This window comes from Mirounga angustirostris, unplaced genomic scaffold, assembly GCF_029215605.1.
Source record: "Mirounga angustirostris isolate CCGP_5_RB_7025 unplaced genomic scaffold, mMirAng1.0.hap1 SCAF_5, whole genome shotgun sequence".
In the NCBI taxonomy this organism is placed as follows: Eukaryota; Metazoa; Chordata; class Mammalia; order Carnivora; family Phocidae; genus Mirounga; species Mirounga angustirostris.
The window spans coordinates 28,696,732-28,768,820 of NW_026991713.1; the positions used below are offsets into that span (position 1 = coordinate 28,696,732).

At 36.9% G+C, this 72,089-nt stretch overlaps 1 protein-coding gene across 2 annotated transcripts; it reads left to right on the forward strand.

Moving 5' to 3' along the window:
• The first annotated feature begins 14,947 nt into the window (after positions 1–14,947).
• On the forward strand, positions 14,948–58,343 carry DCN (decorin). 2 transcript variants are annotated; one of them, XM_045872866.1, is made up of 8 exons: positions 14,948–15,329; positions 19,425–19,671; positions 33,660–33,772; positions 41,902–42,115; positions 42,919–43,032; positions 48,279–48,372; positions 51,499–51,637; positions 57,587–58,343. In XM_045872866.1, exons 2-8 carry the CDS (start codon positions 19,458–19,460, stop codon positions 57,779–57,781), a joined length of 1,083 nt encoding a protein of 360 aa, XP_045728822.1. In that variant the 5' UTR covers positions 14,948–15,329; positions 19,425–19,457; the 3' UTR covers positions 57,782–58,343. The 2 variants fall into 2 exon arrangements, with proteins under 2 accessions (XP_045728822.1, XP_045728821.1); XM_045872865.2 differs by lacking the exon at positions 14,948–15,329 and adding an exon at positions 17,965–18,651.
• The last annotated feature ends 13,746 nt before the right edge of the window (positions 58,344–72,089 follow it).

Genomic DNA, 72,089 nt, shown 5'->3' on the forward strand with positions numbered 1-72,089 from the left:
GAAAAGGCTTTACCAGAGCCTTATCCCAGATGAGGGAAGGGGGGTTCCTGCCTCTCCAGATCCTCCAACCTTCCTGTCTTACCAAACTAGTTCAAGGATGGGAGTGAAGCTATACCAGGGGACAGATAGTGGTGAAGGTCACAGCCCAGACATACAGGCACACTAAAAGACTAAGATTTAATTGTAAGATTATAGAATGTTCTCCCTCTCCTATTCCTTTTCATCATAATAAGCTCCATTATAATAATAGTAGATTACAGCGAAAAGAGCTTCATGGTACACACTCTGTCTGAGGAAGGGTACTTAGGAAACTCCAAAAGTAAGTAGAGAGATTAACCAAGGACACTAGAAGATTTTGAAACTTTTGTCACTTAAAGCCACAGCAAATATAAATACAGTCCAATTCCTAAATATATTAATGTAAATCCTCATGCCATCGGCCTATTTACCTCAGTTCCCCTCACCTGATACAACATGCCTAGCTTTCAACAAAAAATTACAAGGCATGCCAAAAGGCAAGGAAAAATAGTCTGAAGAGACAAAGTAAGCCTTTGAATCATACTCAGGTATAACATAGATGTTGGCATAATCACAGGGGATTTTTTAAATCTTTGATAATACGTTACCAGCTCTAATGGAAGAAATAGACAACATGCAAGAACAGTTGGGTAACATAGCAGAGAGATGGAAATCCAGAGGAAGAATACAAAAGAAATGCTAGAAATCCCCATAACAGACAAAAACAATGCCTGTGACAGGCTCATCAGTAAACTAGATACTAGGTATGTCTGAGGAAAGAATCAGTGAGCTTGAAGATAGATCAGTAGAAACTTCACAAACTGAAATTTGAAGAGGAAGAGAGAATGGGGGGAGCCCCAGGACATCCCCAAACTGTAGAATAATGTTAAAATATGTAACATACACATAATTATAAGAAGTAATAATGGCTAAAAGTCTTCCAAAATTTATAATAGATACCAAATCACAGATCCAGGAGTGTCAGAGAACACTAGGTGGGATAAATACCAGAATACAACATCTAGGCATATTACATTTAGAACCCCCCCCCAAAAAAAAGAAAGAAAAAAAAAAAAAAAGAAAGAGAGAGAGACACACACACACAAAGTCTTGAAAAAATCCAAAGGGGAACAAATGCACCTTACCTATAGAGGGACAAGGATATAGTAGACTTCTTTTTTGTAAGAAATCATATAAGGAAAAATAGGTGGGATGAATTTAAAGTGTTGAAAGAAAAATAAAAAAGTACCAGCCAGGAATTCTAAATCCAGAAAAATTATCCTTCAAAGGGGAAGAGAAATAATAACTGCCTTTGACAAAAACTGAAGAAATTCATTGCCAGCATAACTATATGCCAAAACAACAAAACAAAACAAAAAAAGTTAAAAGATTCTTTTAAACAGAAAGAAAGTGATATAAGCCACAAACTTGGATCTACTGAAAGAAAGGAAGAGTGTTAGGAGGAAAAAAACGAAGATAAAAATATCTTATTTTTCTTATTCTCATTTGATATAAAAGATAACATTATATAAACTCATAATAGCAACAATCTTCTGTGTGCTGACGGCATACGGGTAAGTGAAATGATGGGCAGCAATGTCATAAGGAAAGGAAGAAGGGGCTGAGAATGCTCTGTTATAAGATACTGGCACTACAAACAAAGCAATTTAGTATTGCTTGAATGTAAATTAGATTAGTTAAAACTGTATACTGGAAAATCTAAGGCAACCATTAAATTTCTAAAAACTAATCTACATGCTAAGACAGGAGATAAAAGGGAATCATATAAGATGCTCACTTAAAAGCCAGACAAAGCAGAAAAGAGGAAAAAAGAATGAACAAGTTCAACAAATAGAATAAAGTTACAAAAATGTAAGATATTAACCCAACTTTATCAAGAATGGGTCTCAGTGTGAATGGTCAAACACCAGTTAACATTCAGAGACTGTCAGGATGGATAAAAAAACAAGATCCAACTTCATGTTGCTCCATGAAACCAACTTTAGAAACCAACTTTAAAAACAAAATTTCAGTTTGGTTAAAAGGGATAGAGCAATATATATTGTGCTAACGTTAATCAAAATAAAACTAAAGAAGTTGTATTAATTTCAAACAAAGCATACTTCAGAACAAGGAAAATTATATTGGATAAACAGGCATTATATAATGATAAAGGAATCAATTTTAATTTCTCTTAAATGCATATGTACCTAACAATAGTGTGTCAAAAAACATTAGGTAAAATCTGATACAATCGAAGGTAGATATGAATAAATTCACTCCTATAGTTGATGCCTTCAACACTCCTCTTTCAGTAACTAACAGATCAAGCAGAAAATTGGAATATATTTAACCTGAATATCACTATCAATCAACTTGATCTAACTGATATTTATGGAATACTCCAACCAATGACAGCAGAAGACTCATCCTTCTCAAGCTTACACAGAACATTCACCAGGATTGATCACATTCTGGGACATAAAATATGCCTTAATAAATTTAATAGATAAAAAAATATACAAAGTATGTTCTCAGACTCAGTGGAATTAAGATATACAGCAAACAGAGATAGCTGGAAAATTCCCAAATATTTGAAATTAGACAACATACTTTCAAATAACTTTTGGGTTAAAGAAGACAAATGTTTGGGTCAAAGAAGAGAAATTTTCATTTGAAGTAAATAGAAATGAGAAAACAAGTTATCAAAATTTGTGGAAAACCATATAAAGCAGTGGTAAGAAGTAATTTATAGCAATAAGTGCACATATCACAAAAGAAGAAAGACCTAAAGCCAACTTCGTCTTAGGAAACTAGACAAAATTTTAAGAAATTAATCTTATGAACAACCAAAATTTTTTAGAAATTACATGATACATTTAATTTTTATATTCTTATAATTATCTTACTTTACAGCAATTTGTAAATATGAGAAATTGGAGTACAGTGTATTATAAATTCAATGTATTCCCCCCCAAATTCATATAATGAAATCTAATCCTCAAGGAGTGTATTTAGAGGTAGGGACTTTGAGAGGTCATTAGGTCATGAAGGTCAAGCTTTCATGAGTGGGATTCATGCTCTCACAAAAGAGGCCCGAGAGAAGGTCCCTCGCACCTCTTGCCATGTGAGGTTATCGAAAAAAGACAATGGTCTCTGAACCAGGAAATGGGCTCTCACCAAGCACTGAATCTGCCAATGCCTTGACCCTGGGCTTCCCAGCCTCTAGATCTGTGAGAAATAAATGTCTGTTATGTATAAGCCACCCAGTCTGTGATATTTTGTTGTAATAGCCTGAACAGACCAAGACACTGTGTTTTCTTCATAGATGTACTACGAAATGACTGTTGAAAACTATTGGATTTTTATGGACCTTTTTCTTAGGGATAGGATGATGTGAACGGAAAATGTCATTGTTGTTCTGTTTGCAGAGGGAATCTGAGGAAGAATCAGCCACCTCTTTCCTCAACCCTCAAGTGCTAGCATGTTTGAAAACCCTTAGCCTAGACAGCAATTCATCACACTTTATAACAAAATTCTATAATATAGCCCACCTGGCATTTCTATCCTCTCAACAATATATAAAGAGTCATGTGTAAGTCTGTTAGCCAGGGCGCCTGGGTGGCTCAGTTGGTTAAGCGACTGCCTTCAGCTCAGGTCATGATCCCAGGGTCCTGGGATCGAGTCCCGCATCGGGCTCTCTGCTCCTTGGGAGCCTGCTTCTCCCTCTGCCTCTCTCTCTCTGTCTCTCATGAATAAATAAATAAAATCTTAAAAAAAAAAAAAAAAGTCTGTTAGCCAATTTTGTGACTTTTATATACCATTGATCCATTGTAATTTGTTTATGGACTTGTGTCAAATGTCCAGTGTTTTAGTTTCAATGATTTAACAGCAATTACTGAGCAACTGCATACCCATTCTGCCAGATGTCCAGGATGATGAAGTTGAAAAGACATGGCCCCTACATTCAACCAACCCATAGTTGAGTGAGATAAACAATTACAAAGGCCTTTTAAAAATAAGGGGAGATACTGTGAACTTTATTTATATGAAAACATGATAGGACTGGAGGCCCCTGAGGAGGCTGTTGTGGACCGTTGCCCAGATCTCTTCAGCACTGAGGCACTCACTCCTCTGGCTGCCAGAATTCTTGACAAGTGACAGTTCCCAGCATGACCCCATTGCTGAAGGGAGCTTCCCCTTGCATAAGGTCAAGCCCCTTCCGGGGGGCGACTCACACACTCTATCTGGCTGATGTGAGGGTACCAAACTGCCGAACTCGAGTTAAGTCTCAAGCCCTCTGAGCTCTGGAAGTTCCCACTTGACCGGCTGTGGTTGCGACTGCAACGCAGCTCCACTTCTCCTTCTGTCTCATCCTGCTTTCCTCACACCTTCAGAAAGGAGTTGTTTCTGAGAGCTTTCTCCAATCAACCTCCTACAAGAAAGCTTTGTCTCAAGATCCACTTTCTGGTGAACCTGACCTGAGACATCTCTGACTATATGCACACGTAAGAGTCCCAAGTGTCAAGGAAAATCCTTGGAAATAGGATAAGGCATTAAATAAGGGAGTCTGTTACGGAAGACCTAATGTGGGATTTATAGGGCATTAGAAGACCCATGAGACTTGGACTAGACACTTGCTTCAGGTAACCTCACCCAGTAAGAGCAGAGGGGCTGATCAGCCCAGTTAGAGTAGTTTTAACACATGGGAAATAAGATTAGTGTAGCCTCACACTGCTGTTATGGGGAGTCTCTGTGACATTTCGGAAAGAGGTTTGAATGACCTCAGAAATGGGAAGAACTAGGGATATGCTTCTGACCTGCCAACAAACTAAAGTGGCCTTAGGTAGGAAGTCCCCAAATATGTGTATGTCTGACATCTTATGTATTAATCATTACTAACATTAAATTAAATATAAAATATTGGAATTTGTTTTTAAAAATACTGGATTAAGGATTATTAAATATTTTCCAAGAAGTAAAACCTCTGCCATTGATAATAGACGATGTGAATGTAAGTGATACATCAATGGATAGTTTTATTAGAATAGTTATGTATTGATTTAAGCATGTAACAGAAAATTTACCATACAATGATGTGGTTTTGCAGACTTTGTTACTGTTTAGGACAATAACCATTAAGTAAATAATGAATAATGAATAAGTAAAATACATAATCATTGAGTAAAACAGAGATGATAAAAAATATGATGTTGGTAATCTGTCTGAATTTTGAAAGTCACTGACTTATAGGGGAAATGACAGTGGTGATGGAAAGATGCAGTGTGGAAAAGCCTTGGGATGTGGAAATGGAAGTGGAGAGGCACATAAGAAAATTGAGACAGCTGCAGTTTTGCAATGCTACGTGTGGGGACCTGGGGGTCATTTGTGGGGCTTTGGAGAACAAATAGGGGTTGGTGATGTATCAACTCTGCAATATGGCAGGGAAGCTGGAAGGGCTGAGATCTTCCAAATTACCACTCTGAAACGATACTTAGCTTAGGTGGAACGTTGGCTTGATAATCTGCCAATCTAAGGGGACTTGGTGGGGGAAGACAGGTTCTTCTAGCTGTTTAAGGGCGGGTAACATGGAGGAATGAATGTGCGTGCGTTGAGTTTGTGGAACCTTAGGTCCTAAGGGCTAATGTTCAATAACTATTTACCTTGCCCCACCACGTGCCCTGACTGTTTTAAGCAGAAGAGATCAAGCAGGGAACAAAAGGGATGCATATCCCTGCTCTGATGGAGCTTTCATTCTGGTACCCACATTCAGGATGTCTTAATATAAATTCAGTTTGCAGTGAACTGAATTATGACTCTTAAATTATGAATGAAAGAAACTTCACTTCTCCCAGGGTAACTTTTGTCTAAACTGAATTTTTTCTTCCTGAAAATCTCTACGCACAGCTTAAATTATTTCTATTGTTTGGAATTAAACATTTAAGTGGCTTATTTTTTAATTTCAACATACTTTTTAAGAAATTTTAAAAGCACTTTACAGAGGGCGCCTGGGTGGCTCAGTTGGTTAAGCGACTGCCTTCGGCTCAGGTCGTGATCCTGGAGTCCCGGGATCGAGTCCCACATCGGGCTCCCTGCTCAGCAGGGGGCCTGCTTCTCCCTCTACCCTCTTCCCTCTCGTGCTCTCTGTCTCTCGTTCTCTGTCTCGCAAATAAATAAATAAAATCTTAAAAAAAAAAAAAGCAAAAAAGCACTTTACAGAAATAGATGCTATTCTTTCAGGAAGATATTGTTTTTAGTACTTTCATAAAAATAGCTAGTTAGTGTAGAAAATATTTCTAGTAAGACCCAGGTTTATTTGACTATCCCAAGTTAGTTTAAATGTATTGTATAATCATAAAACATAGCCTTATGTTCCTTGTTTCACAGGACTGCTGTGACAAGACCCAGATACCTTACTGAAGCTCAGTTATCAGTACTGAGCAAAGAACTGAAAATAAATGCCTACTGATAAGGAGTCAGTACCATCATTCCAAATGCATTAGCTGGTCTTCAGATTATATTCTCAATGTTTGTAAACAAACATTTGGTGGTATTAAAGCTTCCTTGGTGAATTACTTTCTACAAAAAAATCTGTATGTTTTAATTGTTATGTTTTGTTTGGTAATGATTTTAATTAAAAAATGTTAGGTGTCTTTAAATTTCATCTTTGACATAAATATAGCAAACTCCCAGGCCCAATGACTAGGATTTATTGATTGAGGCTAGGGTTATTCTCCAAGAAGAAACACTTCCCTTGAAGCAATATGGTTCTGGCTTCTTCATTGCCTGTGATGATTTCCTTCTCTTTCACTATCTTCCCATTTAAATATGTATTTTTTAAACGAGCAACAACAACAAAAAAAGGCTTTTTTTTTTCCTAAATCAAAAATCTGTTACATGATTCTACTTAAATGAAGTATCTAGAATAGGCAAATTTATGGAGATGGTAGAATAGGGTTTACTGAAGACAAATGGAAGAAAGAAATGCAGAGTTAGTGTTTGGTTGGGTACAGAGTTTCTGTTTGGGATGATGAAAATGTTCTGGAAATGGACATCAGTGATGGTTGCATTATAAATATATTTAATGCCCTTAAATTGAACATTTAAAATAGAAAATGATAAAATTTACATTGTGTATGCTCTTAACCACACACACACACACACGGCCTTTGAAACCACTAAATTTGCGATGGCATCATTAAACATTTCTCAATGTAACATTGGTGGCACCATATTTTATTTTTATTTTTTTATTTTTTTATTTATTTTAATTTTTTTTTTTTTTTAAGATTTTATTTATTTGCGAGAGAGAGAATGAGAGACAGCATGAGAGGGAGGAGGGTCAGAGGGAGAAGCAGGCCCCCCGCCGAGCAGGGAGCCCGATGCGGGACTCGATCCCGGGACTCGATCCCGGGACTCCAGGATCACGACCTGAGCCGAAGGCAGTCGCTTAACCGACTGAGCCACCCAGGCGCCCCTAAAGGGAGACTTTTAAGCAATCTCCTTTAGTTGACCTGTAAAACCAAGTTTAAGCCATCCCGATCTTACGCTATACATATTTAAATATTTTATTTTTCACAGTCATTTCTTTTTTTTTTTTTTTTAAAGATTTTTTATTTATTTATTTGAGACAGAGAGAATGAGAGACAGAGAGCATGAGAGGGAGGAGGGTCAGAGGGAGAAGCAGACTCCCTGCCGAGCAGGGAGCCCGATGCGGGACTCGATCCCGGGACTCCAGGATCATGACCTGAGCTGAAGGCAGTCGCTTCACCAACTGAGCCACCCAGGTGCCCGTCACCATATTTTAATTGCCAGATGACAACCATCAGGATTTGCAACTACATGAAAGCAAAAATAATCCCAATATTTCCTGGAATCTCTCAGTAGCTTTTCTTAATGTGATTTTACTCTCCTCAGACAGGCACATAATGTTCTTATCATTCAGAAGGTTAACAAATCACCTACTTAAAGAGCTGCTTTGATAGTACACCCGTCTATGGTTCTTGGCCTTTGGGAAGAATCACTCTGTTTCTAGTTGGATTGTGAATTGTTTCCGACCATGAGTAATGCTAGGGAAGCTACTGAACCTGGCCCCCAGGAATGAAGATGTTTCATGAGAAGCCAACCTTTTGATGAAGAAAGCTCCCAAGAGGTTTAAACCTGAAACACTAAATGTGATCATGCCTCAATTTTCTTTTTTATTCCTATAAACTCATAATTATAAAGTAAGCTTGCACATTGGTGATTTAATGCTTTTATAAATGATATGATTAGACATCATTCTACAAAAAATGGGCACATAAATTATTTCTGAAGAGTAATATTTCCTCAAGTATTTGAAGTGGATTTATTCAAAATACAGGATTGTTTCCAAATATAAGAACTCTCATATGATTTACATGGGAAAGCATGTTTCACTTTGTTGTCATGTTAATATATGTCTGCATCAAAAAATTCATCTCATGAATTATTAAAGAATTAACCTCAACAAGGCAAATTACTAGGAATGAATTATTGCTATTAAAGGGACAACTTGAATCAAATCAGATAGTTCTCAAGGAGCTATATCTCAGAAAAAGTTCCTAAATGAAGTCATTATTTTACAGGACAGACATTAGAACAAAACTTTTCATTTGTTGGCCTACTTAAATTCTAGAGGGCTGTATTCTGTGGTGGAGCATTCACTTTTCCTAGGATACAGGGTAAACTGAAAGGAGAATATTTACAGAACAAATAGGTGCCATGTAGTAAATACACATTGCACAGACATGACCTGCATTTGAGTGTTCCAAACTAAACAGGACATAACTTTCAGGCTAGAGTATGAAGAAAAAACAACATGGAGAAGAAAACAATCTCTTAAAATCCTCAGTCCATTCTGACATTTTCATTCCTTGACATAGACTTACATAGCCTATCCTCTATGGTTCTGTGCTACACCCTTTACAGATACAGACTCATTATATCCTCCTGTGCTATACTTTTATCCTAAGGTGCTATCATGAATGGGGACACTGCCTAAGGTCACAAAGATAATCAGGGTCAAAATCAAGAGTCAAACCTGAGCATTCTGACCCCAGGGTCTGTGTGCTCAACTATTATACTAGACTACCTCCCTGAAAAACTAATGAAATGAGTTTTGTTAAGGGAAATTACAAAGACAGGGGCTCCTTTGCTTCTACAGTTCAGGCATTGCATTATTACATTATTCCATCTCATCTTGTGCTTGAACTCAACTTTTGTCTTCACATAGGATGTCCTCCTTTGTTTGAAAAGAAAGTACAGCATTGCCCAAGGAGTTTACTTCAGTGGTATATGGTAGCAGGTCTTCAGCAGCACTAGGCAGCTAGTAAGTCAACAGGCAGGAGCTGGACCAGGAGGTGGTCTTCTAGGAAATGTCTGGCTTTTATCTCTCTCTTTTGTAGTTTGCACTCACTTCCAGTATGTGCATCTCCTGGTCTCATCTGTAAAATGACAACAATTCTGCCATCACTCAATGGGAGAACAGCCTTCATTCAACATCGAGTTTACCCCATGTGAGAATTCAGAGGGAAAGATGCTACACTAAATCTTCCTTTTTTTTTTTTTTTAATCCCATAATTCAGATTGCATGATTTCTCCCTCATTACTTGCACTAGAGTCACCATCAAGGCTACAAATCATTTTAGTGCCCTAAAAGCTGAATTCACATAAAATGGTTAATTTCTTGGGATTTTTGCATCCATCAAGAGCTTTAGTTAGCTTAATGCTTTTTGTTTGTTGCTCTTTTGCATTTAAAGAATGTTCTCCCTTGAGATAAAGATGAAAGCAAAGAAGTTTACTCTCCCTGCCTTTGCTCACGTGACAAAGCAGCTGGTCAGGATGGCGGAGAATGGTGAGTGGAGTACTTGGCTTCTTCAAGCCTCAGCTCTTTGCTTTTATGACCCACTATGAGGGGGGCACCTGACTGGCTCAGTGCGTAGAATGTGTGACTCTTGATCTCCGGGTGGTGCGTTCCAGCTCCAGGCTGGGGGAAGAGATCACTTAAAAATAAAATCTTAAAAAAGAATTGATTATGAGAATTGATTACGATAGTGCCTAAATAATAGGGTTATCGTGAGTCTTAACTGAGATAAGGCCTTTGAAGAACACTGGCCCAGGATGGGTATTCCAAACATTTATCTTTAATATATCACATCCCCTTCCCGAGCAGTGGGCCTGTTTTCACCATGTTCATCTTCTTGTTACTAAGATATTAATACATCAAGACTAGAGTGATGCCTTCTTTTCTAGTTTCCTTGATCCTACTTTCACCACCCTGCATAAACTTGCTAGATTTTATTTGCTAAAATAAAACTTTTATTATGCTATTACCTCATTCAAATACCTTGATAACATCCAGCTACCAGCACATCAATTGGCAGCTATTAACCACCAAATGTGTTTGGTGAAGAAATAAATAAACACCCAAGTGCCCTATGGGAAACTTTTCACAAACTCTGCCCTCCTTTCTTACCTTATCTCCTGCTAGTTATTACCACAAACAGGGAACATTCATTTATTGTGTGACTTCAACATGTCAGATACCATGGCAGTTGTTGAATATTCAAGGATCATAAAAGGGCTCATGGCTTCTTTGAAAGAAAACATCCACTTAAGCCGCATTGATTTATTTATTGTCTTTTGCCTTCCCATTGCCAAGATTTTGATAGCTCTGCTCCGCCAGACTAAAATGCTTTCTCTCTTCTTTCACATTCTTTTTATCCCTCAGGATTCAGCAGCTCACATTGTAACTTGTTCTCCATAAACACTTACCTAACTTTCCATGTGTAAAATGATCTCTCCCCCATCCCTCCTCTGCCTTTCTAAGACAATTATTTTTAATTATACCATACTTTACTTTGGCTAGGAATTATAATTATATAATGAATTATAAATTTCCTGGTATGAAAATGCTATTATATATATTATATAACACATATATATATGTTATATGACACATATAACATAAATATATATAAACATATATAATATGTATATGTCTGTCTGTGTGTGTGTGTGTGTGTGTGTGTATATATATATATATATATATATGGTTTATGCCCTATCTCCTTACTGGTCTGAGTTCTTTAAGGTCATGCCTTTCACACTGTACTTTTTATTTCTTAGTATCTTATATTAGCCTAATATTAATATTTCTCACATAGTGGTTCCTCGGTCAGTATTTGCTGGTTGATTGATTGTTTGATAAGTTACTGGAAATTTCCTTGTATTTAACAGAGAGGTATGTTCTTTGCCCACACTACTAGATATTCAATACATGTTGCCTTGTTGTCCCAGTACAAACTGATCAATTCATGAAAAGGGTAAAAATCTCTTGACTGCCATTGATAAAAGAGATGCTCCTGAGCATTCAAGAAAAGGGTCAGAGAATTAAGGAATCAAATACCTCCCTGTGGTGAAAGAGAGGTTTCTTTTCCCTATCTTAATTCATAACTTACCCTGCCCTCGTCCCTATTCCCAGAGTAGAGATTCTTCACCTGGAGTCTCTGGCTACTTACAAAGTCCATGACTGCATTTGAGCAGGACTTGGAACCCAGTAAAATGTTATGCATAAGGAAAGGCAGAGAGTATAATTTAACAAGTACAAAGGAAAGGTTTAAACTCAAACTTATCCAACTGCAACGTCCTTGCTTATATCATGGTTTATGTGAGTTCTTGCATCTTGGGCTAGGAAAAAGATACAGTCTGGTTACTGGACTGGAGTGTCCAAGGAAAGGTTTGCAACAACACCACCGCAGGTGGGACAATAACAGAAGCAACAACCAACACTTACATGTTACTTGATATGTGTCAGGCACAATTCTAAGTGCTGTACATTTTAACCTATTTGAAACCTCTCCACAAATCTATGAAGTAGGTAGTACTATGCTTATCCCTTTATAGATTAAAAACCTAAGGGACAGAGAGGTTAAGTTATTTATACAAGGCGCAAGCCCATGGAACACAATGGTGATGGGTCAGGGGAGAGGAGGCTTGTTGGAAAGAAAGATGGCCAAGGGAATAGTTTTCTACGACCAGATTGTGTTTCAAGCCATCCTGTGTTCAAGGCTGCCCTGAATTCCACCTGAACCTTCTTTCTTGGCTAAAAGAGAAAATCTGTCCAGAGTGGCAGAATAAAGAGCCAGACAACCCATTCCAGCCCCTGACCTGACTTTGAAGAGTCAGTCTAAGAATAAACCAGTCACATCAGGTTTGTGATGATAATCACTTGCTTCCAAACCTCTTAGAAAATAAAAGGGTGCCCGAAGGAGACCTTTCTAAACTCTGGCATTCCTCACATCTTTAATATACAGGTACAATTTAAATCACTTGTATTTGATGTTAGTGAGAAAGAGTGACTAGCCTTGAAATGAACTTTGACAACATGTAGAATATAGTTACCCTGCTAACGAGTGGGTTGTCAGTAGAAATCATAGTTTAAATGGTTTTAACAGCAGATGTGGTATGTGTTCTGAATTTGAATATTTCAAATATCTATAAGGTAGCCAAGGTTTCGGTGAACCCTACCCCCAAACATTCCAAGCCAGGATAAATTTCAGCAGCCTCTGCACAACCACTGCTTCTAACCTCAAAAGTGTTCCATTTCACACTAGATTGCAAGAGACCTGGATTCTGATGATAGCCCCAGGCATCTTTGTGACTTAATTGCAGATGACTTGGTTGTGTCTTAGTGTCTTCTTCCTAAAAGTGGGAGTGACAATGTATACAACTTAACCATCCGATTAAAGGGATTTTAAGTAAGATGATGTTTGGTAAAATCCTTGGGGTTTTGGAAGCGAAGTTCTGACTAAAATTTAAAAAAAAATGGAAATGTTTGTTCTTGCACAAAGATGACATGTAAAAAGAATTGTAACTTGGTCACAGTTTTTAAACTAGTCTGCAAAGACATGTTATCCAAGAATTTTGCTAGTTAATCTTCTTTATTAAGAATTCGGTCTTTCTTAAAATCTAGTACAATAATGGAAGACTAGATTATGTACAAGAAGATCTGGGTATTAGTTTCTGTTGTGCTTCTTACCAGCTCTGTGAACTTGGGCAGATCATCAGACTTCCATTTACTCATCTGTAAAGTGGAAATAGTAAAAATGATTTCCCTTGCTCAACTCAAAGGACTGTTATGACATACATCAGAAAACAATAAAAGCTAACGTTTATGGAGAACTTAATTTATCGGGCCATGCTCTGAGTTATGCGCTTTATATATACTGCTTCATTTCATCTTCTCTCCAATATTTTAAACTAGGTAATAATTTTTACCTATCATACAGATATGGGAACTGAGACCCAGAGAGATTAAGTATGTTGTCTTACTTTCAGAGGAAAAAAAACCCAGATGTGAACGGCAACCAAAATGGCTCTGCCTTATAAAAGTAAGATGATCTACCTATCAAGATAATGTGTCTTCTTTTCTTCTTCCATTTTCTCCTTCATACCCTTATCCCCCCACCCCTTTCTCTCTCTTCGATGATAGTTATTGCCATTATTCATCATATACACTATGGTAGGGTTGCGTTTTGATAAAGAGCAAACCAGGGCTGGGCAAAACAATAATCATGGTGGAATTAGAGCCAGTGTTCTGACTGTCTTTATGTGGTCATTTACAAGCGTTTCTTGAGAATTTACTATATACCATGACATGCTGGGTGCAGGGACTCTACAAATGAAAACGATGCGCTTCCTCCCTTGGGGTGACACACGTCCGTAAACAGCTATCACATGAAAAAGAAGTGATTGCATGTCGTGTGAAAGAAATGGATGCAAGAGGAATTCAAGAGAAAAACGTAAGGGAATCGTGGATTTTGCACCAACATCCAGGGAAAATAATACTTGACTTTTCTTCTAAACGATCGGAATAACTGGGCATGTGGTTATTCAATGTCAAAGAGAGGAGGCGTGGGGTAAGATGTTATAAAATTAGGGAGGCGGGTCTTGGGAAATAAGGCAAAATATCATGTGACAGCACCCCTCCCCTCCTTTAGATACCCACTCAAGAATTTAATTCCTTCAAGTTTCATCAAGGCAGAAGTATATACTGTAGAATTGTGTACTTGGATGGCTAGGGGAGGGAAAGGGAAGGTGGAGGATGGGAGGGCTATCCTCTATCCTCTCATGTTTCACAGATGTTGATTTCAAGTTTCCACCTGGTAACAGCCTAGGGGCCAGGGCATAAAGATAGAAGTCAAAACATAGAGACACACAGGGAGAGAATTAAACAGCATCCAGCAAGGGAATTACAAAAACACAAAAATGCTTTCCAGTAGCTAAATAAATATTTTTCCTTGTGTTTACACTTTCTTTTTTCTATTTCCTGAAATTTGAAAAGAGCCATAGACTCTGTTGCCTTTTCAAAGTTCTGGATTATATAAAAGAATAAACCACAAAAATCAAAATTTTCATATGCAGGCTAAATTAAAATGTGACCAATTTCTAGTATCTATGTGTTTTATTTAGAAAAATAAGAAGAAACCCAATGGCTGGTAAACAACAAGAAAGATTATAAACTATGAGTAATGAAATAATAATAATAATAATAGCAACAGTGACATTCTTTTCATATAAAACCATGACTTTCTTCCAGGACACTTTAGAAATATGTTCAAAATACTAGAAAAACTCCACAGCAGAGTACTTGAATTTGCACAAACAGCTCAGGGCAAGTAAGAATCTGAAACAGTATTTTCATATCAATGTACTCATGTATTTCTGCAGACCACATTCAAAATAACCGCAAGATTAATTTCATTCCATTTGCCAGATTTGCACATCATGAAAGCAAGAAAAACTGTCATTTTGGAAGTTACTTATAACCAAGCCTAGAAAGGGTGGATAGTGGAGTGAGGCTGGGGGTGGGGAAGCAAACCCTTTAGTTACAATGTTTTAGGGAAATGAATCGACACAATAAAACAAATTTCAAATCAAGTTGCCCCTCTATACCACATAAGCCCTTTAGAATCTTAAGTAGATGCAAAAGGAACAAACCAAATGGGGAGAAAAAAGGCCGATAAACTTTCTGGCTGCAATACAAGAGACATATCATTACCATATGATCTAATGTGGGTGTCAGCCGGATTGTGTTCATTGAGGGAAACCTTATTTTTTAACTGTGCTATGGAGTAGAAGCAGGAGGTTTTCAACCTAGTGACAGTCACAGAGCAGCACCTACCCCCTCCTCCTTTCCACACCTGCAAACTCTTTTTGCTTGGGCTGAATATTTAGTGTAATTACATCTCAGCTTTGAGGGCTCCTGTGGCAAATCCCCGGATTAAAAGGTATGGTTTTCAATAATTGTCCTGAACTCTGCTACAGACTAATAAAACTTCGATCAAGCTGAGGGCAAAAGGAATTATTTGGTGAGAGAAAGAAAAGAAAAAAAAAATCGTTCTAAACTTTTGATACTCTTTATGCAGTATTTTAAGCAAGTATTACTTGAAGACAGAAGTTAAATATTTGGTAAAATATTTGAATGCATTGTTTTAGTTTTTGTGTTCTTGCAAAGATGTTTATTAAAAGAACTATAACCTAACACCATGACTATCTATATTGATATATTTTGTATTTGTACTAATGAAATGTTTTACCTCTTTAGAAAGCATTTATATTCTAGATCAGCATACTATTTGTAGCTGGGCTATATATATATGTATATTTAAGGATTTAGTTCCCTCTTGAATTCTTGCATATTTTCAGAACTTTTAAAACCTCAGAGATGGGAACTCTGGTGATTAGCTGCAGAAGTCAAATGAATGTATATTTCTACAACCTAGAAAAGAATAGAAATTATCACCAGAGAGGTGAAAATAAACATTGAAAATACTTATGCTGCTTATTAAAGATAATCTCACAGTTAGCGTCATAATTCCTTACAGAGAAAGAAAAAACCCAGTCAGTATTTTCAGTATTTTCAATGCAATGAAATTTTACTGTAAGATACATCACTTGAAAAGGAGAGTGTAGGTTATTTTTCTTGCTAATTTCAAAACAGGGTAACACAATGACCACTGGTTAAGCGGGCTCCCAGTGACATAAATTCCTGTGGCTTTTTCTTTTCCTATTGCTATTTTGACCAGAAAAAGAACCAAATGCTTCCTATAACAGTCCTGATTTATGGATAAATGCCATTTTTATTGTCTATTTTGAATTATTTCCATTACTATTGAGGTTTTTCATTCACCTAGTGCTGGGGGATTTTTATTTTGCTCTGCAGTTGTAGTTTTACTTATCTCTTGAGGGTTAAATTTTGATCTTGAAAGTTATACCAAAGGCATGAATGACATCCTACAAATGTTGAACTGAATGATATAGTTAATTTAATGGGCTAAAGTAGTTTAAAGAGCCAGAAATTATTATTTTTGATGAAACACTTAAAAACTGTGGCAACTAGCTTTAGTGGAGTAGTGACATTATACCTAGGAAGGAGTCATACTTTTTGAGAATGCTTAAAACAATTTCTGTGAAATTTAGACAGTTTATTGTCTCAGTAATAATCTCCTTGGTTTCTACAAGGGCATCTGCTCTTTTTTGTTTATTTTTCTTATATACTAAGGAAGGAAGGACAGGATAAGAAATTATTAATAACTAATTGTTTTAAGATGCTGGGTCTTCAAGTATTATGACACTAATTTAAAAGAAATCATCTCTTGGGGGAATTTGTATAAAGTTTCTGGACATATTCTTCTTCTCCAGGACATTCCAGGTTAAAATGCACACACACACACACACACACACACCCCTATCAAAGTGATATAAAATAAGTAATGGAAGCTATAAACTTCCTGCTTGTGTTCAGCTGTAAACCAAGAAAAATATTGTGCAGAGAATTTGCACCATTTTAACAAGAGTAAACACATATAAATGATAATATTCCTCTGAGCTAGTGTTCAACATTTCCTTTTTTGGGGTTAGTGAAACAACCAGGCATTTTCTGTTCTGGAGAAAAGATCAAAAAGCAACATCTGCGTTAATTCGTATTGCTATTTATTAAATCTGCAATTACTTTGCTTCATTTTTCTTCTAAAATTGTAAGACATTAAGTATGCAAGCCTAGCAAACTGTGGTAAACCGTAAACATTGCATTTTAATGTGAAACAGACAGAAACCACTCCCTTAGATCCAGTCCAAGGGAACACTGCCAAAACAATAGGGTCTCCATTAAAAGGCTCCGCAGTAACTGAGTGGGAACACACTCCCAGAGAAAACCTGATACTGAATTTAAAGGGGCAGTGTGAATAATAATCTTTGTGGTATTTTTTAAATGAGAAGCCACATTCCCGTACTATGGATACGCTGCCTTACACAGACCTCAGTAATAAATACAAACTTAAGAACACAAGTGTAAGAAATCGAAAAACATTTTTTTCCCTCTCTAGTGCCTCTAGCCAAGAAGTTCCAGAAGTTACATAGATAGATACATTAAGGTTAGGGGATCCAAAGTGGTTTGTTTTTTTGTCTTTGTTTGTTTTTTGGTTTTGTGGTTGTTGCATATGTTACAATTGACTGATGACTAAAAATCATTTTTTTTACATCTGGTTATGAATGGGCAGCTTCAGTATGATTCCTATACGTGTACATTTCAAAGTAGATGTGGGGAACTAAAGATAACATCTGCTATGTGTTTTGGGAATCCTTAGTTTCCATAGGGTTTTGTTTTTTTTTTTTTTTAAGATTTTATTTGTTTATTTGACACAGAGAGAGAGATAGCGAGAGCAGGAACACAAGCAGGGGGAGTGGGAAAGGGAGCCCGATGCGGGGCTCGATCCCAGAACCCTGAGATCATGACCTGAGCCAAAGGCAGACGCTTAACGACTGAGCCACCCAAGCACCCCTCCATAGCGTTTTAAGACCTATCAAGTCAAAAATAGACTGCTTGTTCTCTACATGATCAACTACTTTTTGTTATTCAGATCTATGTAGTTCCCTTCAGCCAGCTGAACCCCAACTCAATGACAGACGTATGTTTCTAAAGTGCTTATTGAATGAATGGATAAATACTGTATGGATTTGTCAAAACTGTACTTTTGTTTGTTTACAAAATTGCCCTCTGGGTAAAACCAGATAACGTGTAAGTCCTATAGAAATCAGTAGGATTTTCCATATATGTTTACTGCTTTAATAAAAAATGATCAGTTTGAGAAACTGGCCCAAAGATTTATTCTAAAAAATAAATCGTGCTTCCACCAAATTGAGGTTTTCCATTTGTTACCTTTCTCAGGCGAGAAATTTGATATTGAAAAAAAAGATAAGTTTGGGTTTTAAAAAAATAAGACCGACTGGTTGCCTGGAACAAACCGAATAACTTCTATTATTAATAAATTGATGGTCAATTGAGTCATTTATGTGCAAAATGTTGTGCAAGGCCTGGGTACAGAACAAAGAATAATAAGACACGCCCTGAAGGAATACATCTTCTAGTTGGGGGGACAGACCAAGCACGCAAAACAAATTACAGTATAATGTGATAAGTTCTTTAAAAGAGGTAAGAGCAACGTGCTGTGGGGCACAGAAGAGGGAGGAAGCAGCATCCTGCCTGGATGAGCCAGGGAATCCACAAGGGAAGTCCATTATCATTTTCAGTCTTCACTGCCATCTTACAAGGTAGGTATCTTAAATGGCACTTAGCTTTGAGTGTCAGGGTTGAGGTGGGGACTGGAGGAGAGAGGAAATTGAGAGAAAGCGGGCTTGAAACATCGGTTGGTACCAAATTATGAATGGTCTCACAGGCCACAAAGGAGATGTGGACCTTATTGGCAAGCCTTGAGAAGTCAACAAGGAGTTTTCTGTAGAACAGGGATACAATGAAATCTAATTCTCAGAACACGACTTGAGCAGCAGAGTGGGGGATGACCTGGAGTAAAGGAAATATTCAAGGCCGAGACCAGTTGGAAGCTCTTGTGATAGTTCAGGGAGTGATGAGAAAGGTCTGGACCGAGATAAACACAGTGGGATTGGGGAGATGAGATTGGCTTCCAGAGAGATTTCTGACACAGAATTGAAGATCTCTCATGTGCATAGACAAAATTTTATTTGACTGTGGCCTGGCTTGTGTTGAATGAGCCCTGAGAATTCCAATATGGTCTATCATCATAACAATTTTGCAAATGATGTGAATATATAATATGCCATCTCAATTCGGACCCCAAATTCAAGCAAGAAGATTTAAATTACATTCAAATTTCTTTTCCTAAGTAAATAGCTGTGCAAGGTAGTCTGTTACATACCTTTCAAATACATTTCAGTGTTCTGCTTCCTCACAAGAAATGAAAGATGGTTGTTTGTTTGTTTGTTTTTATACTTTACACTCACTCTACTGTGGGGTGTTATATTAACCAGGTGGTGCGACTCTTCTAAACCTTTCGTTTGTTTCCTAGGTTCCTTGGCTGTGAAAATACATGAGATAAATCATGAAGGCAACCGTCATCTTCCTCCTGCTTGCACAAGTTTCCTGGGCTGGGCCGTTCCAACAGAGAGGCTTATTTGACTTTATGCTAGAAGATGAGGCTTCTGGGATAGGCCCGGAAGAGCATGTTCCTGTGGATTCTGACCTAGAGCCTCTGGGACCTATGTGTCCCTTCCGCTGTCAGTGTCACCTGCGAGTTGTCCAGTGTTCTGATCTGGGTGAGTAGGTGCAGGCTCTCTCTACCCACCTTGCTTCACTCACAGGAATGGCTTCCTCTAGAGGTTAGCGTTTTCCTTTTTAATCTCTGCAGTTCCAAATGTGAGAGACAGTGCCACCTACGGAGAAGTAAAGGAAGCGGAATAGCATAGAAGGAAGGAGCTTTTAAGTTAGGAGACCTCTTTCTTTCTTTTTTAAATTGGGGCTCCATCACCTTTGCAATCTTGGATGAGTCACTTTTAAAAAAATCTTTCTGAACTTCATGGTCCCCCTTCTGTAAATTAAAATTTTGAACAAAATTATGTCTTCTGTTCCACGATTCTGAAGGGATGGTTTATTTTAATTCCATGATTTGCTTTCAAGAAATGTTAGATGTTAAAACCTGGGTGATGTCTCTACTCTTGGCTTAGCCCAGATAACAGAATGTGAACATTACTAAATTGTAAAGTATGCAGAGTTATGAGAAGAAAAACAAAGTTTTAGAACAAAAAATTATCTTTCAAGAACCAAAATACTCCCTTAATCTCTGGGTCTTAGTTTTGCCTTTGCCTCTGGCATTTTGTAATCTAGCTGTTTATATTCTTTAGAAAGTTTCAAAAGCAATCTTTACAACAAGATATGGTGTAAATATTCGGTATAATCATGGGACATATATCTTTGGCCTAACATGGTATACAGCTTGATTTATCATGTTTCAAGAAAAATTTGGCCTGGGAATTCCAAGAGCAATACACTCAAAAGATAAATCTCCAGAAAGTCTGAGGCCCCAGAAGGTGGGCCAAAGGGGAATGAATGTAGTTGACATGACAGTTGATTTGCATCTCTCTCTCTCTCTCTTCCTCTCTTTTTGGCTCACTTTCTTATAAGGAAAAAAAAAAAGAAAAAAATCCTCATAGAATGACTCTGCCATGATGTATTTCCTAATGAAAGAAACTCCATGGTGTAGTAGGGTACTTCTTTTGGGAACCCTGTATCTCTTCACAAGAAGCTTTCTAGCAACATTTTGCAGGAAAATGTGTCACTACCTCTACAGTTGGACTAAACTACATGCTGGAACCCAGGAAAACATAAAACATGTTAGATAGTAACAACTCAAAATCAAACATTCAGGATAGCTTTTAAAGTGCTGACATATTGTATAGCCATTTAACACCCAGAAAAAAAGTGCATACAAAGGCTTTAAAAAGGCCACAGGATAATTCCACTGGATTCCTTCATTCATTCATTCAACAAATATATAGAGATACCACAATGGGTCAGATCTGTTGTAGACCCTGGCAAGGAAGGAATGAGGAAGACAAATATGGTCCTTGTTCTTGTGGGTCTGATATTATATTGGTGGTGATTTTTTTTTTTTTTTTTGAATTGTATATTTGTTACAAGGGGGATTGGATCACTCTCAAATTCTACAGAAACTGTTATAAGCATCTAGAGAGTATCTGCATTGTTGGTATAAGCAGGACAGTCATGCAGTTGAAAATATCTGCACATTGGAATCACCATATGATAGATATACTAGGGGTAAACTTTTTAAAAATTTATTAAAATGACCGAGTTCCTAAGAAATGTGAAGCCAGTTACATCTCACTTTGCCTCTGGAAACAAGGTTAAAAGGGTTCATGATTAATACCCACCACATATGTTGCCAACAATGAAAAGTTGATATTTTTAAGGAGGAAGGACTTGTCCAGTAGCTTCACAGGCTTTATTTTCCATAAATGTAGTTTGCTCACATGATAAAAAGTTTATAAAACTTGAGTCTGATGAAAGCATTTGAGACAGTTTTCCAGCTGTCTTTTTAAAAAAGACCTAAATCTATTGCTCAAAACTAAACAGAAAAATCCAGTCTCTGGAAATGTCAAGTTCCTTGACTTGGGTTTCTCATGATACGATTTCGTTGAGGTCCTTGTTATTATTTTGTTTCAGTGTATTTTGTGTTGCTTTTGGATGAGGAAGATTTCTATATGTTACCTTTGACCTAAGAGCCCAGAGTATACATCATTCCTTTAAAAGACTGACTGACCTTATATACCAAGGAAGTAGCGAAGATTATAATAATGATTTGTTTGGGGGAACCCTACCGAATGAAGAGAACTGAGTTCCCATGACCAATGGTCTCATCTGAGTTACTTTTAGTTTTTATTGAATTCATATTTAAATATATTGTGAAAGGTTTTGGTCAGGTATTTCTAAAACAGAAAATACGTTTCAAAAAGGAAGAACAATCTGTTTGCCTTTAAAGAAAACACTCTATTCACACTCTCCACTACCATCTAACTTCTCACTTCATGCTCTTGGCACTGTTTGGAGCCTTGACATCTTCATCTGCAGAAAAATCACAGCGGGCCTTAGAGACCCTCATATTTGTGTGTGGTGCCTGGCTCATAGTGGACTCTCGATATATATTTTCTATGTGATGATTATATGGAGTAAAAGGTGAAAGATATATAGAAAAAAACAAGGAAGGAGAAATAGGCAACCTTATTTATCATAAAGGCAATGCAGTTTATTTTATTTTTTTGTTTTAAGTTATTTAATGACCTGAATATGAAGCTTTGAATTATTATAATAGAGAAAAAAAATGTAATGCACTTTGGGATGAGAAATGTGAATGCTTATTGTTATCAAAGGCTAATGTTTTCTTAAGGATTATTCTCGCCAAAGCTTTTAATGAGCAGAGGGGAGCTAGTGTTGAAGGACAGTAGTCCTTTGTCATTTTATATTTAAACAATATTTAATAGAAGCAAACACTTCTTACTAAAATGTTTGACTATTTTTGCCACTAAGAAGTATTTTTGATGAAGTTAAACAACATCGATTTTTTAAACAGTTCTACATCAAAGCTAAGATGTAAAAACTGAAATTGGAATTCAATAATTAGTTCATAGGAAAATTTGAGGTGTTCAAGAAGATACATGGATGTTTTAGTTCCTTGTTCCAATTTATCAAAATAGCATTATGTATGTTTTTCTCTAGCATGGGGGATTGAGAAAGTAAACATTTTTTCACCTGTCCAAGAAAGTAATGAATACTCCACAGATATTGGCCAAGTTGTTTGGCTGAATTTGTTGTAATTTAGCTTGTAATTTGAACCAGAATTGAATGAGACCCCTATCTTCTTTTTTTAAATTTATCCTTTTAAGACATAAAGCAATTTACTCTTAAATGTAGCATTTATAAAAAAAAAAAATGTAAGATGAACAAGTTCAAAAATCTATGGGTTACCTTAAAATAATAAACCTACAATGTAACTCATTCTTGTCAAATCTTTTTAAAATGTTCTCATATTGATCCTGTGAGTGGCTGCTGTTTTATGTACTTATTATCTTGAAGGAAAACAATTCCTTTACTTATATGTACACTCTTTGGCTCAAGTGTTACCAGGTAGCCATTCATCTTTGGCTCAAGTGTTACCAGGTAGCATTATTTGGTACTGACTTCCATCTTGTTGCTAAAAGGCAGATCAACCCTGAGGTGAAATATGTATAAGCACTGTTTTTTGACTATTCTTCCAAATTAAAGTAATAGTTATTGATACATTTCTTTTTTTTTTTTAATTGTTTAAAGATTTATTTGAGAGAGAGAGGGAGTAGGGGGAAGGGCAAAGGGAGAGGGAGAGAGAGAATCCTCAAGCAGCCTCCATGCTGAGTGTGGAGCCCAATGCAGGGCTCAGTCTCAAAACCTTGAGATCATGATGAGCTAAAATCAAGACTCAGATGCTTAACCCACTGAACCACCCAGGAGCCCCTTGATGCATTTCTTATAAGCAAATTTCAAAAGAATTTACAAAGCTTTTAAAATGATTTAATAGTTGCAAGAACTTGGGTTTTGCAGTTCAACACCTCTGAACTCAAGTCCTGCTTTACCATTTACTACCCGTAAATGCCGAAACATTGAAACTTTCATTGGAGAAATGGGAATATATCACATTTCATTAGGTAAGAATAGAAAATACTGATAAAAATGTCTACCATACTGTTCTGTTTAGTTTACCATTTCAGACAAAGTTGGCTAGTAACATGAGGCTATTCCTCATAATGTTCTTTTATTTTTCTTCAACACTGAGAATCTCTGAGAAGTACACAGCTTGTCGAGCTAGATACAAAATAGCGCCTTCTCTCCCCTCCCTCCTAAAGAGGACCACATCACCTCCAACTATAAATAGACACGAATTAGAAAATGGTACAATTATCAAGCAATTCAGTCTTCTCCAAACACCGTTCCTTTGAACAAAATTGGTTTGGTGAAGTGGAGAACAGTGAAACATTTGGCTATTTTATAATCATAAATGATTCACAACCCACATATTTGGCTCTCTAGAAATGATGTTGGAAGATGTAACATTTTATTTTGCCATGTAAAAGCAATACAAATAACTACTGGTTCCTAAAAGGTACCTCATATGGCAAAGGATATTTTAGTTTTAAAAATGTCTTAGCAAAAAAAAGAAAGAAAAAGAAAGAAAAAGAAAAACCCACAACCCTTTACACTGCATAGAGTTAGTTTTCTTCTTTTTAATCATTTTGCTTCAACTGGGGAAAATTTTGTCAGTAGCCACCACTTGGGACATACATGAGATAGCTTATTTCTTGTCTGGGGAAACTGGTTTTCCAGAAGCAAATTTTATATGTGAGGTAAATGAACCATTAGACTTCCTCTGTGAAGTCAACTCAGAAGAATAAATTAGGGCTGTTTTGTAGAGGGGCAGAGACAATGTTGGAAGCTCAGTTGCTTTTATAGTTTATGTCTGGCTCGGCAGCAGCAGGGACGGGGGGGGACCCTCGTTAGGAGTTTCAGATGCATCGAAAGGGTGTGCCTAAGACATGGTATGGGAAGGAGGCTGTGCACAGAGCATGCCCAGTGGGTTGCCTAAATTCGTATTGGAGAGGGTGGAGTATGGCAGATCTTTAGATGCAGCAGGAGGAATTCTCCTGTGACCCAGATGGCCAAAGTTCCTGACACCAGGGGTTAAAGATGGGGAGGAGGAAGAGAGGAGTCAGAGAAAGCCAAAGGAAGCATCTGTCTTCTTGACCTGACTGAGAACTGACATATCCCTGGTTTCCTTCTCAGTCCCAGGAGGGAGAGAGAGGCAGCTGTGTGGGATCAAGGCATTTGGTCAGACTGCAGCTGTGAGGCGTTCTCCTCTGCAAGATCATCCTGGCTCCAGAGGACAGGATGGGAATAGGTTTCGAGAATATCAATTCCCTGGGCAAAAGAAATGCAGGAGACCCTGTAATCTGAACTTTTCTCCTTCAAAGAATAGCAAGATTATATATTTCCTTGAAAATAAGGATAAAGAAGAATCAACCCAGTTTTCAATCCAGTCTTAATAAAAGGAGAAAGCCCTGTAGCAACTACACTATGACACTCAGGAGTCAGTTAGCCCTTGACTTAGTTCGAAGATTGCTTTGAGGCAATTTCTGCAGCTTGTCTACTTCGGTGCTTTCACTGTAATCTACATTTGCCTTGATTATTCTATATTAATCAAATATATATTTTATAATAGTTATTCAGTATATTTTATTTACCTATTTAAACATTTACTTTCTCTACCAGAAGGGAAGCATAGTGATAAGTTATTTTTGTATACCTTCTACTCAATAAAATGTCTTATACTTGGTAGATACTCCAACATCAATAAATGCCTGACGAATAAGTGAACATATGCATGACCTGGTGCTTGGATGAGTGCATAATTCTACAATATTCCTGATTCTATCAAGCTGGAAAAAGGAAGGAACATGGCTGACTGGGAATTAGGAGTCATGGAGCTGTGGTACACAGCGTTTTTGCTTTTGTTGGTTTGTTTGTTTGTTTGTTTGTTTGTTTTGTTTTGAGGGTGACTAGACATAGAACCAGGAAGGTTAAACCTTCCTTGAGTTTATTTGAAAAGAGAATCGAATTAAAGGGGGAATCTCCTATTTCTGAAAGCTGATCCAACTGCCACCACAATCAAACTGCCATTTTTAAGAGGGAAATAGGGAAACATGCCTGCTTTGAACAGAAAGGTTTTTGATGGAGCTGGGACTCCAACATGTCATGTCACGTGCCAAAAACTGAAGTGTATCACCATTGTCCTAATTATTAAATTGAAGACAGAATTATAAAAAATACTGTTGGAAACCAACAAGAATAAATCTTGGAGTTTGGACCCCTGCCACAGAGCAGGGGGGAAAGAAAGCATGATGTCTTAGGACATCCTGGCCTTTGTCCAACATGATGTTTACCAGATTGCTGACATTTGCTAGCAGAACCATGCTATTCATCACGGGGACAACCTGAAAAAAAAGTACAATTCTCATTAGCCTTTAGTTCAGAAATGATTTTCTGGTAACAAGTAGAATTTTATTTACTTTAATAAATAACCCTATTTTAAAGAAGATAAAGTTCCATTTACAGAATTAGGGAGAACAAATAAATAATTCAGACTAGCCTTGGAAATAATTGCATTTTAATGGAAAAATTAGAATTATATTAAAGGATGCTCATTGAAAAATAATTAAATTTAGAAAACCACTCTGTTCCTGTTACTATTGCTGAATAAATATTATCTCAAAACTCGGCGATCTAAAAAGATAATTTTATTTTGCTCATTATTTAAGTACAGGAAATTTGAGCAGATCTCAGAAAGGCTGTCCTGGCTCGGGGTCTCTCAGGCGTCTCAGTCAGGTGTTGGCTGGGGCCATGGCCATGGGGAGTCTAGCTTAGGCTCCACACCCAAGACAGCTCACTCTCATAACTGCAGTTGGTGCTGCTATTGCCTGTGAGCTCAGCTGTTCTCTCATCTGGAATGTTCCATGTGGCCGCTGTAGCAGGGTGGTCTCAGCTTAGACAGGCTTTTTTACATAGCCCATAGCCCCTGGCTGCCTCCAGAGCAAGTGTCCCAGAAGAACTGGGTAGCAGCTGTACAACCTTTTTGACCTGGCCTCCAAAGTCATGCTGTGTGTTTCTTCTGGCCCATTCCATTAAGTCATCAAGACATTATAAGTCCATCCCAGATTCCACAGGAGGGGAATTTGATTCACTTCATCTTTTGATGGGGTTGGGACCAGTTTCTATTTAATAAAAGCATATAGGATGGGAGATACAATTAATGCCATCTTTGGAAGATGCAATTATCTACATACTCAGATTTATGTACATTTCTAATGAGAAACACAGGCATACATTATGTATTAAATATAGAAGGTCCACAGATATTACACATCCCCGTGAAGGTCATTATTTAACAGTTGCAAACTACTTAAGAGGTCAAATCAGTTATATGCACATTAATTTACAAGTTTATTTCATAGTTACTTAAACTTTCTACTTAAGATTGTTACGAAAGGCATTGACTCATATCCTCATGGCTTTCTTTCTATTGGAGAATATCTTTTTTGAAGCGAATTTTACCTGGCTAATATTTCATTTAAAACACTCAACATCTTACTTTCCTTATAGTTTGGGAATGACTATAAAATTCATCAGTTTCAATAAGAATGACTTAGTTAAAATCATATATGGTTAATAAGATCATATTTATAGACAGAATTTACTTTTTTTTAATTTAAAAGCTTAAGATAAAAATATACTTAAGGTTGAATAACTGTTTGCTTTCATACTCTTTGAGGATTAGTTTCAGTTCAAATAAACAATTTTTAACTGAAATAAAGTTTTTAATCACCGCAGAAAAATCTTTAGCTCTAGTATTTCTACCCCAGTCTACTTCATGCTCAGCATTTTCAGATGAAGAGATAGAGGCAAGGGAATGCTAAGGTAAAGGTTCCTAGTTATCTCTAGTTAGTGTCGGAGTTGATTTTAACCCAAAGCCACTCTGACTCTAAAGATCATAATGCTGACCAAAACAAATAGCCCAACATAAACAAAGACTGATATTTTACAAATTTGCCAAAAGAGCATAGCATTTGCCACTACTAAACTAGAGTTAAATGGGCCAGGACAGCTTTTGGGAAGCTTAGTTATTTGTTGGGGAACATGTGCTTGCTAAACCGAGGGGTGACCAGCCAAAGGCAGAGCTTGGTAGACAAGCTCTTTAGAGACCCTGAACTTCATGGGAGCAATGATGAATGCAACAAGACCACAAAGGGTCTGGTAGGAAGAGCCAACCCAGGAATAAGAGCTTTAAATGAAAGATCTGTGTGTGATCCATGGGCAGAGCAGATGCGGGATAATACGCATTATAATTATGTTATACAGGGGAAAAAAAAAAAAAAAAACCACTTTGTCACAGATTTACAGACTAAGTAATCAGCAAGATAATTGAAGCTACACTCTTTCATCTCCTTATTGATGATATTTCCAGGTACCAGTAATTGAGGGCCCGCTTTGCACCGTGGTAGGAGATTATTTTATAGAACAACTTACTGAATTCTCACAAAAATTCTGTGAAAGATGCAAGAAACCCGAGGCCTAGACAGCTGAAGCAACTTGCCTGGGGATGTTAAGGATCAAGAAGAGGAACCAGGATGAAAATTCAAATACAAATCTTATTTAGAAAATTATAGAAACATTTTTAAATATACAAAATCTGCAAAGTAAGAGACTCTGGTGCACACATCCCCGAGCTTCAACAAGGGTCAACTAATGCCAGTATTTTTCTATGTATCTCTACCCATCTTCCCCCTTCCATTTAATTTCAAAGCAAATTCCAGATGTCATGTCATTTTATCCAAAAATATATCAGTATGTTTCTCTGAAAGATTAAAGCACTTAATTAATACAATCATAATCAGATCACATCTAAAATTTAATATTATTTCATAATATCAAATATTCAGTGTGCACATTTTCAATCATCTCACAAGTATTAGAAACGCTTTGTGTTACAGTTTGTGTGAATTAGGATCCAAATGAAGTACATATATTGCAATCATTTAAATAGCTTTTAAGTCTCTTTTAAACTATACATTTGGAAAACTAATATTTTTTTACTTTTCCTTACAGTTTATCTGTTGAAGAAATTGGGATTCTGTTGAATTGATTTCTTTTTTTTTAAGTTTTTATTTTAACTCTAGTTTGTTACTATACAAAGTTATATTAGTTTCAGATGAACAATATAGTACTTCAACATTTCCATACACCACCCTGTGCTCATCAAAACAAGTGCACTCCTTAATCCCCATCTCCTGTTTCATCCATTCCCCCATCCTCTTCCCTTCTGGTAACCATCAGTTTATTTTCTATAATTAAGAGCGTGTTTTTTTGGGGGGGTGCCTGGGTGGCTCAGTTGGTTAAGCGACTGCCTTCGGCTCAGGTCGTGATCCTGGAGTCCCGGGATCGAGTCCCGCATCGGGCTCCCTGCTCGGCAGGGAGTCTGCTTCTCCCTCTGACCCTACCCCTCTTGTGCACTCTCCCTCTCACCCTCTCTCTCAAATAAATAAAATCTTTTTAAAAATTAATTAATTAATTAATTTTTGGGGAACAGCAGGACTGGTTCCTCTTCTTGATCCTTAATTAATTAATTAGTTAATTTCTTAAAAAAAGAATTTGTTTCTTTATTTGTCTCTCTCTCCTTTTTTTTCCCTTTTACTTGTTTGTTTCTTAAATTCCACTTAAGAGTGAAATCATTTATTTGTCTTTCTCTGACTGACTTATTTCACGTAGCATTACACTCTCTAGCTCCATCCATTTCATTTCAAATGGCAAGATTTCATTCTTTTTTATGGCTATAATATTCCATTATATCTATATCTATATAGATACAGATATCACATCTCCTTTATCCATTCACTAATCGGTGGACACTTGGGCTGCTTCCATAGCTTGGCTATTGTAAATATTGCTACTATAAACATGGGGGTGGGTGTATCCCTTTGAATTTGTGTTCTTGTGTTCTTTGGGTAAATACCCAGTAGTGTGATTGTTGGATCATAAGGTAGTTCCATTTTTAATTTTTTGAGGAATCTCCAGCCTGTCTTCCACATTGGCTGCGCCAGTTTGTATTCCCACCAACAGGGCAAGAAGGTTCTTTATTCTCCACATCCTCACCAATGCCTGTTGTTTCTTGTGTTGTTGATTTTGACGGTGGTAAGGTGATATCTCATGGTTTTGATTTGCATTTACCTGATGATGAGTGATGTTGAGAATCTTTTCATATATCTGTTGGCAATCTGGATGTCTTCTTTGGAGAAATGTCTGTTTAATATATTCTGTCCATTTTTCTTTCTTTCTTTCTTTCTTTCTTTCTTTCTTTCTTTCTTTCTTTCTTTATTATTTTTTAAAGATTTTATTTATTTATTTGACAGAGAGAGACACAGTGAGAGAGGAGCACAAGCAGGGGAGAGGCAGGCTTCCCGCCGAGTGGGGAGCCCGATGCAGGGCTCGATCCCAGGACCCTGGGATCATGATCTGAGCCGAAGGCAGACGCTTAACGACTGAGCCACCCAGGCGCCCCAATTCTGCCCATTTTTAAATTAGCATTGTTGAACCCATTTCTTTAGCAGACTTAGGCATGTACCTTGGACTATTTCTTCTAAATTGGGAGTTACATCTAGAGGCTTAATCAGATTCAATATTCATTATTTGCTTGATTGTTTTTGACAGTACTTATCCATAAATGAAGGTCTGTTTCTCCATGCAAGGGTTTATAATTGAAAATATATGTCATACTGAGAAACTGTACCATTGGATCAGTTACCATGTGGGACAGGAAGGATAGTATCCTTCAGACACATGTAGCCAAAAGTTCCTCACAAATATGTCAAAGACACAGAAGAAATTGAGAGAAATTTTCAGATGCAGATAATGGGCATATTTGATGGTAGCATTCATTCCTAAAATGTTTCTGGCCAACCAAGAATCAGAGAGAAAATTGTGATTATTATAGCCACTTGTATTCTAGCACTTCCGAGGTAAAGTAAGAACCATTATGAAAGCAGGATGTGAAGAGGTGATTGTAACAAAACATAGCAGAAAAGATCTTGAAGCCATGACCATGAACTTTTCACCATGGGACAGCAGGACAGACTATGTTTATAAATGAATCAATCAAAAAGCTACCTTTATGTGTAAAGTGGTAAGATCACAGCTGTCATGAAATACAGTCATTTGTCCCTGCTTTTCCAGAACTTACAGAAAAGAAAGAAAACTAAAGTGAAGGACAATACCTCATGAGTTTATATACAAACAGGAGTTGGGGGGGGGTCACTGTTATCTGGTGTGGTTAGGACAAATATTTTAGAGGAGAGGGGTAAAGGGGTTGTTAGAACACTTTTAGGGGTTGTTAGAATGAAGCTAGAAGGATATGAGTGGATGGAATATTCCATAAAACAGAAATTATAGGAACAAAAACAAATAGTTAAGAATAAGCACAGTATGTTCAAGGAACAGTATAGATCAGCATCTTTAAAAAAATACACACAGTGTTGGGCGCCTGGGTGGCTCAGTTGGTTAAGCGACTGCCTTCGGCTCAGGTCATGATCCTGGAGTCCCGGGATCAAGTCCCACATCGGGCTCCCTGCTTGTCAGGGAGTCTGCTTCTCCCTCTGACCCTCCTCCCTCTCATGCTCTCTCTCTCAAATAAATAAATAAAATCTTTAAAAAAATAATAATAAACTAAAATAAAAAAATAAAAAATAAAAAAATACACACAGTGTTTACATGTATATATGGCATGTTGGATAGTTCTAGAGTGAGGTCTCATACCATCTTGTTCTTGGTTTAGTTTAAACATGAGACACCTTAGATAAGTCATATAATTTCACTTGATTTCTGTTTCTTTACCTATAAAAGGGAGTATTGGACTAGTTTAGAAATTCTTTAATTTCTGGGACAAGTGAAATTGAATATTGAACAAGTCAATTTCTTATAAGGTCCAAACCAAATTCAACAAAATGACAACAACCTGCCATCTGCTTATTATAATTGTTTTTAAGAAGGTATATTTAGAACAGAAGCAGAAGCTAGTTTCAGAAATGTGTGTATTCATGTATGTGAATATGTATGTATGTGTAATTTATATTAAAACTAATTTGATTGCACTCATTTTTTTTCTAATTTTGGTATAGACTGATAAGAACCTTATCATAGAGTCTATCTGATCAGCGTTTGGGAGTCATAGACTAGCTGTTTCTTAATAGTCCTTCCCTTTGTGACATTCTAAGAACTCATAACTAGGATAAAGTCCCTGTTATACTCTGTCTATAGTTGTTGAGAAAGCTAGTTGACACCCCAATGCCCTGGCTAGACCTTAAATGTAACAGTATGTTATTGCATTTGATGTCAGAATAAAGTTTTAATAAAAATTCTAATATGTAAACTCCCTGAAATGGATACAAATTTACTAGTAATGCAGAGAAGATGGTAGGGTTATGATTTTAATCATTAAAATGACTTTCTAAGCACTAAAATGCAAAGATCACAAGCTTAAAGATATTTTTATGCCAAATCTTCAGAAAAAATAATGTATACAATTCACCCCAAGAAGTTCCTAAAATTCTAGGAAGACAGCATAATCAAAATTGTTAGCCAAGTAGATATATAATTTTTTCCTCTCCACATCTGAAATTTATCTGCACTTTGGCTTTGAACAAATGTTAAGAGAGTCGCTATGATTTAAGTTCAGTAATGTAAAAATGTAAGCATAAGTGGAAATTAAAACTTTGACAAAAAGCCCACGGAGTAATAATGAAATGTAGGCAGTTAACTTTTTTTCCAAATGAAAGGAAATGTGTCTTTTCTTGGTTGGAGAACACTAATTATCAAAGATTTGGCAGAAGTCTGCCACTCCTAATTGCATGAAATTATCAAACTGACATTTCTGAAAATGGCAGTGATTGTGACTACATAATGCAGTTAAATATTCTCCTACAAGATAGCTGTTTATCACTAAAAACACTTCAGTCTTGTCATTTCTCTGTGAACTGTTTCTGTAGTAAGTTCTTGGAATATACTTATGTATGTTTAGGATCACATGTATTTCGATATTTAAATTTATAATAATAGTTGATCTCTGAATTGGGTACTAGATTTTTTTTTTCCCACTATCAACAGAGCCATGTGAGTAAAAAAGTATTTGCAGAGAACTTAGAAGGTAGGTGATCTCAGATACGCTTTCTGTAATTTTCATGGAAGACAGGAAGATAGCACGATAACTACCATGATAATTTAACAGTATATGCATATATGCATAAGGTTCAAAATTGGAAAGACATCTTCCCAACGTAGCAATTATATTACCTGTTGCAATTTTCTTTTTAATTGAAAACTATAGATTGAATTATATTTTCTACGGGGATGCGGGCAATTTCTGTTTTTGTCCTGCTCTATTCCCAGGGCCTGATAAATTGTTGGTGTCTAGGAGGTATTCCATAAGGCTTTGTTGAATGAAAATGAAAGAATTCAAGTTTCAGGTACGATGGAGAGGTTGAAAAACCTTTCTGATTTATGTTATGCAATCTCAAATATAGAAAAGATCACATGAATTTGAATCAATAGAATAGAAAATTTCTACTTAACATCCTACATCAATATGAAACAAAGCCAATGGAAGAGAGAGAGTCATTTTAAATGTAATCTGTGGCAATGTTGGGTTAGGTCAAACGGGCCTTTGATGATTTGGCTAAAGCTGTTCTCTACTAAATGGTATATTTATGTAGAAAGGTATAGATTTAGAAATCACTTGCACTCAACCCTTATCAAAGGAATTATTTTCTAAAGCAAGAACAATGAGGTAAAACCCTAATGTGCCCTGAGAAACTTGAGCCACTCCCTTACAAAATATAAATTTTAGTTTTACACAGAGAAGTAATTACATGGGGAAAATAATGTAGTCAGTGTATAATTTAAAAAATATATATAACATTTGACTTCTTTGGAAAGGATAAAGCAGATATTTTAAACTACAGCTGATATAATTCCTAGAAGAAGAAAAAATATGGTAGTGGTAAAACTTTCATTGCAACATTGATTTTTTGTGAACACATCCTTTGTGATCCTGTGGTCCTGTGCCCCTTTTACTGACTGCACATTGCTTTTACTCTCACACAAGGTCTGGAACAAGTGCCCAAAGATCTTCCCCCTGACACTACACTGCTGGACTTGCAAAACAACAAAATAACCGAAATCAAAGATGGGGACTTCAAGAACCTGAAGAACCTTCATGTAAGAGTTCTTTGTTTGTTTGTTTGTTTGTTTGTTTGTTTTTGAGTTGTAACAAGATCTGACTCACAGGATTTTTCAAAACAAAACTTAGGTAAGGCCAAGATTACTATATGGTAATAAATAAGCACGGAAGCATTTATTAAATTCTTTATTTAGGAGGTAAGAGGGGAGCAAAACATCATACTCATTAATCCCTAAAAAATCAGCCAATCTTCTTACATATACCCCATATATCTTTGGTCTTTGCATCCTAAAAAGTACTTTATATCTTAATCTTCTCTTACGTCATGAATAAAAGTCTTTATTTTCCTAGTTAGAGGGTACTTCAATATTGGAACAAAATACAAAATGGGTTACTGATCTTAGTATTATTTTATTTCTTTTTTTTTTTTTAAAGATTTTATTTATTTATTTGACAGAGAGAGACACAGCGAGAGAGGGAACACAAGCAGGGGGAGTGGGAGAGGGAGAAGCAGGCTTCCCGCAGAGCAGGGAGCCCGATGCGGGACTCGATCCCAGGACCTCGGGACCATGACCTGAGCCAAAGGCAGTCGCTTAACCAACTGAGCCACCCAGGCGCCCAGTATTATTTTATTTCTTTTGTCTTCTTTCATTAGTTTTCTAAGAGGTGTCAGTGTAATAAAGCCTCCAAGATTGGCATCAAGAGAAAAAGGGATAACCATCCATATTTTACTTAGTAAATATAATTCTATCTTCATATCTATATATCTATATCTTGCTTTGTATTTAGGACAATGCATGCTGCATTCTTATCTGTATCTGTGCTTTGATTGTGATTTTTACTTACCTCTACTCTATTATGATGTCACACATCCAGTCTACCAGACAGGATTCCAGCAGAAAATTGGTGACACTCTCAAAAGCGTTCACAGAGAAGGCTTTACTGAAGGGATGATTTACAGAGGGATATAGGAACCAACAAAGCATTATGAAACACCCAAGCCCACCTTGAAAAAGGCAGGGAGCTATAGTCCTACCTCCTTATTTCCTGTCAGCGTCTCCTCTGACTGAACCTAACTGGGGGCCGGGGATCAAGGTCATCTGGGTGAAGCAGTCCCAAGAGTTTATCTTCCCAGGACATAGAAGAAGATCACATAGAACAAAGAATGAGTAGAACTATAGTTGGAAGAGGGTGTGTTATAAATGGAGGATGACCAACCCAATCAAATAGGGTTTGGCTTTGCTAAGGCCTTCTGTAAGAGTAAATGCATTGTCTTTTCAGGTAGGGCATCAGAATCCCTATAAACTGTATTCTCTAGTCCAGCTCTCTACTTGTGAGATAAATAGAATGTAGTTTCCCCTCAGAATATCATTCCACATTTAGTATAAATAAGCCGGCCTTCAATGTCAAAAATAAATACTACAAGTCTCATTGTCTCTGTATTCTACTCTGGTAGACCACGCCTGAAGTATTAAGTCTGGTCCTGGGCAAGACATTTTAAGAAGGGCGTTAACCTTTGAGTATCCTCAGAATGATCATCATGAGGATAAAGAATTTGGAAATCATGTCTTATAGGCACAGTTGACAGAGATGTGGATGCCCAAATTGAGTGAAAAAGGTCATGACTGATGTATTTGAAGTGCCACGCTGGAAAAGAGAAATTGAATTTACTTACTTTAACTACAAGATGACAGAATTGTCCTCTTGACAATTGAGTGGAAATTTTAGGGAAGCAGAGTTTTGCTCAGCATTAAAAATAACAATGCATAGCATTAGAATTTTCAGAAAACAATGGAGAGAATTGCTTAGTTGTGAGTGACTTATATGTAGAGATAAATTTACAGCTTCTTATGATGAATATCATAGAAATACATTTTTAAGGTTGGGAGCATATTATTCTCACATCCATTTAGTTCTTGCAGCCATTATAGAAAATAATTGAAGGGATGTATAGTAAGAATTGGCAATACATATAAATATAAAAATAATTCATCTGGCTGCTATGTATTAGAATAAGAAATATAGATTCAAGGGAAATAATGTAAAACTGGTGATCATATGTTATAGAGTTAATATAATCAGGACAAGATTTAGTTATCAACTTTCTGACAGCTAGGATGAGAAAAACAATAAACACCCATTAGGAGACAATGTACCATATTTTTAGAAGGTTGCAAAGATTTTTCCTTAAGATTTTAAGATTCTCTGTGGAACAATTAATATAAACAAAAGCAGCATATAAAATTTATTGAAGTGTCCAACAATAGAAGCCCAGTGTGATGTAAGTAGTGAATGCTATGGGCACCAAGAAAGAGACAAGTCAGACATATCCTACATCAGGTTACCAGTTAGTATTTGAGAGAATATGGGACAAAGGGTCTTAGAGGATTAGCAGAATTTTGAAAGGAAGAGAAGAAAAGAGTGTTTTCTCTACAAAAGGAAAGGACAGGCAGAAGAAAATAAACAGATATAGGAATTGGCTAGAGTGAAAGACACGGGCTAGAAAAAGTGAGGATAAGGCTTGAGATAGAGATCTCAAATCTTGAACCAAAGGGATCCATCTCCACTGATAGGATGCCAGGCCTGAGCCCCAATTCATGTTTTCTCTGCCTTCAGAGTGTTTTCACTGGGAGTAAGCCAATGGTGATACCTACAAGGCTTGCCAATGACTATTTAAACTATGATTGGATATGTTAAAAGATTAATTAAGAAAAGATTATTATTATTTTCAATGAACTAAAATTTAAAACTTCATTTTATTTTTATAAGTTTACCCTAAAGCTATTTTTTCTTCTGTTTTTTAATTTTATTTTATTATGTTAGTCACCATACATTACATCATTAGTTTTTGATATAGTGTTCCATGATTCATCATTTGCGTATAACACCCAGTGATCCATTCAATACGTGCCTCTTTAATACCCACCACCAGGCTAACCCATCCCCCACACTCCTCCCCTCTAGAACCCTCAGTTTGTTTCTCAGAGCCCATAGTCTCTCATGGTTCATCCTCCCCTCGATTTCCCCCCCTTCATTTTTCCCTTCCTACTATTTTCTTCTTCTTCTTCTTCTTCTTTTTTTTTTTTTTTAACATATAACGTATTATTTGTTTCGGGTACAGGTCTGTGATTCATCAGTCTTACACAATTCACAGCGCTCACCATAGCACATACCCTCCCCAGTGTCTATCACCCAGCCACCCCATCCCTCCCACCCCCCTCCACCCCAGCAACCCTCAGTTTGTTTCCTGAGATTAAGTCTCTTATGGCTTGTCTCCCTCTCTGGTTTCATCTTGTTTCATTTTTTCTTCCCTTCCCCTATGCTCCTCTGTCTTGTTTTAAATTCCTCATATCAGTGAGATCATATGATACTTGTCTTTCTCTGATTGACTTATTTTGTAAAGCTATTTTTTTAAGGAAGGAAAATTCGCTTACTCTAATCCTAACTTTCTGTATTTTTAAGTATAAGCTGAATAATTTATTTAAACTCTTCATAGCCTTAAATAAGAGATATCTGGTTTCTGTGACACTCTCATTAAATCTGGCATTTGTAATAATATGTTCTTTCTTTTCCATGTTTCCTTCTCAATATGTTTTAGGCAACTCCCATCTTGGCAATCTCTTTCTTTCTACTTCAAAGTATACATTGAAGAGAGGAAGAATTTATTAGAGCTTCCAACTGTTCAGAGGATGTTAAACTGCTATTTTTCTCTTACTCTTTCATTCATGATCGTTTCTACCCTTGTTATTATGCAAATAAACATTATAATTTCAGCCAGGAAAGCCACACTTGAATGAAAAAGAAGATGAGAAATGAAACTTTAGCAAAGACTAAAATAGAAAGGATTTAACAGAAAGTTTCCTCTTTTCTCAATAATTTTATCAATTTAGACTGTGTGTCTCATAATGAGTAGTACATGCTGTGCAAGAGTAGTTTTATACTTTTTTTTTAAAGATTTTATTTATTTATTTGAGAGAGAGAGAATGAGAGACAGAGAGCATGAGAGGGAGGAGGGTCAGAGGGAAAAGCAGACTCCCTGCCAAGCAGGGAGCCCGATGCGGGACTCGATCCCAGGACTCCAGGATCATGACCTGAGCCGAAAGCAGTCGCTTAACCAACTGAGCCACCCAGGCGCCCGCTAGTAGTTTTATACTTATATGTAACAGAAAAACACAATTATCCCATGAAATAATGGAAAATTAAGTATTATAATGTCAACATTTAATATCTTTCCTTTGAATTCATGCTTAAAAAATCTAGTCAGGAAGGTTTTTTTTGTTAACTAAAAATAAAATATTGTCAAAGATTTAATAATAGCAAACACTTGTTTAGCAATTACTATATAGTAGGCTTAATACCTATATACACTCACTTATTTAATTCTTAGAACCATTCTTTTGAGGTAGACACTCTTGATAACCCCTTTATACAGAAGAGGACACTCAGGTACAGAGACATTACTTGTTTATAGTTTCTTGTTCATAGTCACACAGCAAATAAGAGCCAAATCTTGAGGTCAAAATTCAGGAGCATTGTGAATTGAGTCCATTAATTGCCGATAAATATGATAGTAACCATACCACCCCTTAAAACAATACCTGATAGAGTGTAAACCCTACATAAATGGCTTTGGAGAAAACTGTACATAATATTAAGTCAGGTTTCAACATGTTTTTCTTCCAATTTTATTGAAATATAATTGCCATACAGCACTGTGTAAGTTTAAGGTGTACAGCATAATGACTTTGTATATTGCAAAATGATCACCACAATAAGTTTAGTTAACATCCATAATCTCCTCTCTCTCTATATATATATGAAAAGAAAAAAATGTATTTTTCCTTGTGAGGAGAACTTTTAGGGCTGACTCTCTCAGCAGCCTTCAAATATGCTATCCACAGAGTTGGCTATGGTCATCATGTTGTACGTTACCTCTCCTGTCCTTATATACCTTATAAGGGGAAGTTTGTTCCTTTCGATCACCTTCTTGGATGAAGGTGGTGAAAATGCTTTTATTCCTACTTCCATTCCATTTCCATTGCCAGTTGCTTTTTTCATCACCTCTCCGCTGCCTCCCAGGCTAGATTCCTTTTTCTTTAGTTACCAAAGAAGTAGGTAGGGCTGATTTTTGAGGCTATGCTTCAATTTTATTTTAAGTGGTGCTCAAGGCATTTCCTGCCCCCAAGCAACAAGTTCTCTACTCCTCTGACTTCTCTCACCTCTTGGCAAAGTCATGATAAACCAATTCTGCTTGTCTTTTACCTTTTCTTTTCTTTTTTTCTATTTTTACTTTTATGTGCATTTATTTGGGGCAGAATTTACTCCCAGGCCATAAATTTTTGTTTCTTCAGTTTCTTCTGGGATATCTTTTTCCTCTGTGCAACCTGCTCTTCTGGTTTAAGACCAATCTGCTTTTTCAGCAAGGATCATCTCAGTGCAGCAGGAAGAGCTCCCGTAGGGAGGGCTTCATCGGCCATGAGCCCTGTCAGTTCAATCCTGCATCTTGGGAGCTTTGTTCACCGGGATGTGCTCAATGGCCAGAGAATCTACATCTAAACTCTTAAGTTCTGCATGACTCTCTGCATTTTTAAGCATGTGCAGTAAGAATTCAGCACTATTTTGGGGCCACCTGTGTCCAGCCTGACTGTTTGGCCCTGGGCACACCTACCAACTGAATGGCTCACGTGGCTTCTGCAAAGTGACATCCTTCAGACCCTTGGTGGCTTTTCTGATATGCATACCCTTGATGGCTTGGGCAGTTTCATGTGTGTTCTTAAAGTGAACACAAAGATTTGAACGGCTTGATTTGCATGATTTTGTAGGATTTTCTGGGTCAAGTGAATAGCGAACCATTTTCAGAGATCCCCTTGGGTTGCTTACGGGAAGAGCTTTCTCCTTTTCATCAGCTGATCTCCTGAGGCATTCTCCCAGGCGTTCACCTTTGACTCTTTCTCTGGTTTAGTTGGCCTAAAGAGGAATTAGATTTTGTTTTTGTTTGTCCCATCTCAACATCTTGTCATGGCCTGTTACAATTCTAAGTGTGCTTTCTTTAATACATATCACTGTGTATGGAACTAACATCAACCATCTTTAAGCAATACTGTATATACACAAATAACTTTTTTTCACCTGTGGATTTTTTTTAAGGTGGTTTTATTACAGAAGGGGGACAGGACCCGGAGCAGAAAGAGCTGCCTCACCTGTGGGTCTGTTTTCTGTGAAGTTCTAATCCATATAGCTCTTAAGATTTTACCTCGTTATGACTAAAATTTGCGTAGTTTATTTATGTTTCAAATGTATTTTAATTTGAAAGCAGGAACGTTTTCCATTGGACTGAAACTTTCAACCTTAATTCCAAAACACACTAGTAGTTTTGAAAGGCAATGCCTTTTGAAAGGCACTTTGCAAAGAAGTCTATATACATTATCATGTACCCCCTGTAGGTGCTATTATTATTCCCACTGTACTGAAGAAATAATTGTAGCAAATGTCATACTACCCCCAAAACTTAACAGCAGATACTACTATGGCATGCTCACAGGTAGAGGCATCATCTAGTTATTATCTAGTAAAAAAAAAAAAAAAAAAAGCAATATTTTATTAGCTGAAATGGCTGATCCTTCATAATAGGTTTCATATTTAACGTAAAATAAGCAGATTTTTCAGACCATGTTAAATGCATTTAATGATATCAAGCTTTCAGAGTTTTTTTCCATAGATGGCCATAGAAGATCTTCTCTTTCTTCATAATTAAGCATCTGCCATTTGGGGTGTCTTTCAATGACACAAGTCCTCTCGAACCTCTCCTCTAGTGCTTGCTTTTACTAATTTCCTGGACATTTCGCTCATTAATATTAATTTCCTATGACTTTAACCCTCATGAGATTTTTAATTTTCTGTAATATTCATTGGAATTTCCTGGGATTTTGTTTTAATCAACCCATCATCTTTTAGGATTAGCTGAAAGATTGTTACTTATAAGAAGTTTTAGTTAGTCAAATAATGTGAACTACATGAGCATATACATGGGTCAACTAACTGGCTGTTACCTTCAGAAAGTATTCCTGCATTTCTGACACTGGAAGTTCTCATTTTTTAATTTTTTGTCCCTATGCCTTTTCATATATGCACATAAGTGCACTACAATTGAAAAAAAGGTTTCTTAGACCTTGAACAAATGATCCTGAATTCCTTAGGATTAATTGATAAGAAGGCTTAGAATAATAATAAGTGTGGTTCTACAGACATACATATCATTGGAAGAGAATGAGGTGTCCAAAAATAAGTTTAGCAATAGCTATATGTATACCAGTAATGAATGAGAAGTAATTTTCTATATTAGAAGAATGCAGAAACAAAAATTTAAGAATTACTAAAAATATTAGCATATTTAGCTACATAAAACCTTTGTATGTAAAAAGGACAAAAACAGAAGAAAAATGTATTTAAGGCTCTGCATTTCATTTTAACTACATCTTTATTTTCTGTAAACCAACTATTAAAATATATTAAAATTTAATAAAATGAGAAGTATTGTGATCAGGTAGTCCTTTCTCTCCAAAAAATAACAGTAAATAGTAGCAGAATGAAAGGAAATTAATTTAACCTTTCAAGTGACAAAGAGATGCAAAGAAATTACAATGAGCTGCAACATGTTGTACTAATTTGACAAACTTTTTGAAAAAAATATATCTCAATTTATAAGGCTGCAAGAAAGCAAGAAAATTTTACTCTCTTGCATTGCCGATGGTAGTAGAAATTGGTGCCACCATTTTGTAGTGGAATCCATGGCAGCAGTCAATGAGGATGGATTTTAGGCTGAGGGATGGATGCCCATGGCACTGGATTCTTTTCAAGTACTTTGGGTCGCTGGTAATTCCAATCTTTAGGAGTATTTACTGTTTAAAAATTACGTGTCTATCTATGTATTTATATTATAATCTATAATCTATAGTTCATCACCTTTATTCCTGATGTTTCTGATGTTCAGATCCTCATACACTTCTTAAGTGAAAGAACCATATTTGCCTAATTTTTTCTGGTTTCTTGCAATATATATAATATTTGATTTTTTTCTGATTTCTTGCAATATATAGAGAGAGAGAGAGAGAGAGAGAGAGAATGTGTGTTTTGGAATTAAGGTGTTGTTTTTGTTCACTATCTACAGACGTTGATTCTTGTCAACAACAAAATTAGCAAAATCAGCCCTGCAGCATTCACACCTCTGTTGAAATTGGAACGACTTTATCTGTCCAAGAATCATCTGAAGGAATTGCCAGAAAAAATGCCCAAAACTCTTCAGGAGCTGCGTGCCCATGAGAATGTGATCACCAAAGTGCGAAAATCTGTGTTCAACGGACTGAACCAGATGATCGTCGTAGGTACAGATATTCTTATAACTCTAAGGCCAGAATTGAAGGTCCACCTTAGAAGATTCCAAGTAAGCGATAGCCGCAGGAAGGTAAATTAGCTAGAGATTACATGTCTTTAGCCTATAGGAGTTAACAGTAGCAAGATTGGCAGAAATGAGATTTTGAATCGTGCCTTATAATGTTTTTATTTCTCGTCCTCGAGGATCTGAGAATGTGGAGAAAACTCTAGGGCCAAAGTCACCCTACTGCATGCCCAAGATGCGGGATGGAATTAAGTAGTGATTAATTAGAGCTATGTGGGGATACTCCATCATGGGAATTGTTTCTATTCTGAACATCTATAAATCATTTGCTTTAAACAATGTATTCTAAGGTTTTGTGTGGTAAAAAATGGTGATTTTATAATTGGCTTACAAGATGCTAATTTCAAATTATTTAACATTTTAATTCATCTCAGGAAAGTAAAAGCCCCATAATAAGTGTGACTTATTAACACTTGTTTTATGTTGATTTCTGTGCAAACCTATGTATGCACTTTAAATAATCTTCTTGTTATTGTTTCTGCCACTATTGCTTTTTCCATAAATCTTTGTGTTTTCTTATAGCATTTGTTTGTTGTTTGTTTTAAAAAGAGAAAATTTTACCTCAGTTTGCTATCCCTTTGAAGAGTGTGTCCTTTAATTTCTCTTTTGTTTCTCAGTCAGATTGTTATCGACCCAAATGTCTCTTAGAATCCTTGTTGAAACAGACACTACTCTGATTTGCAATACCTAATATTGTCCGCTAAAGCTTTGCACTTATTGCATTTGTAGAACTGGGCACCAACCCACTGAAGAGCTCAGGAATTGAAAATGGAGCCTTCCAGGGAATGAAGAAGCTCTCCTATATCCGCATTGCTGACACCAATATAACCACCATCCCTCAAGGTGATAGAAAACTCTCCAAAGCAGTTTGAACACCTAAATCTTAAAACTTTAACATTTAAAAAAAATTGTTTTGGAAATTTAAATGGTGACTGAAGTAGCCAACGTTATTTCTGGTAAATTGTTTACCCTCGGAAGTATTTCTGTTGAGCCTGGATAACCCCTGAGCCATCCAGGCCCATGGTAGAGATGGCTAGACCCTTCTACCTATAAAGTCTCTTCTAAGATACAACTTAACACACAATGATTTCATATTAAAGAATTGGGATTAAAAGAAAAGAATTGTGATAGCACGAAGGAAAAAGTACAGTTATTTAAAAAATAGAATGCCTTAGTGACATTAAAAAAAGATACATGAAGTACTTTGAAATTGAGCCAATTTTTACTTCGAGTCTCCAATCTTTTAGTGAATTCCTTTCCATCATAGGACATCTCAGGCATTATTATCTGAATAAGAGCATCCACAGTGGCCATGCTCTTGTATGATAGTGGCGGTCGTATGTTGTAAAGAGTATGGATTTTGGTCGGTATGCTTGAGTTCAGTTTGTCACTAATTGGCTCTAAGGCCTTGGACAAGTTATTCAATATTTATACCTCAATTTCTTTATTTGTAAAATGGCAATAACACTGATATACAACTCACTAGTTTGTCTTAAAATTAAATAACTAATTAAAGAAGTATCTGGTATGCAAATAAGTAATGGATTAATATTACCATTTATTATTTCTTAAAAATATTTTGACACTCATTTTGCTTAGGCGAAGTGCCAAACCCTGGAGACAGGACAGTGAATAGGGTATACTCCCTGCCTTCAAGGAGCTTATTGCCCGGAGCAAAGCCAGGCAGGTAAAGAGCAGGGCTCACACAGCCTTGGGCTAAGGGTTACCTGGGAGAGGCACAGAAGCCAGTCTTTGTGAATCGGAAAAGAAATCAAATCCCCAAAAAAGCAATTCCTCTAATTCTCACATTTTCCCTGCCCCAGGGTTTTAGTCTCACAAAAGCCCTTCTATATTCTCAAATTTTCCCCTCTATTTGGCCCTTTCTCAGCTTAGATATCTTGTTCTTGGACTGTGTACAAAATGTAGGTTCTTGCCCACAGAAAACAATTACCCTTCACTGTGCTTTCACAGGAACTTCAGCTCCCAAAAAGATACATTCCATAGAATGGTTTCTTACCACCCCTTGCCCTCTCCACAGTCTTTTTGCTACAGAAGATGTTTTATGCCCATAATAGCAACTGCTGGTATAGATAAGATTGATAGATAGATGATAGATGATAGATAGATAAATAGACAGATAGATAGAGATTGATCTACAGTTTTATAAAGCACCTTCATGTTGGTTCTCCAACTTGTTGCACTGTAACAAGTGGGTTTTTTTTTTTGTTTTTGTTTTATCCCCAGGGCAGATGTATATATGTATACATTTATATTTTTAATATACTTTATATTTTAATAATATTTTAAAATTTAAATTATATTTAATTCCATTTTTATATATTACGTATACACATACATCTTGCCCAAACCTATAGAGCTGTAGGAGGTGAAGTAAAAAAGCTGGAATTTAAAGTCCAGGTCTTTTCCACTACTTCATGCTGCCAGATGACTTGTGTTGAACATAATCTTTGATTTTGCTCTCCTTTTTTTTTTTTTTTTTAAAGATTTTATTTATTTATTTGACAGAGAGAGACACAGCAAGAGAGGGAACACAAGCAGGGGTAGTGGGAGAGGGAGAAGTAGGCTTCCCATGGAGCAGGGAGCCCGATGCCGGGCTCGATCCCAGAACCCTGGGATCATGACCTGAGCCGAAGGCAGATGCTTTTAACGACTGAGCCACCCAGGTGCCCCTCCTTCTTAATGCATCCTCCAAAATATGCCTTGGGAACACATTTCATCACTTAGTGACCTGTATTCCTTATGTCTCCTCCCTACTGTAGGTGCTCTTTTCTCACCGTCTCTAGCTTACTTTGATGTATTAAACACTTACTATAAAAATTAGAGTAATCAAGTTTTGTTAAGCACTTATTAATACCAGGTATTGTGCCCAATGCTTTTTATGGATTCTGCTCTATGAATCTCAAACCATTCCTCTATAGTAATACTGTCATACCTGTGTAATAAACGAGGAAAACGAAGCTTAAAGACACGAAGTACATTGTGCCCAAGGCCCTGGGGCTAGGAGGTGGCCAAGCTGGGGCTGTGCCATGCTGATGCGAGTTCATGTGCGTGACCAGCGTACCCTGCTGCCAACTTAAGTCCTCCCTCCTATGCACATTTATGCCAATAAAATAGGTGAGTCTGCCTTTCCTAGGCTTGACCCATATGCCTGAACGTCACCATCCTCCGGGAGTCTTAGTGGCCACACACTATCTACCGTCAATCATGGAAACACAAGGCAGTGGAGTGAAGTGGAGAGTTATGAATTCTTCACGTGGACCATGTGGGTGAAAGGTCTGACTCAGCCACTTAGTTGTTCTGTGACTTTAGGCTAATTATTGCACATCTCCAAAATCTCAGTTTTGCTCTCTATGAAATGGAGGTCTTTTTTTTTTTTTTTTTAATTTTTTAAGATTTTATTTATTTGTGAGAGAGAGAGAGATTGAGAGACAGAGAGCATGAGAGGGAGGAGGGTCAGAGGGAGAAGCAGACTCCCTGCCGAGCAGGGAGCCCGATGCGGGACTCGATCCCGGGACTCCAGGATCATGACCTGAGCCGAAGGCAGTCGCTTAACAAACTGAGCCACCCAGGCGCCCGAAATGGAGGTCTTAATGACATCTATCTTCTAAGGTATTTGTGAGGATTAATAGACACAAATAAGATGGGTAATGTGCATACATAGTATCTGGCCCAAAGTAAGCTTTCAATATATTTACCTTAAAAATGGAAAGGGAAAAGAAAAAAAAAAAAGTAACTAGAGTCCAGTTTCTTAGCTAAATGCTACAGTGGCAAAAGTTAATGGTATTCTTGATAAATTTGCCTCTCTCTATCCTATTGCAAAGTTTTCTTCCACCCTCAGTCTTTCTCTTGACTATATTTTCCTTTTGGCAAACTGATACCGCAGAAGGGAAGACACTTAGAACCTGGGTAAGATTATGGATGTGACGATAATTGTTGTTCTAGAGACACTACATTTTTAAAAACATCTTTACATGGTGATAGGAAAGAAAAGATGTATATTCAATTTGCTTTGTTATATATTCACTTGCTAATTACATATGGGAGGAGTATTTTAAAAATTCACATTTATTTACTCTAAGGAGATTTGAGTGGTTGAAATCCCTTATTCCAAGAGTGACTGTGGTCTCCTGGTATTTAGTCATAAGAACGACTCAGTTGTGATTTTGTCACCGGACCCCAAGACCAGGTTCTTGGGCCTCCAGGTCATAGAAATGAACACTGAACTCAAGAGAAAGAAAGCCGGTGGAGTTTATTAGAGATAGATTGCCTACAAGGGAGCTGACAGCAAAGAGGAACGTTGCTCTCTGAAGGGCTATTGTGCAAGGAATGGAAGAGGCAATTTTCCAGAGGGTCAGGGACTAGAAGTAGGGAAGCATTCTTCAATCCCACCGTCATTAACTTGTGTTCATTACTTCTCAGTGGACACAAGACAATCACAGAATGCCCTTCTCCATGGTTGACATTCTTTTAGGCCTCCTGGAAAATAGAAATATTTGTGCAAGCAGGCTTTAAATGGTTACTTCTAATCTTGCCCAGACACCCATTACTCCTAACGACTATTATCTCGTTTGTTCGCTTTCCCAGAAGGAGGTATTTGCCTCTAAGCGTATGGAAACATTTAACCTTTGCCTCAGACCAGTGGCTCTACAGGGGTGAAGTCCCTCTTGCTTTTCCTATATTGTCTCAATTTCAGTTCCTTCAGTTGAGAGCATGCTATTTTAACTCCCTTTGACCATCTGGGAGCATATTACATTCCCTAGTTGGCAGCTAGATAACCTCTAAAGTTTGGAACTTTGAGTCTGTGTTTCTTCGTCTATGAAAGGGAGGTTCACAAAAGATAATTTGCAAACTAAAAAAATTAAATGAGTTAAGTTAGACAAAGTGTCAGTGTCAGTGTTTGCTATATGACAGACTTTCAGTGAATAGCTTAGCATCTCCCGCACAAAACATAGTGCCATTGAGAAACAAATAATACGTTCAAATCAAATGTGGACTAAACTTTTACATGAAAGAGACAGTATTGACAGAATTCAGTGGTGTGCCATGAACATTTTCATACCAAACATAACCTGCAGTTTTCCACCTTTGTTCCTTATGGACAAATAACCAACACTCTCTGCTAAGCAGATGTTAGTTCGACATGTAACCAATTTGCTCTTTTCTTTGTAGTTGTGGCTATTCTTGTAAGTGGAACAATATGCTCTTTAAAAAGCTGTATAAAAACATCATATATCCTCAGATGGCAGGAGGAAATGAAAATAAAATACTTAAACTTTTATATTAATATTATTACATTTTTAGAAATCATAGCCCTTCGAGAAGTACTATCCAGAGGTTTCACAGATACTTTGGATCTAAAATTATTTCCCCAGGTGGTCTACATGTGGCTGATCACTTCATTCTAGGCCTCTGCATTCCTCTTGTGTAAAGAAACAGTCTTGATTTAAAAGGTCCAAGTAAGCTCTAGCTCTTTCTACATGTCCATGTTGTGGAGGCGTTTGAGTTTTGTTTCATTTGTTTGTTTGTTTTTTAACGTAGAAAAGCTGAATAAGACCAAGGCCCACGAGTTTATCAAGTGTTAGTTACTAATGAGACTCATTACTGAAATACCTCGTTAAATTTGTATATAGGTTTACCTTATACATAATGTCTTTATTATAGTTCAAATGCTTATTTCATTTTATGGTTGTGGTCTTTTATCAGGAACAGTATTAGTTTAGTAACAATGGTGTAGGAAATTAATGAGATTCAGGGTTTGACTTCAGTTCTACAATCGTATCCTAACAATTACTAGGACAAAAATCTACTATGTGATAAACACAGGCCATGTTTCTGTTAAAATCCATCTAGGAGAATAAAAAGTGCTTGTCCTACTTCCAGAAGCATCTATTATTATGAAAGGGATAAAGAAAAAGATAAAAAGCAAAACTGATGGAAAAGATAAAAAGCAAATCCTTTGAAACTATGTCTTTCAGCAAATTGGTGGCCTAGGTGCTCGTTAAGTCTGTGTACATCCTGTAATTACATTTCTCTGCTAATTTAACGTTCTTTTTTTTTCTCTATTCCAGGTCTTCCTCCTTCCCTTACTGAATTACATCTTGAAAGCAACAAAATCACCAAAGTTGATGCATCTAGCCTGAAAGGACTGAATAATTTGGCTAAGTAATAATATTCTTTCATGACCTTTTACCAGTAAAAGTGCCTGCAAGCTCCGAATTAGAAACACAGTGGGTGGTTGCTGACTGTTTTTGTTGTTGGTCCTAACAACCTCAAACCTCAGCAGGCCCAATTATTTCTTTAAAATACAATGAAATAGTGTACTTACCATAACCATGAAAATTATCTACCATATTGTTTTTAGATTAAGACATATCTTCTGTACAAGGTATCCGATTAAATCAGTATGTTCATTCAATATGTTCTAATTTAGTAGCATTTAACAGAACGTTAAGTAAATTATAACACAGTGTTCAGAATTTGAAAATGCTTTAAAATGGAAGTTACCAAGACATGGACATATTGGGCATCCCACCCTATAGTATTGGAATAATTATGATGAGATTCTCTCACTTCTGTTCTTTGAAGAGTTTAAAATGTCTCTGGACATTTAGTGTAGTCTAACAAAAGAACTTATTTATTTATTTTTTAACAGAAGATTAACTTTTTTTTCCTGGTAGATAATCATTCATTCCTTTCCTGCTTTCTAGCCTAACTTTAATCTTTCTACATTAACAATCTGGTTAAGTAATAAAAAGAGGGGAATGCTTGCAAACTATTGGCTTTATCTTCGAGAAACACTCGGCTCTTGAACGGTATTACTGAATGTTCTTACAAAGGAGCACGCTGTTATGCCAAATTGATTCACTCCACTTTTATCTTTATAAATTTTATGGTAGATAAATAAATATAAAATATATCATTTATCCTTGAGAATGAGCTAAGACCAGATGACGTATAACACAGCTTTTCTCATTTCTGTGGAGATTTCCCATGAGCCGGTGGACAGTGAGGGCTGAAGGTAAGCGTGTCCATACGACTCTAGCTATAGCATCTTACCCTGGTGGCTCAAATGATACGAAATCACTTATCTAAAGATATTTGAATTATAGTCTCTAATACAGCAAATATATTTCAAAATAGCACTATGCATCCCTGACCTTTCTTTGTGATTTTGTCCCTCTAGCTGCAGAACAACATAGGAAGATAAGTTACATTGCATATTGCATAGAACTGTCTTTAGGACAGCTAGTAGTTGTAGTAATAAGAGTAGAGGTGAACAATAATTTAATTCCAAATATGATAAATCATTAATAATATTTGTGCCTTTTTAGAAGAAAAATTCATTTTGTACTGAAAGTGGTATGGAGAGTTTTTTTAAAAATTCCATTCATTAAATTGGAACAGACTGACCCAAGTGGCCAAGCAAACTTTTCTGATTCTTGAATTTATCAAACAAATTTCCTTTTGGAATCAAGTCCAGAAAAACCTGTCTATGAAACCATCACATCCTCACGTGGTTTACTCTTCACTGATGTTGGAACATGAGAGGTACTTTCGTGTTGAACATCAAAACCGTGAAAAGAAGAAAAAAAATGATCTTGGAACATTGTTGCAGGGCAAATATTCCAATTAGTTATTAGGAAAAAGTGGGAAGAAAATAGTATATGCCTCTCTCCAAAAATATGAGATGGTTTTCAGGCAAACTTCCCTTCTGTTACACATGTATATATCTATGATCATCTCTCTTACTAGGTGGATTTTATACTTTGAGGAAAGAATCATGGTTTTTGAGCTGTGTGTCCTCTGCCTTCATAAGCCTAGGATAATATCACGAATGTACTAGGTCCTCAAAAACATTTATTGATTGAATATATAAATAAATCATCAGAAAAGTGAAGTTTCTTTGAATCAATTATTAGGAATATCACATTCTAAAACTGAATTAGCCCAAAATTGGATATGGGATTTGAAGTGTTATAAGGAATAGGAGACATGTTTCTATAATAGAAAAGAAAAGACCAGAAAAAAAAGAGATAAATGTCTAAGACTGAGGGGAAAACAAAATGTTCTCAGCCAAGGTGCCAGGTTAATAATCCATAGCTAAGATAAACTAACAGTTTTATTAATAGCCTAAAATCAATATACCGTGATCTCAGTTATTTGAAATACAAAGCCATGATTAAAATGGAAAGACTTTGGTTACATAAACTGAAATCTAAATCCCAAAATGGCTCAAAGATGAGAACTACCTGAAGGCAGGCAAAAACCATCCTATAGAAAGTTCCTAAGCCTATTCCATTACATTTGAAGTAGCCCAGTAGACTCCTCCTCTTTCTCTTGGAGCTAGAATTCTGGCTCTCTTTCATGACCTTGTTGTCTCATCCCTGGGATCCTCTCTCTGCTCTTTGGGATTGGCAGCACCCTGGTTTTGATGGAGAGTCATACATCGCCAGAATGCCAAATACATTAACCTTATCTCCAAGTCGACTTCTGACTTTTGAATCCCATTTACTAGGAAGAGACCTCACAGCTGCAGAAGTTTGACCTTTCATGCATTTAATTTAAAAAATGCAACCCAAACCTTTGAGTGGCATTGTATAAGAAATGTCAAAGGGGCCAAGAAAGAGACACTTAGGTTAGAGATCAAGGCCAGAAGCTGGGAATGTTGGCACCAGGCAAATTCAGATAGTAACAGATGGTCAGTGATAAACTCAAACGAAAGGAAGATGCTAATTCTGTTAACCTTCCTGGCAGGGACGTTTATTGATTCATTAGATCCTTCTGCCTTTTATTTCCAATGAATACATTTATATAATAAATATATGATTATTTGATTTCCAAAGTGACCAAGATGATAATAGTATTCCTTTTAGTTTCCTCTGGCGTGAATTCATTATATTCATTATACAGAGAAATCAATCCAACAGCTATTCATTGATCGTAACAAGCTCTGTGTTAATAGTGGGTATGCCACAAAACAGTCACTTTTCTCTAGGAGAGACACACAGGTACATAGTCCCTTGAGTTTTTTAAGAGGGTGACAACAGGAACATTTATTAGGGGATGCCTGTCAGAGGAATTTCAAAGAGAGTGACTCTAAGCTGGGAACTTAAGAACAAATGGGCTTTATCCAAGTGCAGAAAGGTTGGAAAAAGCATTCTAGGCAAAGGGAGCAGTAAGTGCAAAAACGAAGAAAGTCCTTCTCCGTTGACTGGATAAATCACACAAATGCCTGTGAGGAGGGCAGCCTTGAGCAGTGCACGCATTCATTTCTGCTTTCCTTTGCAGGTTGGGACTGAGTTTTAACAGCATCTCTGCTATTGACAATGGCACGCTAGCCAACACTCCTCATCTGAGGGAGCTTCACTTGGACAACAATAAGCTTATCAGAGTACCTGGTGGGCTGGCGGAGCATAAGTACATCCAGGTAATGCAATACCACTGACTAGTGTGAGGAGTATCTAGGGAGTGAACACTCCCTACCGGGATGTTAGGAGACAGGAAGGGAAGCTTTGCTTACAAATCTTTTTGCAGAAAGATTTTTTTAATATTCATTCTGGTTTCATGAAAAACATAGGTTTATTTTTTTAAAAAGATTCATTTATTGTTTATTTGTCAGAGAGAGAGAGCACAAGCAGGGGGAATGGGAGAGGGAGAAGCAGACTTCCCGCTGAGCAGGGAGCCTGATGCAGGACTCGATTCCAGGATCCTGGGATCACGACCTGAGCTGAAGGCAGATGCTTAACAACTGAGCCACCCAGGCATCCTGAAAAATATAGGTTTAAATGATATTTTTTTAAATAGGACTATTACCTTAAATTTATTATAGTGCTGACTTCCAGAATATAATATTTTTAATGAAGCAGGCAAGGTGGTTTGAAGTCATTGATCACTCTAACAAACATACTGGTTGAAAAAGATGATATAATCTGTTAAGTATAGATATGGAATAAAATAGCAATTGTAACTTTTAATTCAACAGATGTCAGGTAGGTCAAAAGGGAATGTTAAGCTAGCAATGTACCTGAGTTAACTCTTTATAGATTATGGGGTTATAGTACATTCATAAGGACAAGAAGATATGGTCCAGTGGTCCACTGTGGTAACAGAGCTTTCTAGTCTGTAATCTATAAATGTAAGGCATGCTCATTAGTTTAAATAGTAACAATATTTTCATGTATAATAGAATAAGACTTCCATTGTTACTTTGAGGAAATAGAACAAATATGTTATTCAAAGTTTATATTTAAAAAAGTTAATAATGTGGTTATTCACAGATTTTATGTATTTGCTTATTTTATCTAATTTTTTGGTTTCTTTAAAGGTTATATTTAAATTGTTTCTTTCAGAAATTTACATAGGTTCTTAGTTCAATCATGATGATTCAGAAATTATATGTTGGAGAGCCTGGGTGGCACAGTCGGTCGAGTATCAGACTCTTGGTCTCAGCTCAGGTCATGATCTCAGGGTTGTGAGATGGAGCCCCACATTGGGATCTGTGCTCAGCGTGGAGTCTGCCTAAGATTCTCTCTCCTTCTCCCTCTGCCCCTCCCCACTGTGCTTGTGCTATCTCTCTCTAATAAATAAATAAATCTTTAAAAAAAAATTATACTTTGACATTGATGTTCTATTATAAATAAATCCTTTTTATAAAGTTGCCATTTTGGTAATGTTTCCACTTCTTCACTTGGGGTTCAAGATAGGTTTATCCCTTACTCTGCTGTCAGTTATGTCAATATGTTACTAATCTCTCTTCTTTTTTTTATTGAGTTGTGACAAAAACTCCAAATGAAATGGATATATCATGATTTACATAAGGTTTCTGTTGGTGGTGGGCATTTTTTTTTGGGGGGGGCAGTTGTTTTGTTTTCATTTTTATATCCTAGAATAATCAGTTTTACCTTCTTGATTGCTGTTTTTCAAATGTCAGTCTGGATGTATTACTGAGTTAATAAAATAAGTTTAATGAGTTAATTAAGAACATTTATGGTATAGGCTAGGCTAGGCTAGGATAGGTTAGAATGAATGGAAAATAAAATATCAATGTAATGGTAAGTATTTCATAAAAACTTTGTTTAAATGCACAGATTTACATATGCTAAATACATGTATTGTGTTTCTTATGGTGGATCACAGAGAAAAAATTATAAAACATGCTATTTTGAAATCTTTGTTTAATATTAACAAATCTCATGGGCATTCACACAAGGGCCTCACTCTTGGTTTTTCATCTCTAATTGGCTATCCATGCATCCATTTCACCTCCCTTCTTATAGGCTCTTAGGGATTTCACCTACTTTACTGTCTTTTTTGTAAGTATATAATTCAGTTATTTTTAGCAAAATTATATAGTTCTTCAACTATCACTACAATCCAGTTGGTTTTTTTTTAAAGATTTTATTTATTTGAGAGAGAGTGTGAGCATGAGCAGGGAGTGGGCAGAGGGAGAAGCAGGCTCCCCACTGAGCAGGGAGCCTAAAGTGGGAGTTAATCCCAGCCCTGAGATCGTTAACCTGAGCCAAAGACAGACCCTTAACTGACTGAGCCACCCAGGCACCCCCACCACAATCCAGTTCTAGCACTTCTCACCTCTTACTTTTTCTAGTCAATTTTCAATCTCATCTTCTGCCACAGGAAATCATTCATCTACTTTCCACCTCCATGGATTTGCCTTTCCTGGACATTTCATATAAATGGAATCACTTATTGTAATGATCTTATGTATCATAGCATGAGTCATAGCATGTATCTGTAGTTCATTCATTTTTATCAGTGAATACCATTCCATTGTACGGATATACCACATTTTGTTTGCTAGCACTACACTTTTTGATTCCTGTTGCTTTTGATTGTGTTTTAAAGATGGGAGTGAAGGTCTTTCAACTTTGTTCTTATTTTTTTTAATCTTTTTTTTTTTAGATTATTTATTTATTTATTTGAGAGAAAGACAGTGAGTGAGTGAGTGAGTGAGAGAGCATGGGTGGGGGAAGCAGACTCTGCTGTGAGCAGGGAACCTGATGCGGGACTTGATCCCAGGACCCCAAGATTATCACCTGAGCCAAAGGCAGATGCTTAACTGACTGAGCCACCCAGGCCCCCCAGCTTTGCTCTTATTTTTCAAAATTGTTTTGGCTATTCTTATTTCTTTGCATTTTCATATAAATTTTAGAATCAGCTTGTTCATTTTTGCAAAAATAGCCTGCTAGGGCTCTAATAAGGATTGTGGTGAATCTATAGATCAATTAGGGGAGTACTGTCATCTTAATAATATTGAGTGTTCCAATTCATAAGCATGGAATATCGCCATTTCATATTATTTAATTTCTCACAGCAATTTTTTTTCATTTTTAGTGTACACATCTTACAATTCTTTTATTAAATGTATCCTTATTTTCTTTACTCTTTTTGATGCTGCTGTGAATGAATTATTAACCTTGATTTCATTTTTGAATTTTTTTTGCTAGTATATGCAAACACAATTGATTTTTGTATATCAATCTTCTATCCTGGTACTGTGCTGAAATCGTTTTTAGTTGCAGAAGTTTTTGTGCACTTCTTTGGATATTCCATATTTGGGATCATGTCATTTGTGAATGAAGTCAGTTTTAATTATTACTTTCTTGTCTGAATTATTTCATTTATTTTTCTTGCTTCATTGCACTGGCTAGAATCTCCAGTGCAATACTGAATAGAAGTGATGAAATTAGACATCTTTGCCTTGTTTACTATTTTAAGAGAGAGGTGGACATTCAGTCTTTTACTTTTCAGCATGATGTTAACTACAGGTCTTTTGTAGATGCTCTTTATCAAGTTGAGAAAGTTCTCTTCTATTCTTAAGCTTACTGAAAATTTTTATCATGAATGTGTATTCAAATGCTTTTTGTGTGTCTGTTGAGATTATCATGTGGTTTTGTCTTTTATTTCTTTAATATAGTATATTAAGTTAATTAATTTCCAGTTAAATGGGTTTTACATCCCAGAGATAAATCATGCTTGGTCTTGGCCATGGTGTATAGTCTTTTTTTATGTTAGGAGATACAGTTTCCTAATATTTTATTGAAGTTCTTTGTCTATGTTTATATGAAATATTTGAGGGTGCCTGGGTGGCTCAGTCAGTTAATGTCTGCTTTCGGCTCAGGTCATGATCCCAGGGTCCTGGGATCAAGTCATGCATCAGGCTCCCTGCTCTGTGGGGAGCCTGCTTCTCCCTCTCCTCCCTGCTTGTGCTCTGTCTCTCTATATCTCTGTCTCTCTCTCTCTCTCTCAAATAAACAAATAAAATCTTAAAAAAAAAAAGAAATATTTGATTGTAGGTTGTGTGTGTGTGTGATGATTTTTGTCTTGCTTTAATATTAGAAAATACTGACTTCCTAATGAATTGGGAATATAGTTTTCTTTTTTACACAGACTAATACTTGCTTTATGTCTTGATATTGTTTTCTCTCGCCTTCAGTATTAGTCATAAACTCTAACCAAACATATCTCCCCTTTCTTGCTAATCATTGCTAGGAATTAGAGAATGGCAAATGAAAAGAAATTTTCAGTTTGCGAATTATAAAAAAAAAAGTACTTGCAGGTATTGTTTGTCTTTAATATTCCTCATTTCTGTTTTTATGTGATATCTATTGTTCTCCTTCCAAACCCTTTCTTAAACAAGGCCCCTTTCACCTGCATGTAAGTGTGAGTGTTCTGGTAAATGGAACAATATTTTAAGTTAATTATTATGAGGGAGAACCTCATAGGTTTTATAATGTACTTTAGAAATTGTTGCCTTCTTATTATATTTTAACTTTGGTTGTATAAGTCACTTCTTGCTCTTCAGAATTCACATGTACATAATAGAAGTAAAAACCCATTTCTAAAGTCCTTTTCATAACTCTGATATTTAATTTCCCTGAGAAAAATCTATTAACAAGTTACCATTATCTTAAATGTAATCATAAAATACATTTCAGAAAAATTCTATTGAACAGTAGACGTATATTCATAAGTAGAATTTGTAACACACAGTACATTGTTATTAAAACTTTCTAGGTCTATTCATTTCCAAATGCTCAGTGTTTCTTAGGGTTTGTGATAATTTTGATTCTAATACTGCCTGTACACTTTTTCTTCACTATATATTACTTCCTCATTTTGTATAATTTCATTAAAAGATACATCATTTTATCTTTGCCCTGAAAACATAATATTCCATGTAGACACAATTTATGAAATAACATGAATCTATTCTTGTATTCATTCAACATATATTATTGAACACCTACTCTGTTCTAGTAGACACTAAAGATATAAACAAAACAGAACAAGTTTCTTTCCTCATGGAGCTTTTATTCTAGAGGAAAGAAAAACAGACAAATACATAATAAGCTATATAGTGACAATTACTATGAAGATTTAAAGAAATGAATTGGGGCAGAGAATAGCAGCATTGGATAGTCAGGGAAGACGTCTTTGGTAAGAAAATGTTACATGAATTACATGAGGGAGTAAGCCCCATAGACATCTTGGAGAAGGTCAGTTCACATGGAAGAAACAATGTGTGCCAACCTAAGGAAGGATTGTGATTTTTGTAATAGAGGAAAAGCAAGTAGGCCAGAGTGGTTAGATTGAATAGTAAGGGGAGATAAGGTCAGAGCAGAAGGATGTCAGATCCTGTTAGGTTTGTGAGCCAATCTGAGAACTTTGGACTTCATTCTGCATGAGACAGGAAGCCCCTGGAGTGTTGAGGCAAAGAATATATAACTTGGCTTACTTTTTAAAATAATTGCTCTATGAAGAAAGAAAGAGAAAAGAAGAAAGAAAGAAAGAAAGAAAGAAAGAAAGAAAGAAAGAAAGAAAGAAAGAAAGAAAGAAAGAAAGAAAGAAAGAAAGGAAAGAAAGAAAGAGAAAGGAGAAAGAGAAAGAAAGAAGAAAGAAAAAAGAAGAAGAAAGGAAGACAAAGAAAGAAAGAAAAAAGAAAGAAGAAAGAAAAGAAAGAAGGAAGGAGGGAAGGAAGGAAGAAAGAAAAAGAGAAGGAAGAGGGAAGGAAGGGAGGGAGGAAGGGAGGGAGGGAGGAAAGAAGGAAGGAAGGAAGGAAGGAAGGAAGGAAGGAAGAGTGATTTTAGAGCAAAAGAGGAAGTAGGAATGATGACTTCAATCCTCCAGAAGGAGATAATGGCAGTTTTGGACAATGTTGTAGGAGTCAGTATGGGGAGAAGGACTGGATTACACGTACATTTTGAAGATTGAGCTAGCAGCATTTGTTGATGGTTGGGTGAAGAGTGTAAGAGAAAGGGTCAAGGATAAAGAATAAAGGGAAAAGAATAAAGTATTTACATGAATGGCTTAGTCTATTTAGAGGAAAATAATCATTCTCCATTATTTCATTTTGTAGGTTGTCTACCTTCATAACAACAATATCTCTGCAGTTGGGTCTAACGACTTCTGCCCACCTGGATACAACACCAAAAAGGCCTCTTATTCAGGTGTGAGCCTTTTCAGCAATCCAGTCCAGTACTGGGAGATCCAGCCATCTACCTTCCGATGTGTCTATGTGCGCTCTGCCATCCAGCTTGGAAATTATAAATAATTCCCAAGAAAGCCCTCGTTTTTATAACCTGGCAAAATCCCATTAATATCATTGCTCAAGAAAAAAAAATGAAAGCTGGATACTGGAAACTTAACTGCAATGTGGATCTTTTTCCCACATGATTTATAATACATAAAGCCAAATATGCAGTTTAAATAATTGCCTACAATAAAAAAATATTTTGCCTGCCATTTTCAGAATTCTTTTTTGAAGCTTTCTGTTGATGTTAACTGGACTATTGCAGATATTCTTATTTCCCTAAACATAAAATTTGGAGTAAATATATATATAACATATATATATATATGTCAACAATTTAGTAAAGCTTTTCTTGTTTAATTTTTAGAAGGAATCAAATAAAAAAAGTATCCATCTTCTGTAGCTCCATAGGGTGTTAGATCCTTTGACATAAAGTCAAACTTCAAGTTCTATCTAGCTCTGTGTTAATCCTCTATTATTGGTAAAGCCTCATTTGAATATGTAAATTCAATACAGGCTATGTAAGATTTTTGCTAATGTCATCATTTTGAAAAAAATAAATGTACAAATACATTCAAAGTTACCATTGTATAAAAGTGTAATTGTAAATCTTCTCTAAACCCCATTTTCTGAAGAGAGCAGACATTGTGTTCTAGACAAAAATGGCACATCTTTTCAAGTTCTCAGATATTTCTTTTACTCCTGTTTTTTGACATTTGTGTATTATAACTTACATTATCTATAATCAGTGCTAAGCTGATAAAGCCCAAAGCTGATTCTTTTTCTGATTGGTCTAGAAAGCTGGTATTTTCAGTTACTAGGATACTAAATCAGTTTTAAAACATCATGTGTATAATCAGGCTGCTCACCTGAATATTTCTATAATTACTGGATGTATTAGAAATCCATCTAGTTAATGGTTTAGTTAAACCGTCAAATTTAGAATTTTTTTCTTCAGGAATTATAGAGACCTATCACAGCAGACCATTCAACAAGCCTGGGGAATGGGCTGATTTACAAAAAGTGGAGATTTACTAAAAACTACATTTATGCTATCAACATCTAATAAACAAACATGTGAGGATAGTTTGTTTTGTCTACAACGTTGGATGTTTTATGGTTGCAAATACTGATAACCAAATCCAAACTGTTATTTTTTTTAAGATTTTATTTATTTGTTTGAGAGAGAGAGAGCACACACACAAGTATGCGCATAGGGGGAGGGTTAGAGAGGGAGAGAGAGGGACAAGCAGACTCCTCGCTGAGTGAGGAGCCCAACGTGGGGCCCAATCTCAAGAGCCTGAGATCATGACCTGAGGTGAAAATCAAGAGTTGGATTCTCAACCGACTGAGCCACCCAGGCACCCCCAAATCCAAACTGGTTTAAACCATAACGGAAAACCCAAACAGTCCTGTTATTAAATGAGCCTTTAGGTTCAGTTTGATCAGAGTTCCAGCCAAGTTTCTCTGCAGTTCTTTCAACTTTGCCTGCCTTTATTACATTTTCAAGCTGGCCTCCCTTATGGTTGAAATATGAATCTCCCTCATTATTTACTACTCAGAACACAAAAGCATATCAACACAAAATTTCCAGGAGAAGTCATGAAATTCTCTCTAATTATTACATAGCAACTTCATAGCTTTAGAGAGTAAATGAGTAAAGGCTATTGTTATTCCCAATTTGTAGAAAAGTAGACTGAAGTTAGGAGAAATTAAGTAACTTTCCTGTAGTCAAATACCTGGTAAATACCTGGTAACCAAACTTTCTCTTTTAATCTTTGTGTAAGTCAGCATCTGGCAGAAAACAGAATTTACATCTGAGAGTTCAAATGAAGATAATTTAATGAAGGGACTGTTATAGAGTGTTTGCAGAGTCTACTGCACCAAACAATGGATGACAAGGCACCAAGAGATGCCAGTGATGGGCAGGGGAAGAATTGAGTTTCTGGAGCCAAGTGAGAGGACAACTTTGGAGGATTTCTGAGCCCAGGCAGCTATGTTCCAGGAAGGATGCCACATCTGCCAGAGGTTAGGTATGCCCCCTTCTCTCCTTCTACATCAGATCCTCCCACCGATGAAGCCTAAAGGGAAGACAACCATCAAGAAAGCTAGAGAGAGGAAGGCTCTTCTTGGGGCAGGACAGAGACGGAAGAAAAATGGATCTGGTCAGGGCACTTGGAGAATAACTAATAAGCCCAGGCACTATAATTATATCTGTAAGATTATTAAACGAATTTCAGCAACCACAGATAAACATGACGTTCACATCCTATGTCATCCCAGGCACCTTTTCTGAAATCCAATCATTTTAGACTTTTCTGCATTAATCAGAGGTGCTAACAAACAAAACAATGTTTGATAAAACTTTGTCAAATGATTAACTGAATCTGGTTTTCCATTAGGAAACATGGGGCTATTTTTATAATGGCTTTGACTGAAGCAGCATTTTACTAATTTAAAGAAATGGTTAGTGTTAAAAATCAAAGTGTAAACAAAAAACTTACACCGTCAATATTAATGGGCAATTATGCATTATACATAAATTTGCCAGAAAATAAAAATAATATTTGGATAATCATGAGAATCAGAACGGAGAGCTCTAAGCTCTTGTAGTCAAGGTCATATTCTCCTTTATAACAATTACTGCCTGAAATATACAGTGCTTTGTGTGAGCTATTTAATCACATGCTGGACTTCCATGAAGTGATCATATTAGTGATATTTATTCACAGTCTGGCATCAGGCAATAAATAAGTAGGAGAGGCTATTTCTTGATTCAGCATATTTCATTCATTCTTTCATTCATTCATTCATTCAATAAACTAGCACTGAATATATTATAAATATGAGACAAGTCCTGGTACAAAGATAACAACAGCAATAGATATTTATTTCTGGAGTTTATTCAGTGCATACAAAGCTTCTGTGCTAGGCTCTTTTTGGTCCACATCTGCTTATCACAAAAATCCTATGAGAATGTACTGTTCTTATTTCACAGATAATGAAACTCAGATATAATACATGCAAAGCCAGAGTTATAATTCTGATGTGTGCTAGTCGAGTTAGGGTCAGCCTTTGCTTTCATCATAGTTTACAACTATACAACTCAAAGCATGTCAGGGCCAAAGGTGGTAGTCTGAAAAACTGAGAAGGGCATCTATTTATGGTTCTTAGCGGTTCCGCTGCATTGTGGTAACAGGTCAGTGTCCTGAGATGCAGGTGCCATAAACATAACTGCTGTCATTTATTCAATACTATGTCTTAACTGTACATACAGTGTCTCATTTAATACTTACAATAGCCCTGTGGGCTATGTATGGTTATTTAATATCTTTTTTTACAGATGAGCAAATGAAGCCTCAGAGAAGTCAAGTAGTTTTTCCATGGACACACAGCTTGTAAATAAGAAAAGCGAACTTTCCATCCTTTCGAAGTGTTGTCTGCTGCTACTTTAGAAAAGAATGTATTTGTGTCCCACAATGAAGAATTACTGAACATCCATAGCATCTTTCATCTTCTTTGCCATATGGTGCAGGGCTGTAAAATAATGGGTCATCCCACCATTGTGATTTGTTACACTTCAAAAAGAATAAATTTGTTCATAAAAAAAAATGAAACTACACTGTTCAACTTTAAAAATGTCCTGTATCAGCATTGTCTAATATGGTACCCATTAGCATACCCAGGTAGGAGTATGGAAATGTGATGGAACTGAAGAACTAAATTTTAATTTTATTTTAATTTTATTTTAATTTTATTTTAAATTTTATTTAATTTTAATTAATTTAAAGTTAATAGCCACACATCATTAATGACATCATATTGGATGTGATGTTCTAAATACTCCAAATGAGTTTTAATTTTTTAAAGATTTTATTTTTTGGACAGAGAGAGAGAGAGAGCACAAGCAGGGGGAATGGGAGAGGGAGAAGCAGGCTCCCCACTGAGCAGGGAGCCCAACTTGGGACTCGATCCCAGGACCCCGAGATCACGACCTGAGCTGAAGGCAGACGCTTAACCCAACTGAGCCACCCAGGCACCCCTCCCAATGAGTTTAAATATGATTTTCATGGTGTGGAGTGTATTTCTATTCATGCAAAAATATTTACTAGGCCTGTGTTTAACTAAGGATATAAAAATGAATAAGATGCCATTCTTGACTTTAAGGTGATCATAGTTTAACAAAGACCAATCATTAAGCAAATAATAAAAATACAGAGGGATAAATTTTATCATTAGAAATACAGAAATATCATTAGAAATATCGGGGACGCCTGGGTGGCTCAGTCGTTAAGCATCTGCCTTCGGCTCAGGTCATGATCCCAGGCTCCTGGGATCGAGCCCCGCTTCGGGCTCCCTGCTCTGCGGGAAGCCTGCTTCTCCCTCTTGCACTCCCCCTGCTTGTGTTCCCTCTCTTGCTGTGTCTCTCTCTGTCAAATAAATAAATAAAATCTTTAAAAAAAAAAAAAAAGAAAAGCCATAATCTTATCTTACTGTGCTTTGCTTTGTTGTACTTTGCAGATGTTGTGTTTTTTAAAAATGGAAGGTTTGAGGCAACCCTGCATTGAGCCAGTGTATTGACACCATTTTTCCAACAACGTTCTCTCACTTTGTGTCTCTGTCACATTTTGGTAATTCTTGCACTATTTCAAGCTTTTTTCATTATTATTATATTTGTGATGGTGATCTGTTATCAGTGATTACGACTTACTGGAAGCTCAGATGATGGTTACCATTTTTTAGCAATGAAGCATTTTTAATTAAGATACAGAAATTTTTTAGACACAATGCTATTGCACACTTAATAGACTACAGTATAGTGTACATATAACTTTTATATGCACTGGGGAACTAAAAAATTCATTTGACTCACTTTATCAGGATATTCGCTTGATTGTGGTGGTCTGGAACTGAGCCCACAACATCCCCAAAGTATGCTTCTAAATGCAAGTTACGAGAGTGGCTCATAGCAGGGATGATCAGCTCTGCCAAGGGCAGCCGAATGAGCAGAGAGGACCACGAAAGACTTCACTGAGGAAGTAATTTTTGTGGTGGGTTTTGATGAATGTGTAAGAGTTCAACAGGAGCATTTGGAAGAAGGGGGCTAAAGGCAAGAGAGTAAGTTCAAAGACCCAGAGGTGTGCCTAGGCACGTCTTCTCTGATAGGCTGACATAAAAAGGAGGGATTCCTCCACTTCTTTACCTTCTTCTGAAACAGACGCAGTAGTCTACCTTTAATATACACAGGGCTAGAGAGGATATGAGAGGAAGCCACTCTTTCCCTTTCTCCACAGTCTTGCTGGCCCACAAAACATCGCTCTCCCAGAATGGTCAATAGGAGGGAGGAAATGGCTTTATTTTTCTTCTCTCTTACATCTCCCAGGGGATCCCACTCTCGTTACTACCATGAAATGGTAGTTTCCCTTGGTGTTCAAGGTCCACGGCTTCACTAGATATTTTCTTAAGAGCTGGACCTTGAAAACTACCCTCTCTTCTCTTGTCCTCCCTCCTGCATGTGGTAGCCTTCCTGTTGTAGGAGAAAATCTGGCAGTTACCCTGTAACTTAACTTACAACCAGGTGAGGGATGGATCAAGAGAAGGAACAGAGAAGACTATTTGGACTTTGATCTGCAAAACGGATCTTCCAACACCCCTTTGCCAGCAGTATAGCTGCTTCTAATTTTGTCAGGACTCACAAGGGAGTGAGGCCTGACCCTTCAGCACCCCTCTCTCAGGTAGCAAAGCAACTTCTTTCTTACATATGTTTCCTTTGAAATAAAGATAGATATGGCTTATTTCCCTGACTTCAACAGTTGCTATTTGCATAACTTAGCAATGTTACTTAGCCTTTCAGTAGCTCATTTCCTTACCTGTGAAATGGAAATAATATTAGTCCCTACCTTACAGGTTGGTGTGTGAATGAAGTGGGTTAACGTACTGTGTAACTCTTAGACCAGAGCCCCGCACATGGAAGGGGTTCACATAACGTTGGCTGCCAGGTCATATAGTTTGGGCTGCAATCATCTCAAGAGCAATTAGTTCTCAGGTCTAAGATGGGGTCTGAAATTAGGCATTTCAGACAAACTCCCAGGAAGGCTGCTGCTTCTTGGTCCGTACTTTGAGGAACAAAACAAGAGTTCTCTCATCTCGTGTGGGACCATGGCTGACTCTTGTCCGCCCGCCCCCACCCCTGGCTGGCTCCGGTGGGAAACCCCCACTGTGTGAGGTTCCTAGGGCCATTGTAACACACGACCTCAAAGGGAGTGGCTTGAAATCTCAGAAATTTACCCTCTCATTTTTCTGGTGTTGGCCGTGCTCCCTCCGAAGCCTCTAGGGAAGAATCCTTCCTTGCTTCTCCTACCTTCGGAGTGGCTTCAGATGTTCCTTTGTTTGTGGTAGCAAAACGCAAATTTCTGCCACCATCTCCACAAGGCTTTCTTCTCCTGTGTGTCTGTGTCTCTTCTTGTAAGGACACCAGTTATATTGGATTAGGCCCCATCCCAGTTCAGTATGACCTCATCTTAACTTGATTACATCTTCAAAGACCCGATTTCCAAATAAGGTCTCTCGCACTCACAGGTACTAGAGATTAGACTTTGAATATATCTGGGGGGTGGGGGAAGGGACACAATTCAACCATTAACACTCACTTTCTTTTTATCTTTATAAAACTACTTATTTTTTTTCTTATTTTTGTTATCAATTGTGTTTGATTGTGTATGGATTACATAAGAATTTGGAAAGTGTACATTTGCCTCTGACCCTCTGTGGTTGGGTAAGCACCCTTCATGCATTCATACTAGTTTTAAGTCATCTTACTATATTCAAGCCACCCAAGTTTTCCAGAACACAGTATTTATGTTCTTTTTAATGCATTCTTCTTCAATGACCTTGATCTGGCAGTGAAAATTACCGTGTCATTCTCATCACATAAATCAGGCATAGATTGGGTCTTTTCTTTCTTTCTGGTTCACTTATTTTACTGAATCATCATCTCTAGCTCTCTTTTCTTTTTTTCCCTTCCTCCTACCCCATAATACTATTCCAAGAACTCCTTCGTTCTGCAGTTTAATCACAGCTACGGATGCAAGATCCCATTGCTTTATTGTCCATACAAACAAAGAAATGCCTAATCACTCAAGTAAACTGGACATGTTATTTACACCAGTTTCCCATTCATCCAGAGTTCCACGGAGGCCTTCTGGAAGACTGCCCCTAACACACACAGCTCTTGACCAGATTCCATCGCCCATCAGACTCTGTTCTCCTGCCGCAGAGGTATTTATTAGAGGTGGCAGAGTCGATATCACAGCGGTTTCATTCTTCACTTTGCTGCTCATTTTGCAAGTCCCACATTTATTGCTGCAGAATCTTTTCAGTGGATCTGCTTACATACCCCGGAACACCAGCTGTCACAGTTACTTCGAGTCACAGGTCTGCGACAAACTGCCAATTTCGCACAACAGAGCGGAACAGTGGAAAACGAAGAAAAATCGAGAGAGGGAAAACTCTACCCTTAATACAATCAAATACAGACAAAAACACCGTGGAGTGTAAAACACCCTTCATATGAATTTAAATAATTTTGAAGTAAGAGACAGTCCATGGGTTCCCCTCAAGGTGGGATAATCAGAGGACTGGGGGAGACACCTCCTGACAGTAGGACACACAGCGATGTGTCAGCCCTCGGTGATCTGGAGACTTCCTCCCCAGGCCATTTATTTCAATATGGACTGTGAAGGCTAAGCGACTGCTTGCACGTTGCCATGAACAAGCATAGGGACACAAATCAACTTTAAAGCTTCCATAAAATATCAAAATAATCCAAGCCTCCTGGCCCAGGCCCGCTATGTTTTCTGGCACTGACGACTTTGTTTATTCAACACATGTTTCTTAGAGCCCCACTGTGTGCCTGACGCTGCCCTAGTGGCCAAGGTGGAGCAAGGAAGGCTGTGTCACCGCCACCATGCGGGAGCCGTCATGTGGTGCAGGGCGTGACAAAGGAAAGGGGGTGGGACATGGGGGGCGGGACCCGCTCTTTCACATAAGATGGTCAGAGAAAGACCTTCAGCTAAGTGACAGGTGAACAAGGATATGAAAGACAGAAGGAAGCAAGCCAAAAAAAAAAAGGGCCTTAAAATGGAAGTTTGCGTGGCAGGTTCTAGTAACAGCAGGGAGGTCAAATGTGAACAAAGGAAAGGGAGAAAGGAGAAGGCAAAGTCAGAGAGGGAATAGGAGCCCACACCCTGTAGGACTTTTAGGCAATTTTAAAGACTACCAATTCCTCTGAGCAAGACAGGAAGCTATTGAAGGGTTCTCAGCAGAAAGATGACTTGATTAAACTGTCTCTCAGGGGCTATCTTCGACTGCATAAACCATAGAGGGACAAGGAGGGATGCAGGAAGGATATTTAGGATGCTGTTGCAATAATCCAGCACGATGGGATGCTGGTTCGTAGCAGTATCATGACCTGGATAGTAGCAGAGAAGTCGCTGAGAAGGGTCCCACTATGGAAGTGTCTTACAGATACAGAGGACAAGGAGGGCTGAGAAACTAAATGGGGAGAAAGAAAGAATAGAGACAGAAATGACTCCAAGAATTTTGGCCTGAGCCTCTGAGAGGATGAAGTCACCATTGCCTAAGATGGGAAAGACTGTGAGGAGGTGGGGGTGGTGGGGGGGATCAAAAGTTTTTTTTGGATCTGTTCATTTTGAGATTCTCATTCAGTTTCCACATGGAGGTAGCAAGGAGGCTTCGGATTTAGGAGTCTGGAGCTCAGGGGAGAGGGTTGGGCTGTAGACATAAATTCGGGAGATGCCAGAATATAGATTGTCCTTTATCAGTGAAGAAGTGACTTGACTTTATCCAAACTAAGCAATCACACTGTACATGTTAGCAACACATTTTACAGGGCCAATTCTGGCCTTTTGCAATGTTCCTGTGGTTTCTAAGATAAATAAACATATTATATGTTTCCCTCTGGATGCCTTTGCTAAGATCATGTCAGCATTTCCAAAACAGTCCTTGCTTAAACAACACCAAGAAAGAAAAACCTCTTGAGGAGAAAGAATTTTATTGTTTTTGAAAAAGATTCCTGTGTTTTCTCTTACGAGTTTAAAATTGTATAAAACAGTTTCGTTTCTGTTTCCCTCAAGAGCTCATATTAACAAAAGTGCAGCTTGGTGCCTGTCTTGAATGTGGGCTGATAACTTGCTGGTGGTTTGACAGTTATGAATAAATAGAGCTGTACGATAAAGCAAGCAGATTCCTGAATCTACAGAAGGTCTCAGTGGGCCTCAGGCACTGTACCAGCACATTTAACTAGAAAATCATGGAAACATGAATAAATTCCGCAGCTGAGGTGATTATTTTATAGAATGCTAGCATAGACAATCCTGTAATCACTTACACTGATTGCTAGTTTATCAAGAATCTACACGGTCATTTGATCTGGAATTGATTTATGATAAATATAAAATATTTCTCTTGAAATAATTTACCTTTTTCCCTCTTTTCACAAAACCAGTTACTATATGTGTGTGGGGGTGGGCGGGTGTATCCTCTTGCAATGTTATCATGCTCGTAAGAGAAAAAAAATTTAATTAATATGATCATTCATTCATTTATTCCTTTAATTCACACATTTATTGAGGCCTTGGGATATGACAAGAACTATGATCTGTCTGGAGAAAATAAAAACAAAAAATGTACATATTTTTTTCCTGTAATAAATAACTGTGGGATGTGAAAGTGAGACATTCTTTCAATAAACTTTAAAAATGAATACAAAGATATCTGAGAAGATTTTGAGAGGAAATGAAAGTCAAGAGTATTGTGTACCCCTTCATGATTAAAAATTATAATGTTAAACAAATTTCCTGTGGCTGTCATTGATTTCAAAAAAACCCCATCTGGAACACTGTAAGAAATACCAGGCCACCTACAAATCACAAAGCTGCCACTGAGGTCTAGGCAATGATAAACAAAGCTTATGAGACCAGATGTTTTTGGATGCTGTATTTTGATTAAGATCCTTCTCATACCATCTGGATTGACAGATGTATTTTTTTCCTAGGGTATTTTTCCTAGCTTTGGCAACTCTCATTGATAGATACAGTTGTGATCTGTTTACATAAGATGAGTGACAATAGAGCTAGAAATTTTCTGAGAGGCGATGTCAGGGCAGAAAACTCTAATGATTTATGAACAGGTGGTATGGTTTAGCCCAGGTCTGAAAGTTGCTGTCACATTTACAAAGCCTACATTTTCTCCAGATACCAGTGTCCACTTTTAAACTGTCTGAGACAGGATGCCTCAAGCCCTAGTTGGCAAAAGTTGGAAATCAGGTAATAATGTGAAAGGTGGGCGCCTGGGTGGCTCAGTTGGTTAAGTGACTGCCTTCGGCTCAGGTCATGATCCTGGAGTCCCGCTTCTGCTCGGCAGGGAGCCTGCTTCTGCCTCTGACCCTCCCCCCTCTCATGTGCTCTCTCTCTCTCATTCTCTCTGTCTCAAATAAATAAATAAAATCTTTTAAAAAAATAATAATAATGTGAAAGGTCTTTTCGTGGGTTGCTAGAACTTTCTGACTTTGGTTCTTCTTGACTCTTGCAAATAGCACACTGATTCAGAGTTTTTTGGGGGGTTTTGTTTTCATCGGAGAAAATGTTAATTTTATTTTCTTCTAGTTTTAATCAAATATAATTGACACATAACCTTATATACATTTAAGGTGTACAACATAAGGATTCGGTGTTCACAAATATATATATATGTAGCAAACTGATTACCTCAATGAGTTTGGTTAACCTCCAACAGGTTATAGTCATTCTCTGGGTTTTCCTTTGTTGCTATAATGATAACAATAGCAATGTTACTTTGTATTGATCTAGCAGCTTTTGGTTGACAAGTGTGTCCACTGGTATAATCTCATTGTTTCACAGCCAACTGCTCAATTGGTTTATATTCTGATAAGAAAAAGAGACAAGAAAAAAAAAAAAAGGAAAGAAAGAAGAGACAAGGAATAAGTAATTTAAAAGGGTTTTGATAGACAGATGAGATAAATATAGGCCTGATCGACGATCTAGGGGCCAAGGAGCTGAGCTGCTAAGAGTTGGGGCAGAAAAAGGTCACTTTTCCAGCTCCATATTATTACTGGTATTGCCTCTACTCCTTGACTCCCTTACTTCCTCATTTCTCCACCCCCTTATCCATTCCATCCCTGTCATGGGCTGAATGTTTGTGACACCCCAAAATTCGTATGTTGAAACCCTATACCTTAGTATTATGGTTTTAGGAGGCGAGGCTTTGGGAAGGTAATTAGCATTAGGGGAGTTCAAGAGGGTGGAGCCTTCGTGAATGGGATTAGTGCCCTGATAAGTCTCAGAAGATTTGGTTTGCTCTGCTCTCTGCCATGTAAGAATACAGCGGGAAGTCAGCCATCAGCCACCCAGGAGAGGGCTCCCAGGACAGCCAGAATATACTGGCACCCTGATTTTGTACTTCCTGCCTCCAGAACTGGGAGACATAAATTTCTGTTTTTGATAAGCCACCCAGTCTGTGCTGTTTTGTTATTAAGCAGCCTGAGTTGACGAAGATTATTCCCGCCTTATGTGGAGGTTCACATCTTTGCTACAGCAGTGGGTCAGAACAGGGCAATTATAGTTCAGAGGTGGAGATGCCCAAGGGGCTGTGAAGCTAGTGAGATTCAGGTCTCAGAGCTGAGGGAGGTAACAAGCAGCCTGTGCGGAAGCCTGAACTGTTGCTTCAGAATCTGATTCCACTTCTGAGGCAATAAAGAGCAACCATAAAGAGCAAAAGCCTCAAACAGCCTAAGTGTCCATCCACTAATGAATGGATGCAGAAAAGGTGGTAGATACTGACAATAAAATATTATTCAGCCATGAAAAAGAATGACATCCTGCCATTTGCAATGATGTGAGTGGAGCTAGAGAGTATTACGCTAAGTGAAATAAGTCAGTCAGAGAAAGACAAATACCATATGATCTCATTCATATGTAGAACAAACTGATGGATGCCAGAGGGGAGAGGGGTGGGGGCATGGGAGAAATAGGTGATGGGGATTAAGGAGAGCACTTGTGATGAGCACCAGATGCTGTATGGAAGTGTTGAACCACTATATTGTACATCTGAAATTAATATTACACTGTATGTTAACTGGAATTTAAATAAAAACTTTAAAAAAAAGAGTAAAAGCCTATGTTCAAATTGCCTGGGATAGCCTTTGTTTTTGTGATTACAAGCTGTGTGATATTAAGCATTTCAGTTTATCAATTTAAGCTTAAAATGGGGAATGATAATAAAGGTGCCTACCACATAAGTTGCTTAGGACAATTAACTGGGATACCGTATGTAAATAATGAAAGAGAATGCTCTCACCCCGAGATTAGGAAAAAGCAAGAATGATTAATCTTTCCACTTCTCTGAAACATTATACAGAAAACCCTAGTTAGTGCAGTAGATAAGAAAAATAAGTGAAAAGCATGACAATTAGAAAGAAAATGTAAAACTATCTTCAAGACAACATGAACATGTCCATAGAAAATTCTAAGACACCAGTGGAAAGGTACCTACTAACATTAATAAGTGAATTTAGCAAGATCGCAGAATGGAAGGTTAATGTACAGGAATTAGGTTTGTTTTTATTTACTAGCAGCAAAAAAAAAAAAAAAACTGTAAAGTAATTTTTTTTTAAAATTCTGTTTACCTTAGAATCATACAATAAGTTTTGAAAAACTTGTGACTGAACTTAACAGGAGACGTGTAAGACATATGCATAAAAAACTATAAAATACTTCTAATAGAAATTAAAGACCTTCACAATGGAGATACATACTATGTTCACCACTTGAAGATTCAGTATTGTTAGGATAATTGACGTATAGATTCATCACAATCCCAATTGTAATTTTAAAAAAGGCTTTATCTAGATATCAATAAACTGATTCTAAAGCTTACATGGAAATGCAAACAACCTAATAGATACAAAGCTTTTTTCTTAAAGAAAAAAAATTTGAGGACTTCAGTTTTTGAAATTTTCCATGAAGCTACAGTGAGGTTAAAAGACAAAAAGACAGATGTAAAGATCAACTGAACAGAAGACAGAGCTGAGAAATGAGCCCGCACACACAGTCAAATGATTTTCAGCAATGGTAAAAAGGCAATTCAACGGGGAAAGAAAGAAACATATACATATATGTTATATATAAAACCTAAAACTATAAAATTTCTAGAAGAAAACATGGGAGAAATTCTTTATGAACTTGAGGTAAGCAAAGATTTCTTAGATACAAAAAGTGTGAACCATAATAGAAAAAGTGGATAAATTGGGCTTCATCAAAATTAAAATATTTACTCTTCAGAAGACATTTTAAGGAAAAAAGAAGCTACAGACTGAGAGAAAATGTTTACAATATATATATTTAACAAAGTGCTTTTACACGATACCTAGCTAGCTAGCGATAAACTTTAGAAATGCAGTAAGACCAAACAAACTTAAAGAATTGAAAAAAAAAAAAATGCAGATAGTTCACAAGAGAAAATTAAAAAAAAAAAAATGCATGTCAAGATCAACACCTATAGTCACCAAGGAGATGCTAATGAAAACCACCTGATGACTATAGTTAATAATATTGTATTGAATCCTGGAAATTTGCAAAGAGGGTAGATTTCAGGTGTCTTTATCACAAAGGAAAGAAAATGGTACCTATGTGAGAAGATACGCTAACTAACTTGAGTATAGTAATCATTTCACTATGTATGTGTATATTAAATCACCATGTTGTACACCTTTAATATATACAATTTTATTTTAAAAACAGAAAACTAAGCAAACAAAACTCAAGATACTACTACGTACCTATGGCAATGGCTAAAATTAAAAAGACTCCTAATACCAACCCCTGACAATGGTGTGGAACAACCAGAGCTCTCATATATTGTTGGTGACAAGGGGTGATTAGCTTACCACAAAAATACAGGTTCTTTGTTGGCCAGAGTGAGGAAACCAGCACTATTTATCTACAGTCAGTTTCTAGGAGAACAAAAGATTTTAAATTTCTAAACTTATGCCCTAATTACTACATTTTTTGCACTAATTTCAGGATTGAAATTCAAAGAAGTTACATGTAAAAACTGGGTAGAAAATAGTATGTCGTGTCCAACCCAGTAAATTCACAAGTGGAGAGGCAATTCACTTTTGTACCATCTTATACATGCATTTTGTTTTTATGCTTCCTGGTAGGGCCACAGAAATGGTGCACTCCTGAGTTTCTACGTTATTTTTAAATTTTCCTCTTTTCATTGTATCTAA

Coding starts and splice junctions, on each gene's coding strand:
- DCN (XM_045872866.1), top strand. CDS start 19,458: ATGAAGGCAACCGTCATCTTCCTCCTGCTTGCACAAGTTTCCTGGGCT. Junction 19,672..33,659: donor TGTCCAGTGTTCTGATCTGG/GTGAGTAGGTGC, acceptor CTCTCACACAAG/GTCTGGAACAAGTGCCCAAA. Junction 43,033..48,278: donor TATAACCACCATCCCTCAAG/GTGATAGAAAAC, acceptor TCTCTATTCCAG/GTCTTCCTCCTTCCCTTACT.